General features: G+C 39.5%; 2 protein-coding genes across 4 annotated transcripts; both read right to left on the minus strand.

Moving 5' to 3' along the window:
• Positions 1 to 1,445: 1,445 nt before the first annotated feature.
• atf2 (activating transcription factor 2) lies at positions 1,446 to 20,561 on the minus strand. 3 transcript variants are annotated; one of them, XM_067603585.1, is made up of 12 exons: positions 20,428 to 20,557; positions 19,703 to 19,775; positions 18,139 to 18,235; positions 17,936 to 18,054; positions 17,725 to 17,850; positions 17,088 to 17,266; positions 15,738 to 15,852; positions 13,568 to 13,660; positions 9,655 to 9,897; positions 8,581 to 8,787; positions 5,878 to 5,983; positions 1,446 to 3,510 (listed from the first exon to the last, which is right to left on the minus strand). In XM_067603585.1, the coding sequence occupies exons 2-12, from the start codon at positions 19,748 to 19,750 to the stop codon at positions 3,272 to 3,274; spliced, it is 1,572 nt and encodes a 523-aa protein (XP_067459686.1). In that variant the 5' UTR covers positions 19,751 to 19,775; positions 20,428 to 20,557; the 3' UTR covers positions 1,446 to 3,271. The 3 variants fall into 3 exon arrangements, with proteins under 3 accessions (XP_067459686.1, XP_067459689.1, XP_067459687.1); XM_067603588.1 differs by lacking the exon at positions 13,568 to 13,660 and having other exon boundaries at positions 20,428 to 20,561; XM_067603586.1 differs by lacking the exon at positions 20,428 to 20,557 and having other exon boundaries at positions 19,703 to 20,421.
• A 1,792-nt stretch (positions 20,562 to 22,353) lies between these two features.
• Positions 22,354 to 24,916, minus strand: atp5mc3a (ATP synthase membrane subunit c locus 3a). Its single transcript, XM_067603589.1, has 5 exons — positions 24,818 to 24,916; positions 24,533 to 24,629; positions 23,668 to 23,742; positions 23,042 to 23,232; positions 22,354 to 22,923 (listed from the first exon to the last, which is right to left on the minus strand). Exons 2-5 carry the CDS (start codon positions 24,569 to 24,571, stop codon positions 22,809 to 22,811), a joined length of 420 nt encoding a protein of 139 aa, XP_067459690.1. The 5' UTR covers positions 24,572 to 24,629; positions 24,818 to 24,916; the 3' UTR covers positions 22,354 to 22,808.
• Positions 24,917 to 72,089: the final 47,173 nt, after the last annotated feature.

Consider the following 72,089-nt stretch of genomic DNA (forward strand, 5'->3'; position numbering starts at 1 on the left):
AAGTCAGTCACCTCCATTTTAGACTTAGGTTTGGATGTAACGCCACCTGCTGGATATTCAGAGCTGGTGCTGGTGGATTAATCGTTCAGCTGTGAGTCATATTTGCATTAAATGACTTTTGTACAAATACCAGGCTGATGTAATGATGCATCTTCTGTCAATCAGATATTTAAGCTGCGTTTATTTTGTTGTAAACTGAAGTCTTGGAGCAACTGATCCGCCTGGCTAAAAGAATTATTCTTGTTATAGTAAATGTCTCAGATAACTTGTGTTTTTATATAACTTACTTGACAATAATCCACATAAACACAATTTCTACACTGTTATAACATGATATACAGTAAAAGTCACTGAGTGATAAACACTACTGGAACTAAAATGACAGAATAGAGGATCTTTCAGTCTGTTGCTACACTCTCATTACTGCCAGAAGGAGATCTTGAAGCATTTGCAGGCTTCATATTCAAATCAGTTAATTTGAATGAATGTACATGGGACTGAAACTTGAGACTAATGCACCTGGACACCTGCAGAGCCAACAAGTTATGTCAACAAGTCAACGCAAGAGCCTTTCAGTCAGTGACTATAAAAGGCAGCAATTGTGACAATAACTGACAAACTAACATCTGACATAAACATCATGCAGACTGTGTGACGTTTTAGGGTCTTTTTTTTTTATCTAACTACACGTCATCACGTGGTGAATTCAGTTACCAATGCAAACAATGACAGCTAAGAGACTTATAGACTGATATTTCACCAGCAGCATCAGAGCTGCTCCATTTCAGCTGTGCTTTTTGTGGATACTAAAAGACAAATGGCAGCTCAGAGAGTCATTCTAGAAATGATATGAGAGAAACACATGGTGTTACAGAAAGACACATAAAGATGTTTGGCAGAAGAATAAAAATACATTACAGTTACAGTGCAAGATATGAATGCAGAGACCCAAATTTGATTTAATAAACAAAGTGGTCTTGGGTTTCATCCTTCTGAGCCTGCAGTGTGTTTGTCCTTAATTTGTTTATACAGGCTTCTTCCAAGTGTTCTAGTTTGCTTTCACAATCAACAAACATGCAGCAGAGGAGGGCTGCAACTATTTCATCAGAAAAATGGATCAACTCTTCCACAAGGTGGCAGAATACACCGCAAGAAATGTTTTTGTTCACCAGCAGCAGCAAAGTGTCTTTAGTTGACACACATCATGGCCTCAGCACTTCACTTCACATCAATATACAATGTTTTTAGGTGAAATCTTTCACATGGAAGCTACAATAAAGCACTGTCCTTTCTAACAGTTGGTAAAACGTGATGAAGACTGAGCTTGTTCACTCTTGAGCTCATATAGGTAAATGTAATATAATGTAATTTTTGCATTTTTCTTTTCACAGATTTGTTTTCATATTCTGGTGAAGTCAGACTGGAGAATCAAATGGAAGCAAAGATGGATTTTAAAGAGATATTAAAAGGTTTATTACAACAACTTATCAATTCAAATTTTATACAGAACTTTCACAAGTTACAAGTACACATTCAACACAGTATCACACCCCTTTTTTTTTTAGCAATTAAGCCAAGGTAAAACAAATAACCAAAGCTTTCATAAACTTAGAGCCACAACCCAAGTTGAAACAACTTGTTTAATGATATTTATCTGACTGAGACATTTTCGAATTAACAGTTAAATTCTCGCAGAGAATTATTATCTCATGCAGATAGCACATAACAGTAAATTTTTTAAAAAAATCATATTTTAAGAAAACAATGTTAGCATCTTGTAAAACTACACAGTAGTAAGCCAGTACGGACTAAGAGAGAAAAGGCAAAATTGACTTCATGGAGTGATTTGCTTCCTACGATTATTTCAATGATGAAATGCTCACAATTCTTACAAGTAGTAGTGTTTACTCTAATATACAACCTCTTTAGGTTACTTGTCGAACAGCGGAGCAGCATGTGATTCCAGTTCACATCTGAATGCTTTAATTTTACATGACATGTCACTGAAAGGCCTATCCTAATGATTGAAAGATTCAGGTTTTAACTGCTAACAGAGTTCATGTGATCAACAGGGCTCAGCTACAGGATCCAGACTATCCTATAAAAAAAACAAAGTACATAACACCTAGAAAGATCACATACAATGTATCATTGATGTTATTTACAATGTTTTCTAAAAATGTCATCTAGAATTGCAATTGATGAAAACAGCATTATGTCCCTAAGTGTTCTGCATAAAGCCATAAACAGTCACTTATAAAAGCAAAGACAGTACACAAAGCAAGATATTTCCTCTACTGAGCAATTATGTTCATGAGACCCCTTAATCTGAGAGAACAGCCATCAAATCAAGCTAATCGGCATTAAAACTGTACGGAAATAATTCATAGAAAAACATTAATGGCACTGAATTAAGTCAACATCACCATGATTGAGTAATGGAAAAGGTACTGCAATCACCGCTTCAGGAACAATCAGACTACAGATGGAATGTTAATGAAATAACACGCATTTCTAAACAGCCAACCTCCTTAAGACTATTTTACAGGCAGAGGTAAGCTCAAACATTCAAACTGCACGATGCAACTACAGCTGATCTCACTCACAGAAAAGTTGTCAAATTTAAAATCAGATTCAGCCATTTACATTTGTGTAATGTGACAGTATTCAAATCTACGTCTAAAAAGCTGCCAGTACTTAACGTGTGGACTGTCGAACTCTAAAAAGGTAAACCTGTCATCTCTCAAAAAATGTGCAAAATGGAAAATGCAAATTATTTAAAAAAAAAAAAAAAAAAAAAAAAAAAAAGTAACAGCTCTTTATGTGACATCATCATAAAGATAGTGCTTCTTAAAAATCATAAAAACGAACAAGCAAAACAAATTACAAATGAGCAACAACACACTTTGGTAAAGTCTCTAACAATTCACGGATCAACCTGCAGGCTGATCGCTGTCAAATAAAAAAATATATAAGATTAATAAATAAGTCACACATAAATACAAAAAACATTTTGTGTTTTACATCTTCACGTTACACTTAAAGTGCCTATTCTTTTGTCTTCATCAATTCCAGAGAAAACATTTGCATTTTTAAAAAGCATTGCCTATGGAGGACAAAAATGGACCAAACAAATAAAGCAATAAAGAATAAATTAAAAACAGTACGGTCCAAAGTGAAGCTGCGAGAGAATCCCTTTCCTCTGTCTGTGAGAGAGATTGAAGAGGCAACAGCGCTCCAGTGATGAAACTCGGGCACGGTTTGGGATGAATCAACTCCCTGAAGGCTGGGTGGCGCCCCTCCGCGGCAGGCCCTCCTCTGTGCTCTCGTTTGACGTGGTGGTGGTGGCGGCGGCGGCGGCGGGTGCGACGCTGGACGGGGCGGAGACGGCCGGGGTCGTGGAGGAGGAGCTGACCCCGTTGGAGGTGCTGACGGAGCTGTGCTGGATGGCCTCGTTCTGGGGGCTGCCGGGGACGGACATCTCCTCGCAGCTCTCCTCTTTGTCAGAAACTGTGTGAGGGGAAAAAAAGAGAAAATAGCCGCTATAATGTTTGGATTTGCTGCTTCCTGCTGTTGCTTTAATTAACAGCATTTACCTGCTATAATCCGGAAAGGCTCAGGAAAGGTTTGTCACGTAATCGAATGTAAAACAGCTATTTGCACATGGCGTGCGCAAACCATTTCATTAATCCCCATAATGCTACTTTTGCACCCCTTCCTTTAATTAAAGCTCCAATGTCAATTTAAACCCACATCATAAGGGTACATTACATTCTGGGGCATGTGGCAGTGTTTCCCATCCCTAACTGCATTCTCATTTGTTTTTTGTTACCTTGCCAACTACTGCAGCGACAGATGATTACAGCACCTGATTTTAATGATGCTCACACTGGAGAGTAGGGAAGACTTGGAGTCGAAATGCCACCAGCTGTTAGGCAGTTGCATTGAATTAATTGGATCCTGATGGAAAAAAAAAAGGCTCTACTCTCATGCTCTGTTTCATAAAGGAATAAGGAGCACAATGATAATTAATATTGCTAATGATATGAAGTCACTTGTTATGGCACTTTGTAATTAATGGCTGGGTTTTTGAGAATGTAAAATATGGATTCCATAGCAATAAGCTGCGACTGAAGTGTAATACAAATGTCTTCTTGACGAGACTTTGACCGTGTGATTTAATGTAAGTGAATGTCAAAGCGCTAAACTCTCTTGCTGTTTTACTATGCAGAAGGTCAACCTCTGAATAAATCAGCTTGGTGGTTTTGTTCCATGTTCAAGTAAGCATTATTACTCCTAACGACATTAGGGGCTGGCTGGCTAATACATCACAATACTCAAAAATTCTGCTTCCCCCCGAGCGGCCAGAGCTTCTTTCTGCTCTCTGCTCTCTTGGATTCTGAATTCGGGGGCTTGCTGTAAAGCAGATGGACAGCTCGGTGTGCCAAGTGAAAGCATGTCCTGGCTTGTTTGCGGGGCAGTCTGGATAATGTCCTCCCACCTGCCATGGGTACGCCCGGGCAGGACGATGAAGGGTATTACCAGGTCTGGAGGGCAGTGTAGCCTTGTGGGACGTGTAACAGTGAGAAGCTTGATGAGGCCGTTACAACAGAGAGGGTCGTGGATCAGTCAGAGTTAAATATTGTGCTTTACTAATTAGTGAAATAGATGATTTCATTCTCTGTTCACGCCCACATTATCCATACGTTTTTCTTTTTCCTTCTTGGCTCGTCTAAAAATCCACCCCACCTGTCATCATGAGCCGAACTGATGTACCTGCGTATTTGGATGAGGTTATATTTTTTTTCAAACAGGGTAAAAAAGTGCTCCAAATGTCATCTTTCACAAAAAAAAGGTCTCGAAACACCAGAACAGACATGAGAAAGATGACCCAATTCATCCGTGGATCCTGCTAAAAAAAACAACAATCCAGACGACACCAAATGAGATTCGGCTCTGACAGCCCACTCTAGCCTGGAAACCATCAGTCCCATAGTGCACATGACGTGTGTCAGTGGGCTGGTTAGCTATAAGGGATGCATAATGAACAGCCAAGCTTGGTGGACACCCCACAATGAGAACGCTCTGCAGTCTTGTCAAGCTTGCTGCTTTAATGGACTCATTTCAGAGGCAATCATTGTCAATACAAGTCAGCGGAGGCGTTTAGGAATACAGTAGAGAAGCGGCTTGGAGCGAGTTCGTTCTCATTGCATACCGGCTCATCTGTGAGGGAAGGTGAGTTATGACCATAAAATCAAAATGACAGAACCCCTGGTCTTCGGAAACAAAGAAATATGGGTGGTATAATTCTAAATGAGATCATGTGAAGAACAAGCGCCGGCACGGAGACGATACTGAACAGACAAGAGAAAATTTAAATGAAGTGGGTACAAATGGTTTCCTCTAACAGACTAAAATATTCATAAAGATGATTATTGTGTGTCTAGTAAAGACATTAGAAGTTATATTTTAATTAGCATATGTAGATGTTACAAATAACCCAAATATTTGGTTTCTGAGAAACTCAGATGACATTTAGCTTCATCTAACAAATGTTGATTTCGGTGTCAAATGAGGAGAAAACAATCGCTTGCTCGTAGATACCACCTGTGGCCTCTTGAAAGGATTCGGACATGACATCACACTGCCAGTGAGAATTTGTCTCAAACAAACACCTGCCCATAAATATCTGAACTTTTGCGAAGTTTTTCCAAAAACAAACCAAAAAAAAAAGAAAGAAAAAAAGAGATCTAATATGTCAATAGCTCTTTTCTGTTTGGCCGTAAGTAAGACATGTGCTTCTAGTGGTTGGCTGGAGCTCATTTCCGACGCGTTTCACTGGAAGCCTCGGGCTGAGAATAATGGAGCATTACTCACTGTGATAGCCAGATTTCTTCTGCATGGCGGTTACAGGGCAATCTTTATGAGCCAGAAGAAGCTGCTTTAGCTGAGCCACTTCGTTTCTCAGCAGGGTGACTTCACTCTTTGGGAGAAAGGAGACATACAGCAGCACTTAATAAAATGGTCACTCTGGAGCATTACAGTGTGTCAGATATGAGGACAAAGAAGATAGCATGTGCATATGGTTCAAACCTTACAGAAGTCAAATTCCAGTTCATTACAATAGGATTTAGATTATATTCAAATTTTATTAAATGAGTTTGTGTTTAACCTAGAGCCTGACCGATACTTTTTAAAGGGGATATCGATATCAATATTTGAGAGTTAAAAAAATCCAATAATGATATTTTTTAAAAATCAACATATAACATACATATGCGAACATTTTTGTTAAGAATCCCTTAGTTTTTTTCTAAGAATTGTGACCAAGATATTACCTAAGTGAGACACTTTACAGTTAAAATGAAACGCGTCAGTGCTCTCTGGTGGACAAACTGTGTAAAGGCGATATCTCAAACATATCTTAAACATTTAAGCTAATATCTGCAAGTGTGTCAGCTTCCTGATTTATTGGTCTAGCTCTAGTTTGAAGCCACGATTCCAAACCACATGTTGACACAAGTAAAAATCCACCTAAAACAATACAGTACATACACCAAAATGTGGTTGAATGTGGGTTTGTTCCCTCTCTAAATGTACAGGTGTATCTTTTATCCAACATGGGATTTCAATGCCAATTATTAATGGTTAATTCTCAAGACCTCCTCTGTACAGTAATCCCACATGACCACAACATGACTGCAGAAATACTCATATTTTCTTGTGGAAAAGTAACAACATAATGGATGAATTCAGAATAGTATGATGCACTTCTTCATTTATGTTTTTCCTGCGCAATAATTATAAGCCTTCACCAGCTACTGACCAGCACATTTGTCATAGGTGAGCTGTTCGAATTGTCACTGCAACTTTGTAGATGCTGCTGAGATTTACACTCTCGTGCCGTTACAGCTCCCAGGGGAGCTGAAGATTTCTGCATGTCGTAAAAGAGAGCCACATTACGCTGAAGGTGACTTTAACTGGATTTAGAGCGGCCAGGGGCCCGCGGAACACCCAATGGCAGATTTAAGCTCCTTCTCTTCTCCTTTAAAGGACTATGGGCGGCTTAATCTATTAGTCTAAAAGCAGCCAATTTATTTGATTCCATCTGTTTAGTCTTGCTGCTGTTGGCAGGGTTGAGCTATTGTGAGACAGATTTAAACACAGCTGGAAGGAGCGTATGTATCATATGTAGCCAGTGCCATTTTCGCTGCGCTTCCACCATGGCTGCTGCCATTTAATGCCAATATAAACACAGGCGTTGTTTAAAACTGTCCTTCCAATTTGTTCCAAAGACAAAAGTCAGAGATGCCAAACATCCTTTACAAAATGCAATTTCACTAGTTGGATGTGAAAAACTGGTAACTATTACAGCTTAAAAGAGATAATACAAAGTGTTTGGTTGACTTCTAACCCTAACGCACAGAGGGAGAAATACATGTCAGAGCTGTTAGTGACACAAAAAACATTTACTCACCGTTCAAGGAACAGTATCATTAAACTGCATCATACCTGGAATTTTATACAGGACTAAAACAGGACTTTTCAGAGTTAAACTTGTTTCTAACTTTGCGAATTAATCGAAACTGAGCAAATGGGCCTAGGGTGATGCTGGGAGCCCTGTGAGCTGCTTGGTCTGACACCTCATTAAAAAGCCAGTTAAGGATATGATGTTAAAATAATTGTGCATCATTAGAAGCAGTTTCACTGATCAGCTGGCCCATGTCAGCATGGGGTTTTTTTAATTTTTTTTTTTTTTTTTTACAAAAACTGCACTGCTGATTAATGCCTTCATATAAAGCGCCTTTTTATTCTCTGCCACATGTTGTTCCCTTCTTTGTAGTTAACAGCGATGCTCTTCTTGTTTATAACCCAATTCACTCACCTATCCTTCCCCTTTCATCTACCTACATTTAAATAAAATCTCAGCTAGCGCACCCATGACAAGTGGTGATAACTTGTTTTTGAACCAGATATTAACGACATGAACCCATTTCCTTCCACCGCTGTCTATCCCCTCCTCCAGCCTCCACGTCTTACTCTGCTTTCATAGAAAAATAAGACAGTGAGCAAAATAAACACCACATCTCATTTAATTGTCTGGAACACCGATGTGCCGCACCCCCGGCTCACACTTATCAACAGAGACAGCAGATACATGAACTGTTTCGAACTTGTCAGCATCAGATCCTAATTGCTTCCAGCTAAATGAAGGTTCAAAAAGACACCTTTCCCTAGGAGATTTTTGAGGCCATTCAGTAAACTGCTGAGACAGAAGCGAAGACACGCTTGTGTGCGGCTGACATCTGGAGGATACATCTTTATTGACAGGGACATATCGATGTAAGGGGCTCACACACCGCGGCTGTCACACGGCATCTCTTCTTAATGGGCTTTAATGACTTCATCACCACAGAAGGGAAAAGTCTGCGTACACACGCTTACACCCACAGCACACGATGATAAACAGACATAGTCATGCATACGTACACAGACTGACACATGTGAGCACAAACCCAGAGACAGATGAAGTTATGGTTTTCACATGCACTAGCTGAGGGGAAAAAAGTAAAAAAGTACCTGAAGCTGTCCATTCATGGAGTTGAGGTCCTCAGCCTTCTTCTCCAGGGACTGGACCCACACTTTCCTTTTCTGCCTGCAGCGAGAAGCAGCAGCCCTGTTACGCTCCAGGAACTTGCGCCGCTTCTCATCGGGGTCTTCACTTGTGGTTCTGCGCCGCCGACCCCCTGTGCTTGGAGGGTTTTGGGCAGGGGGCACAGGGGAAGCCTGTATGATAATAATAATACAGGAAAATAACTAGCAGAACGAAACCACCGCCGCATCTGTAATCTACTGCTGACATCACTGTGCAGCACTGCACACTGCACACAGAGAACTGAGCTGCTGTGGTTACAAGCTCACAATACTGCAGTTACAGTTACTAATCCTATTATTTTCTTATTTTAGATGCATTTATATGCTGAGCAGGAAAATACTTTCACCTACTGACCCATTTTAAAGTGTTTGCTTACACTTTACACTTAGTGTGAGGTCAACTTGATGTGTTAAAAACAACCCCCGCATTATGCTGCTGTGCTTACAAAATGCTTTAATACAGGCAGGAATTATTCTCAGAGCTAAAAGAGAGCTAACAAGCACATTGATGTATCTATTCTGATAGTGCTGATATGATACGATACCTTACTTTGAAACCTGAAAACATGTTTTTCTACAAAACCCTTTTTTCATTTAAGAAAAAATAAATTTTGTCTAAACACAAGGAGCCAAACTATACTTTGTGTAAAATTGACAACATTTAAATTCAAATAAGGAACTATCTGATCAAAGAATTAGTAAACAATATCATATCACCATTTGATGAAAGCTTTTCATTAGTATGGCTACTAAAAAAGTACCAACATTCAATAGTACTGTATTCATTTAATAGGACCCCTATCTGCACTTTCTGACACACTGAATGAACATGCCTAGTAAATGTGGTGTTTTGACCTTGATAACATGTTCTGATAAACAAAAAAAATTATTATTCTTCATGCACACATAGCCACAGATTACAGACTGACAAAGAAAAACATTTCTTCCAAAGAACACTGGTGAAATACTTGTCCGAACACTGCATGTCTGAATACTTACAGGTGTCTCTGTGGTGGAGGTGGCTGGCTGCTGGAGGGAATGGGGAGAAGGTTCCTCAGTTGTGGGCAGGTGAGGAACTGGAGCTGGAGTCAGGGCCACGGCTGCGGCCGGGGCTGGAGTTGGGGTGGGGGTCGGGGCTGGAGAAGCAGGAGCAGCAGTGTGAGTTACAGCACTGCTCTGGACTTCACCACCATCTCCATTGGTTACCTGAGGAAGCTGCTGGCTTAGCGTGGCTTTCAGTTTCTGGGGAGAAAATCACCACAAGGGAAAAAAGTCAGGAAAATGTTCATACAAACAAGTACTAATTAATACACAATGAAAAGTTGTTTATTCAGTAATGTAAATACTGTAAAAAGGAAGTCATAACCCTAATCATTCAGCAAATTTAAAGTGTGAATTTAACAGCTAACATTTTTGAAGGAGGGTATCAAAATTAATTTTCACTGGCTGTCATAGCACATGTTTTTCACTATATTCAAATGTGATTATGATCTTGCAAGCAGTGGTTGTCATTAATTGACACTAAAATCATAAAAAGGAACCAGAATTGTAGGGCTGTAGTCTCCTGGTCGATTAGTTGGTCGATATGCTCTCGTCCGACCAAATTCTCATTGTATTCAAAACACCCCCCTTGTTTTCACAACTTTGAACTCACCCAACCTAATGGAGACTGCTGGGTCTAACGGAACTCAACGTTTACCGAATCAGTGTTTCTCCTATAATTATAACAACAAGAACTCCCGCCAGGCCAAAAATATAATTTTTAATGTCAAAAATAACGCCATCCATTAATTCGGAAATCAATAGCGTTTAGGAGTCTCTGTGCAGCGCTGTTCAGGTACGTGAGTCTACCTCTGTGCATGGATGTATAAAGAGAACTGGATACAGGAAGAGCGCCAGGCTTTGAAGCCAATTTGACATAGTGGTCAAACCATGTAATTACAACGTCACGTGATGCACACTGGCCCAAAAAGACTTTTTCCCATAGACTTACATTGTGAAAGAGACATCTGTAAATCAGCGGATAAATTTTTCTGAGCGTCACAACCCCCACGAAATGACGTGTCTCACTATCAGAATTAAATCCGTTCGGTCTGATCACATTTCAAAAGCCTAGAAGAGCCGCATGATTGAATTGTTTTATCCCCGTCCAAGTTAGCCGGAGGGCTAAACCGGAAGTAGCCGACTCGGCCAGTGAAAGTCACAAGTGCGCATGCTCTATGGGCCGCACAATGCGGAAGATCCGGGTACTTTCATACCGGCAGGTTGATTTTTTTTTTGCTTCATGCCATGGATGTATAAAGAGAACTGGATACAGCGTCGAAGGCGGGGCTCTGCTCATTCTTATGAAAGTTGCTCAGTGGCGTGTGAAGCCAAAAAAAAATCGACTTCCCGTGTAACTCCATTAAGGAATACGGCATTGCATAGTATGTTGGCGTAGTGAGTGGGAAAAGAGTGAGCGGCAGGAAAGTGACGGAGGATGCAAGCGGAGCAGAGGTAAAGGTTAGTAGTAAGTTGTCAGTCTGGCAGTAAATGTACAGTACAGACTCCAGTGTAACAGTTAATAATGCCAAAAAGTCACGTCTGTTGTTTCCCCAAGTGCTGGGAAAGTGAAGGGGTTAGCTCCAAAGTTAGCAACAATGGGTTAGCCTAACCATACATACAAAATTGTTTATTTACATTGATCACTGAAAACTCTAACCTTTTTCTAAAAATGCAAATAAAAAATTGAAATCAGGTCATCCAAAACTAACTTAAATTAGACACAGGCCTACTCAGCCTACCTCTAGCACATGCAAAACATGTATTACAGGTTGTAAATGAGCAAGCAGTGTGTGGCATCATTTTAAAAACAAACCATCAAGTAACAGAAGTGCTTAGCATCTTTAAACAGCTGTGGGAACATTTAATGAAATGAGAAACCCAACAGATTTCAAGACACAACTCTACTGTCTACAAGAATACAAAAGAAGTGGAGGAAAGAGGTACCAAAAGATGGCTGACCACACCAGAACTACCATGAGTATTAAGCAGTTAGTGAGCAGACTGTAACATTTTGCTTCAATGAAATTACAGCACTGTGTACTAGAAGCAGTTTACTGATGTTTACTAAGGAGATATCCACCCTCTACATGTACTGTAATGTTCCTTTTGTCCCAAATTTGAGAAAAAACTCAAATAAAATAGGGCTCTAAAATAAAAAAATGAACTAAACTGGAAAAAATAGTAAAGGAAGTTAAACATTTTTTTTACAAATAGGATTAAAATAATCTTGCAAAGTAACAAGGCAAAAAAGGAACCGTCAACACACTCCTCAGATTTATTTTGCATAAGTTCAGGCTGAAATCTTATCCGATACCAAAGCCGAAGGACATCCACAGCACATAATGTAACCTAAACCATCCAAAAATTACTGTTTTGAACACTATGGATGAATATGATACACAAACCCATTCACAGAAACTACTTCTTTACAGATTGGTGTCCATGATTCACAGGCCAATTCCTCTAGCATCAAACACTGAGCAAACAAGGTTAAAGTGAATGAGCCTTTCGAAGCAATAACAAAGTGACAGGGAATACATTTACATGAGAAAACTGAGGACCGTGTTATTCTAACAACTACCTTTGCCAGACCAATCTATCTACCAAATTAGTTTATCGTGTAATACCCTTCCAGAAGCTCTTCTGGCAGAAACAAGATATTATTCTCTTGGAATGGCCCATAGAAAGAGGGAAAAGCCAGTCAGATTCATATTTCATCTCTGCCATGGAAACCTCATCAGTGTAATAACCCTCCATCTCATGGGTGTTATTCAACCATCTGCTACTATATTACTTATCTTTATTTTGCAACTAATTAACAGCATAATCTTCTAAATTCAGCAAGTTAATTATCATTATTGTGGTCTTTGCAGCATCATCAGTCCTTGTAAAGTGCCGTCTCTGTGCCCCCTGAGATCTAAGTGGGGGCTGGGAGGAGGCAGGTTGAGCGGGGGTCTGTTTTCTTGACGCGGGCTCATTAGGTGTTTGCTGATGAGCTGAGTGTGGTGGGAGGCACCGGGAGTAAGGGGGGGGGGGGGGGGGGGGGGTGCAGGTCAGGCAGGATTCTGCTGAACAAAAGGTTCCATGCAGGGTGAGGCCGACTTAATGTGCCTCGCTGAGTGTGTGCCAGGATGCCCCCAGCTGGTTTTCACTGGTAGCCCCCCTCTGGTTGGCCCCGGTGACGGTGTGCTGAGCATGGCGCTGTCTCCGTGTTTGTCATCTCCATACCCCATGATCCCCGACAACCAACCCCCTCTCCCTCCTCTTCCTACTCCTCCTCCTCCTCCTCCTCGCCAGTCAGGATCAATCCTTCCCTCCCAACACACTCACACCTCCTGTCCGCAGTTTATCTGTTAATTTCCTCAGGCATAGCATGCTGCGAACACTTACAGGTTTTGTGGTTCGTGCTTCATCACGTTGCCACTGATCTTCCTCACAACACTTCATATCCCTGCCCTTTAACCATCGCTTTTTATACTGTAGGAATCGGTTACAAGACTGCTGTGATTGTGTTTTCCCCAAAGAGAATGTTTCGGGTTGTTTTGACCACACAGATGCAAAATACTGCCTTAAGAGTAGCAGGATTATTCTAAATCTGCAAGAATTAAAAGCTTTTTAATCTTTTATATGGCAAAATCCAGATGTAAAGTCCATTAATGAAAGGGTGATTAGTAATTAAAATCTAACAACATACATACATACTATATGTAACCCTACACATCCAGTCTTTCTGTAGCACCCTCATCTGGTCAAAGAAAGCAAATACTGTCAAACTCTCTCATCACTTTGGTTATTATCTCTCTCAGATGGGGAATAACACACTCAACATGGCAATAAAAGTTTATGAAAAAGAAGAGATAATAAATACCAGCTTTGCCTCTGATTGGGCGGGCTGTGGCTGTGGCGAGGGAGGTCCTGGGATCCCGGGGACATTAGGCACTACGGTGACAGGTCTGACAAGCTGACGGCAGAGACACAGGGACGGATTAGCACAGAGAAAATTAGTCGTCACCAGTAAAAAGGCAGGCAATACTCCCCACAACACAAACCCGCGGCAGGCTCTCAGAGTTTCCTCATATCTCAGTCTCATTAGGTTGGATGGCCTGTTATTTTGTGGAAGTTACGCCACATGGAGATGCAGTGTGCACACTAATGAACCTCTGCCTGCCTGCGTGAGAGCATATGGGAAGCTGAAGAGAGGATGGAGAGACACGAGTCTGAAGGCCGAAGCCAGGCCTCCTCTCACAGCCGCTGACAATGAGACAGAGGGAGGGTGAGGGAGGGTGGGGGCTAGAGAGGGAGAAAAAGAAAGAAGGGGGGGAGGAGATGATTGAGTGAAAGGGAGGCCCACTGGTGGCTTATGTTCTCATCTACTTTTGCCCTCCTTAACTTGTCAACAGCTTTCCCAGTCCCCACAGACCGGGAAGATAGGTTTTTTCCCTGCTGTGCCACTATCAGGAGATGATCATTGGCCGCTCAGTGTTCCATACAGACAATCAGGACTACAGTGAACAACAAGACAAGCTTCCACATGGGGGAGTTCAAAAGATATCAAAAAAACCTTTGCATATGTATTTCCAATACGAGACACTGTCATGGGTTGCAGTTATAATTGGACTGCAAAACACATCAGCAGTATCATCTGTCTGCGCTGCCAGAAATCAAGAGTGTTCATTCTGACTGTCCAAGGACAGAATTCTTTTTTCTTTTTTAAGATTTCTTTATTGTCATGTCTCAGCACACATACAATGAAACATAATTTATCCCCTGCGTTTGACTCATCCTATACACCTAGAACAGTAGGCAGCCGTGGTTCAGCATACAGGGACCAACTCTTTCAAAACTTTTTTTGCCAGTGGTCAGGGGCACTGACAGGAGTATTAACCCTAACATATATGCCTTTGATAGTGGAAAGAACCTGGAGCAACTGGCGGAAACCCACGCAAACACGGGGAGAACATGCAAACTCCATACAGAAAGGACCTGGGACGGCTGAGGTTCGAACGCAGACAACAGTGCTAACTACTAAGCCTCCGTGATGCCCATGACAGCAGTGAAGTATCCTGGATCAGTGCCTGCTGTGCTTAAGCCAAGTCCTGTGTCTTTCCCACAGAGACGCACAGTTGTGCTCTAAAGTCTATTATTTCACTCAAGCTCTCCAGATTTGAACTGACTGCCAAATCTGCAGTGCCAACGTTGTAAATACTCCCTCTGTCCAAGTAGAGCAAAGAGAACATGTGGCACTAATGTATCACTATTGTCTGAATGTCATTTGAAAAGGACTTACTGATGTAAACCAATATCCGTGCACAATCTCAAATTTAAAACTTGGATAATGCAAGCAAAGAGTGAACTAAAGTCGCGTTCTTCCCATGGAAATGATGTGCTGTATGTTAAATCTGCATGATGCATCATCTGGATGCAAAGGGCCAATATTTCACACATAAATCACGTTGTTTTCTATACACTGGATTAAAATAGTCATCTAAAATTACTCGCCTTGAGAAAACAAATGCTTTTGTTCATTCTCGTCCTTGAAAATAGCAGCTGACAAAACAATTCCACCTCAAGGTCCATTTAGCAGTTGTTCTGGAGCTTTGTGACATGATTGAAAGTTCCAGAACAGCTACTAAATGGACCTTGAGATTATTTTGTCAAATGTTGTTTTCAAGGTTAAGAACGAACTCTGAAGCCAACATGAACAATAAATCCTTAAAATATTGAAATAAAAAGGAAATTTAAACATTCACATGAAGATCATGTGATATGATCAAAAGTTACAGAACAGCTACTAAATGGACCTTGAGGTGAGAAATAATTTGTTACTAATTTACTTGTTAATGACATCCCATATTTGTTAAGAGACTAAAATTGCATGTATCCATAATTCTCTGACTGTATCAATCAATTAGTCGCCAAAATATCAGAAACAGCAATAACAAAAAGGCTGATTTCAAATTTCAAACAATGTCTTAAAACTCAGCTTTAACACACTGAGACACACATTGGTAACAACATAAAACCAGCAAAACACTCACAGGGATTGTAGTTGGAATATGTACACTTGAGCTTGTAATAGACGCAGGTATAGCGACTGGCATGGTCTGACCGTTAGGCAGCTGTAAGAGCACAGGGAAGGTGCCAGACACTGGGCTGAAGGAGGAAAGAAAGAAAACAAAGTAAGTGAAATACAAATCAATTTCATGATAAATACACAAAACAGAATCTGTCACAAACTGATGACAAAGGTGGCGACTAATAAACAATATTCTGTCATATTCAAGCAACAACTGATGGGAGGATAACATTGAAACAAAACAGAATGCAACTCAAACAGGACTTAAAGTAAATAATACAGCAACAGGTTCAAGCAACATTATTAAAAGAACATGTTTTATTGTCACATTAGACCCCATAAGTGACATCAGTCTTGTCAAGATATGGACATTTGCTTCTTAAGCGATTCCTTTATTGGTTAAACACACCAAATCATCTCTGTCAGGCTTCCTCAAACATTTATTTTAATACTGGAGGTCTTTACGTACAGTGTGTGAACCTCTTTTTCAAGTTGTTTTGGGTTCATAATTTCTTCTAATTGTATTATTACTACTACAAATTCTTTTTTTATAATACTTTTGGCTATAATTATCATTTAGCCATCTTAACTGCTGAGGTATGGGGCCACAAGGACTCCACAAAACACAGATTTATAATTATAATATTATACTGCATGTCCATGTGTCCCTGCATAGATGATTGTTCAGACAGATCTTAAACAAATCCAATTTAACTCACCTTTGACCTTACTTGAAACTTACTGTAGCTGTGACAAGCACTGAGGTGATCCTGATGTTTTTTTGTCAATGAGCCTAAAATTATATCTACTAATCTACATGGCAGGTAAATCTGAGCATGTGATCATTTCACAATTATACAATTATTTAATTAGAGTTCAATAACTACAGTTTCCATGATGTTTGAATTTTGTGCCTCAATGGAAAATGTAGATGTTGAACGTTAAAATAATAATTGTTGTATCTTTGTTAAAATGACAAGAGCCTCAAAACAAAATACAATACAGTGTAAAGGCTCAATAAAGCCTTTATACACACTGAACATACATTGTGACAGGGATGATTATGTGTAAAATTTCCACTCTTTATTTCACCACTCAGAAACTTATTAGGAGCTGTTTGAGCAATACTGATGCCATTTTTGAAGACGGGACTTATGAGATCTACAGCCAAAAATAAAAAATCCTGCAAATAAATCAAAAACAAAACAAGCACATGCCTCACACAGACGAAACTCCACACAAATAATAATAAAAAGAAACTATGACTTGATAAAACTATGATTCTTAAAAATGGACATTTTGAGTTACTTACACTATAGGCCTATTAGTCGATGGGACTTGGGTAATAACAGAGCTAGAAGTTGGCGATGGGAGAGCTTGCTGTATTACAACATTAGCCTCTGAGGTTGCTAGAAGTACATTGGGAACTTGGAGGGATGCAGGATGGACTATAGTGGATGCTGGCAGTGAGGCTGGCTGCAAAGATAAGTCCTGAAAACATCATACAAGATCTTAGCTGCACCAAGTGTTTAATGAACACCAGACTAGTAAATTGTAAATTACTTTAAATGACAAAATGTACCCAGATTTCACTATCTTTTTTTCCTAAATAGTAGAAATTACCTACAGAAAGGAATAAAATCATATTAGTTCAAATCTTATATCTCGCACAAATTTCTCTGGATAATCATTCTGTGCAGTACTATTAGTATTTTTCACAGAATAGGACAAAAGTATCATCTTTGGAAGTTGAGACAAAGTCAAATTGAAACAACCAAAGTAATCCAATCGGTTATTAAATTAATATTAAAAGTAGAGGATCTGCATATTCAAGAGTAAATTACCAATCACAGAAGCAGAAGAAGACCATTTAATCACTTTTGATGACTACCCTGTGACCTCTTTGATAAGCACAAATACCAGAAACCAGCTTATTTCAAAGAGTTTACCTTGTCGTCATTTGTAGTAGATTCGGGGTGAGGCAGAGGGCTATCTCGATGCGCCTCCAAAGCTGTGGGTGCCTCCGTTTTGTTGCGTATGATAGGTGTTGCGAGAGGTGACAAATCCAGTGGTAACTACAGAAAAATAAGAATCAATCACCTTGTTAGAACAATTCAGAGATGATGATCTGCTGAAGGTGAGTTTAACAACAGGAACAACCTTCTTAATGTCATCTTCAGTTGCTTTTTTGAAGTCATGGTCGAACGGGCTTGCGAGTTCATTGAACAGTCCGACCTCTTCGCAGTTCTTCAAAAAGCGGGTGGGTGTAGGGGTTTGGTCTGCAATGGAGGAAAACCTCTAGTACACACACTGGTTGACAAGTATCAATTACATCAATATCTCTCAACTTCAAGAGCTCTTACCAGCAATAATGACACTGTCATTTCTCGCTGGGCCAAACTTCAGGGTCATCTCATGTTTGTGTTTGTGGACAGCCAAGTGGTCTTCATTTGTAAATCTCTATGTGAGGTCAAAAAAAGAAGACATGCAGGACAATGAGACAGGATCTAGAAGAATAAGATCTGGAGCACACATTGCACATGTCCTCCATTACCTGGAGGCAGTCAGTTTAAACATCTATTATGCTTTTGTCCATCTCATTTATATCAATAAGAGAAGAGTAAATATTAGAAACACGTCTTGAGATAACACAATATACCAGCCCTCAAAATGACCTTTAACATTAATAAACACCTCTTTAAAACAGCTGTTATAAACCTGAACATTATAATCTCATTGAAGATATGATGACCACCTTTAAATTCAACACTTTTTAGGGCCAGAAAAATGATGAACAACATAAATTAATAAATACAATTTGTCCCCACCAAAGTGCAATTCCTGGAAGAGTGGAGATAAAACTTTTAGACCACAATGTTGGGAAACTCTGGTCCATGCAACTGTTTTAAAATGAATTTATAGACAGGTGACAAATTAAAGGAAAAACTGGTACAGGTCTGAATGCTTGACCCCTACAGCGAGGGGATCTGGTGACTCTGTTATGCTGTGGGGGGCATTTTGCTGGCATGGTTTGGGTCCCCTTGAGGGAAGGGTCAATGCAAATCAATACAAAGTTGTTCTGAGTGATCACCTTTATCCTATGATGAAATATTTCTATCCTGATGGAAGTGGTCTCTTCCAGGATGACAATGCCCCCATCTATAGGGCACGAGGGGTCACTGAATGGTTTGATGAGTACGAAAATGATGTGAATCATATGCTATGATCTTCGCAGTCACCAGATCTCGACCCAGTCGAACACATATTATAAATATATATGACATATATACATATAGTTGAATTAGTTAAAATGGTAAAATATGAAAATTTACACATTTCAGATTTCTTTAATGTCTCTTCAAAATTGTTTATGGGTTGAGGGGGGACTGCTTGGACTTATGACTTCAGCATTTTGAAAATCCTGGTTTTAGGCCTGTCCAAGCCTGTACGAGTGAAGCAAGCAACTCCTCACTGTGTGTCACCTGCTTTATGGTAATTTGATAACTTGGGTATTTGTTTGGGAATCTGCACCACTAAAGTGCAACATCAACTGGGTATGACATTGTTATATAATCTCATGGCCCTATTTGTGTCCAAAATCTAGTTATAACATCCTTACAATTTTAGTTTATATTGTGCTCACATGGTGCATTTTCCCAAAATGAAGTTGTGTTTCATCACTTCATCAATTACAAACTATGACACACTGAAAACCTGGAGCCAGGTAGTATTCTGGTAAAGGGGTACTGGCTGGTAAAATACAATGAAGCTGCCACCTATAGTGTGCACTGAACTTGAGGGAGGACTTGGATGCAACAGGGGCCCCAAAACATGTTCATCCAGCCGTTGGCCTGTGTGTGCAGCTTTACATAATAATTTGAAGTAATGACACAAAAAGTGACATTTTTGAGAACAGAGTTGACTTACCTGTCCACAACCAGGAGCAGTGCATTGGAAAGGTTTATCATCACTCATATTAAGGAATTCCTGTAATGTCGCCCTGAAATGAAACAGGAAAAAAGCACAAGCGGGTTAACTGTTTACAAATAATGTCTTGGATCCTTTGAGATGTACAGTCAACATTGTGGCTAAAGCTAAAATACATTTAAGGAAATGGACAGAGGTGTTGTCGAGAAATGTGTGACTATCAATGACCGTTAAAATATTTCTGTGAAGGTGAAAGTCCTCAAAAATGACAACAAGAAACGTGGACAAAGCTGGTCGATGATGGGCGGTTGCTTTGGTTGTTTACACCTCAGTCTCCTAATAAAAGACGCTAAATTCTCTACTTATCTTTGTCCAAATACGCGACTGAGGCGGACATATCCTGAGCTGATAACTTCTACTGGCTCTCTATGTTGTCAAGATAACCTCTCATGAAGAAAAAAAGGCATCACACAAAACCTAATAACGTTATAATTGCAGGGGGAGCGATCATCTGTTCCAGTCGTTTCCATGAAATAGCCTTAGCCCTGCGCTAACATACAATCGTCGCCATGTTTGTACCTAAATATCACTGTCAACAGAGGACATGTCAACGTTTATTTCGAGTCCGTTAATAGTAAAGGAGGACAAGTCCCTCACAGTGCCACAAATTATGTATTTTGCAGAAGCTTTGTACCCGTTCGCACTCAGTTTAAGTGGACACTTACCCCTCAGCCACAACCCTTGATGTCCAAAATCCCACGTTCGTAGCGATGTATCGCGAGAGTAGCGTGGACTCTTCCGTAAACGTCTCATTCTGACGCGCTCTGATTTATCTTTTTTTTATTATTGAGTGATTCATTTCGAAACATCAAGGTATAAACAATAACAACAATAAACACCTCTGAACATCCAAGGCACAGATGAGAAAAGATAGAGAAGATAAAATAAGACTTGATAAGATTTGACTTAAAATAAGATTTGATAAGAAAGATAAATTATATGAAATAATAGTATAACATAAATAATATTGGAAATACATTTACAAACAAGTTAATGAAATACTACTACTACCACTAATAATAATAATAATAGTCTGCACTCATAGTTGCTCTAGAGGTCATTAAATATTTTCAGTTCTTCATAAGCTCGGAGGAGAGACTTTCCTTTTTTCCCCATTAAATGTTATTTTCTGTTGTGCTAAATTTTACATAATGTACATTCAATAAGTCAAGGCCCGAGCTGAAGAGGAACTTTGACTTTGAAATGCGTTAAAAGAGCTTAGAATTTGATTTACACTGACCAGGAGCCAGAATCTATTATGTATTTATTCATCATGATTGTCCATAATCCAGTAGTACTACATAATAGTGATATGTTTGTGTTTAATTATCTTTGTTCGGCTTTGTTGTCCTTGTTTTGGCTGCATCTTCATGTGTACAGTATCTTCCTGAAGAATGTTGTGTGTAAAAATATTGAGAGCCACTAGAAACCAGAGCCAAACGCCTTGTATGTGTAAACATACTTGTCCAATAAAGCTGATTCTGATTCTAGTTTTTGAACAGATGGACAGGAATGTATTTTAAATAAATAAAAAAATAGGCATTCTGTTGCAACTGTGTTTTAAATAACATTTACTCTTTGTGTTTTGTGGTAAATCTCAAAACCTGAATGGTATTTCGCATACACAAAGCAAATGTTTTCTAGTTCTTCCCCTAATATAAATGGCTTTTTGAATTTCACTTTTAGACTACTTAAAGGATAGGTTCACAATTTTTCCAAATGTGTCTTAAAACAATGGTCAGGTGTCCATACGAACATGGAAAGAGGTTTTCCTCACTATAATTATTCCTCCTGTTCATACTGGCTGTTAAAAGATCCCCTTCCAATGTGCTTTGAGTGTAAGTGATGGAGGCCAAAATCAACAGTGTGTCCACACAGTCATTTTGTGCAAAAGTGTATTACAAGTTTATCTGAAGCTTATGAGGCTTCAGCAGTCTGAGTTAGTCATTCAAAATGGATATCTGTCACATTTACAGTCTTTTTAGCATCAATTCCCTCTTTGTGTTTCCCTGTTGAGCTGCAGTGGAAATATAGCAACACAAAGAGGAATTTGTCACTAAAAACAGAATAGAGGGGTTTTCCTTTTATAATTCCACTAAACTACTAAACACAGCTCTTATAAATCTCACCAGTACATTAAGTGTTTGCTTTAAATTTTATGTGACATCCTCAACTGTGAGCGACAGGTTTTTGTTTGACAGTTACTAGTTCTGTAATTTCTTTTAAATCAGCAAGTTTAGGGCTGAAGCTAAGGATTCTCTTACATTTTTATGGAATAATCTGTAAATTATTTCATGAATCATTTTGTTTATAAAAAAAACAGCAAAAAGCCAATCACAAGTTCCAAGGTGATTTGTACAAAATGGCTGGTTTTGTCTGAAAAAAATAAAACCTAAAGATATTCGAATTTCTCAAAAGTGAGAAATACATAAAAAAAAAACAAAAAAAACCACATTCAATCTATTTACTAATCATTGAATAGCTTAATTGATTATACCAAGTTCATTCCGATCCAAATAGCCATTGTTTTGATTCATGCAGGGACTTCGATTCATGGCATTCAAAAAAGTCAAAACTCATTTCTTTTTAGCTCAATTAAATTGTCTAGATTTATTCAACGCCATTTACAAAAGCAAGAACTCACTTGCTGCCTAATTACAGTACTGTTTAACTGCAACTGAACCAGAAATTCCTGAAGGTGGACCCCAAAAAGCTTGCATGTGATGCTCTGAGAAAACAAGGCTGATTCATGGCAAGTCTAAGCAGCTGCTTCACAGAAAAGATGACATTCATGAAAGCCGACTGCTTCCTGTTGAGCTAGCTATGATATTCCAGACATAAAAGTTGCTGCCATTGTTAAATAGTCAAATACATGTATTTTAATCACGTAATTTCTTACATTTGTACAATACATGCTTTGCTATTGACAAGTGTCTGAAAGACTTGAAAATGTACATTTCCATGACACCAAGACGGAACAATTTTGGTAGCCACAATAAAATATGTAGTCACATCTGTAATGAAAGTGGTGTATGACAGCAGAGTTTTACATAGCAAACAGGATAAGGAAAGCAACCATCAAACAGAACAGTCCCATGGCTTCAGACAGGGCAAATCCCAGGATGGCATAAGAGAACAGCTGCTGCTTCAGAGATGGGTTCCTGCAAACAAAAACAAACTGTCAGCATGTCTATTCAAGAAGTACACACCAGAAATATATTAATCCAAGTTTTATATTTTCAATATATATGTAGGTATCGTGGCAAAACTAAAGCTAACCTAGCATAGCCAATGATGAGACTGCCGAACACTGTCCCAATACCAGCACCGGATCCGGCCACTCCGACTGTAGCGGCTCCAGCGCCGATAAACTTGGCAGCAGTGTCAATGTCCCTGCTGACAGCACTGGTCTGGAAGCCCCTCAGTGCGACCTGGGTGAGGGGGCTCTGTGGCATCAGAGCAACAGTGCTCTGGAACAAGAAAAAGAAACAAGGACCGTGAACATTTCCCTTAAAATCACTCAACGTGACGATGCAATTAGCTCGCACACAAATAATTCATTCATTCATTTTCTTTACCGCTCATCCTCTAGATCTCAGCTGACAAATAGTGCTGAAATTAATTGTTTTAGTAACAGCCATCCTTAATTAGACGACATAATGACTAGACTCTAATTTTCATGATTATAAGTATTATCGATAATTTTGTCAAGTATAAAAAAAAAATCATCAATTTCTCCATCATTTCAACCTTTAACAGCTACTGAGCTGAATTGGTTTGTCTTTCTTCTGTATTTAGACTGTCAGACTAAGTAATTTGAAAATGTCAAATTTGTTCTAAATAACCTGGAAACTAAACAGGACAATGACGTGCAGTCCCAGTAGAGAGCCAGCGCTGCTTCTTACCTCTGTTTTGACATCAGGCCTGGACAGCACAGAGGCAGACAAGGGTCTGTAAAGAGCCCGGGAACCAGCACGGACCTGCAGCAACAAAATAGACACATAAACGGTACAGATTTAGCTCCCTATGAGACACAAGCTCACTAAAAATATCAAACATATTGTTGGTAATTATTCCCAGCAAGAGGCGGCAGGCACAAGAGCAGGTGAAAGACACCTTTAATGTCACTTTGTCACAGTGTCATTCACTACAGTGTACACAGTGTATGACCTGTGGCGTGTACTATGAGTACTGTCAAAACACACTTGTGGTTAATTTAAAGATTTTATTTATTAATAAAGAGTGACAGCAAACTATAGAACACCTTAGCAACAAGATTACTAACAAGCAGACCTATAATACTTAAGAAATATGACCTTGGAGAATGACAGCTCAGACTGCATGTATTTAGGTACAACCAATGCCCTTAATTATAATTTCTAATTTAATTGTGCAGGTCTGTATGAGTGTAAGAACTGAACTGAGCGTTAACATCGGCTAGCAGCCACTTCAAATGACCTTAACTAATGGTTCTCATTGGAAATGTCCGCTATGAGCTTACAGCAATGACACACTGGCGGCTTTTTTGACACACCTTTAAATGCATCGTGTAAATTTTCAGTAGAGCTGCAACACTTGCGTATAAAAGCCTGTATGTTGATATGTGCTTTAGCATTAGCTAGCTTGGGTAGCCTGCAGGCCTAGGCTGCAGATACCCTTGCCTTGACTGTAGTCAAGTTCAACCAGAGGCCCACTCGGATTTAACGGTGATATTAAGGAAGCAGGACTAAAATTCACAGCACAGAAGCAGCAGTAAGAAAATTAACTCACCAGAGCCGGCGTGGAGACGAACTTTGCACAGGCGTACATTTTCTACTTTAGGTAGTTTTAACCGGTTCGGTCAATTCTGGTCAAAGCCCGGGTCTCTCTGCGGAGGGAAGACCGCACAGATTTAAGGTCAAACGGGTGTTAAAACGCTCCACAGAGAAAATAAAGCCACTCATATGTTCATTCACATCCACTCTGCATGCTGTCCTCACTTGTGCGATGCCAATGTGAAGTTTAACAGAGGATGAAAAAGGATTTGTAAAGAAAGACGCCTCATCGCATACTTACCGACTGCAGAGGTCGAACCACAGTGAACGAGTGCGCATGCGCGATGTGATGTATGTAGACAGGCCCGGATGATGACAACGGAAGGTCATTTCACAGAAACTTTATTTAAAAAGGACAAAAAGAAATCAGGATTATTGCTAAGTAGGTTTGCACATACAAGAAATTTTCCTTGGGGTTGTTGTGGTGCATAGAACTAAAAAATATACATACAATTAAGTAACCTAAAGACTATAAAAAAGAAAGAATTTACAAAAAAAAATATGTTCAATACATTCTAAGTGAGAAGAGCAGCTACAGGTTTAAATTTTAAATATTAAATAGAAGAGAATGAGATGAAATATGCAAAATATTGACCAGGAGTAAACAGTATATGTAGTGTGCAATTAATAATAATAATAACAATAATGATAATAATGATATAAGACAAGTTGTATTCATGTAATGCACCATGTTAGATCAAAAATCACAGATACTTCTGAAAATATGAGATTATGGGAGGTTATGTTTAGGGATGGGCATCATTAGGATTTTATCGATACCAATATCGATACTGCTTATTGATACTGATACATATCAATACATTTATTGATATTACTCTCCATAATTTGGTGCAAAAAAGAGATGACATGAGAAGATGTGAAAAGATTCAACAGTTATTTATTTACGAACAAAACAATTAAATTAGAAGTGCTTAAACCCGATGCTAACTGTGTCCTGAGTGAATGACTACAGTCTTGTTTTTATAACAATTAGAGCTGTAGTCAACAAAAGAAAATCCTGCTTCTGCCTCCGTCTCAGACTCACCCTGGTCAGCGGCTGTCTCCTCAGCCTATTGCTGGCTGTGCAGTGCTATCATCTTCTTTTTTCTGTTTTATGGCAAGTGGCAACCAGCATTAAGGTGCATTACCGCCACCTATGCCAGCTATGTTAGAATGAATTAATGTTACATAAATGTTGTCCAGGAGCTTATCAATATTTTAGTACAGACCAGTCAGGAACCGGTAACAATTTAGTACAGGTTCTCAATATCTCTAGTTACGTTAATATAAGGTGTAATGTCCATGGGAGGGATAGAGTCCATGTCAGTGGGGGTCCCGGGCCTTATTGATGAGGCAAGCTGCAGGTGGGAAATTATTATTGCGGCATGAGGTTTTGGTCTTGACAAACCTCAGTGTCTTGCCGGAGGGGAGTGTTTCAAAAAGTTAATGTCCAGGGCGGGAGGGGTTGGCTATGATCTTACCTGCTTGCCTCAGTGTCCTGGAGGCAGGGAGGTCCTGAAGGGACAGCAGATTGCAGCCGATCATCTTTTCAGCACAGCGGATGATACGCTGCAGTCTGCCCTTGTATTTGGTAGTTGCAGAAGTGTTCCGGATGGTGATGGAGGAGGTGAGGATCGACTCAATGATGGCGGTGTAGAAGTGCACCATCATTGACTTTGACAGGTTGAACTCCTTTAGCTGCTGCAGGAAGTACATCCTCTGCTCAGAAGGTCCATTGGGTGGCAGTGTCCCCGTGGTGCCACCCCATCCTAGTTTCCTGGCTGTGCAGTGCTGGAACAGCAGGTTGCAGGTACAGGGCAATTGCTAGTTATGTGTCCCCACAGTGGTAGCACAGCTAACTGGAGTGACGCATCCAGTGTCTGGAGTGTTGTCGCTTCCAGTCTGGCTGAGCTGGTGATCACCATGTCTGACAGACAGTCCCTCCTGTGTCATCTGGCTCCTCATCACTAATTTCAGCTTGGTGTAACTGGTGTCTTAGTGGGCGACGCGGCATCAGCACTGCCTCCACTCCCCCTGCCTCTTCCAAGGCCCTGTTGAAGGTCGTTGGGGCTATGGTGTGGAGATGCTCCTTCAGCCATTCTGGTGTGAGTCCCTGGATGTATGCATCAAGGGCTAGTTCTTCATGTACAGCTGGGTTGAGGGTGGGGTACCCACGTTGTTCGTAGCAGTGCCATCTACAGCGTAGGATCCCAGGGCTTTGCCCTCTCTGCAGCGGCGGTGAATCACCTGGTCACACATGCTGTCTGTCAAGGTCCGCTGCCCTAAGTGTTGCTCCAGTGCTCTGGCCAGGGTCACGCAGTTTCACTAATGGGCTGGCATCAGATCCAGTAAGACCTGGAGTGCCTTGCCTTCCAGGGCCAAGGCCATGTGGGCAGCCATCTTTGCAGTGCTCCAATCATTCTGCAGTGCTAACAACTGGACCTGGATGAGGCAGGGCCACAGTACACCATGCTGGTGGGTTGGGGGGTAACATCACCATAGTGGCAGGGGGTAGTGGCATTGCAGTGGCATGCTGGTGGTGTTGTCACCCTCTCATTGCCTCCAAGCTCCGAGTTGGACCTCCATGCTGACAGTAGGTTGGGTGGCATGGGTGGCAAAAAGCCGCGGAGTGCTGCAGCCATCTGGGGGTACTGTTCAGATCCCTGGAGTTGCTGCCTTCCTGTGGACTTGCATTTTAGATGCAGGGATGGTGCGGTGGTCACTGCAAGGTAAGTCTTCACAGATCTTTCTGATTAAGTCTTCCATCCACCCAAGCTTCTTCAATTTCTCTCTTTGTCACCATCTTGTTATGTAGATTCTTTCTTTCTGGAACAGTCCCACTTCTGACACCAATGCTGCAAACAGTATAGAATGACACACAGGACACACCTCTTTATAGCATCAATACTTATTGACATTCACAACAGGGGACACGCATTCAAAAATATTAGCAAAATACAGCTGTGGTCAAGAAATGTAACAGCCACCTCACTAATGGTTAAAACTATAAACCAGCACAAAAATGACAATTACCAACATAAACCACCATGTTCTGAACAAACACATTACAAACACTAACATAACGTAACATATGCATTTCGGAACGGTTATAAAACAGCAAACTTATCAAACTACTCAGTCGAGCACTAGGCATGATGGGAAATGAGGGCCATCATGACTATACTAATATTCTAATTTAAAAAGAAATGCAGAATGTACATTTCCTGAAGAAAATGCATGTGATTGTTGCTAGCTGATTAGACTGCCAGCAGCTGCCGCTGCTACATTTCTTTTAATATTGTAGCATCACCTACAGGTGAAGTTGTACAGAAGTCTCATGTGTAACAGTATGCAGCAAGTGAATAACTTGTATCTATTTTCATCGTGGTTTTAATTGTTTCAATGTTGATCAGAATGAAAACTCTGACACGTTTAAGAAGACACACAATGGCATCCATCTTGTCTCAGTCTCAATCAGGAGATTGGGAGCACCTGTATGCATCTGCATTTTTGTCATCTTCAACTCTACTGAGTGCTGCCCTTAACTGGGATTGAACTCACAACTGTGGGATCTAAAAGTGGCACTAAAGTAGCAACATCTTTGAACACTGGACTATGTGGATACACTATTACCTGAAGACAAAATATTACTCTTTTTAATGTGCATATCTCTCTTCATCATTCAAATAAGTTAACAATGTTTCTAAACAATTTGAAGAGTGGAGGAGACAAAGGGTTAAGGAGGGGTGGTTGTGTATTTCTGCATGCTAGTATGTTGTGCTGTTTTTATATGTATTGTTTGTGTTTGTGAGACAGTGGCAGTTTTGAATTGTAAATGAAACCTGAAGGTTTGAGGTGACTAACAGTTAAAAACAGAGAGAGGGAGGGGGATCTTAAGAGAGGGATAGTGATCAATCAGGAGATGAGGAGCACCTGTATGTGTCTGCGTTTGTGTCATCTTCAACTCTACTGAGTGCTGCTCTTAACAGGGATCAAACTCACAACCTTGGGATCTAAAAGGGACACTGATAAGGCATCATCTTAAACCACTGGACTATGTGGGTAAACTACTACCTGAAGGCAAAAGATGATGATACTGTTTCTTTCAGGAGGAACTGGCTCACTTCTATGATGGCTCCTATATGTCTAACATCTGACACAAACAGTAAGCAAGATCAGATTTTCATATTTAGACTTTTAATTGCATAAAAAATGAGGGTTGCAGCTCTGACATTCTTTTAAGATAAAAGGGTGCTGGAATTACCTTGCATGATGGTACATAATAATCATGTTAAGGAATTTTATAAGAGCACAGTTATGAGGAGCAGTAATCACACAATAATAAAGAATAAGAAGAACAAAGTGTGCTGCACCTGCAGTAATCACACAATAACTGGAAGAGCTAATGATAAAATAGATGGGTTTGTGACCAGAGTCACCCACTAGGGGCCCCGGGGAAAAATATGATGTTAGTGCCTATTGATCCCCGTTGGTAATTGTCTGCACTTTAATACAAACCTATTTTGACATTGATAAATGGAATGGAAATTAATTCACTGATATTGATGAACTAGAAACAGAAAGCAGGTGGGTGATCAAGAGAAAGGGAGCATTCATATGGAGAGAAAAGGTAAAACTGAAAGGAAACGTTTATCTGGTAATCATTAAATGTATTTCTGTGTAATTACAGACTAACAGTGACAGTGACAGCTAACAGTGAGACACAGCTGTAACCCTGCGTCCAACACAGGTTGAACACACATTGAGTACATCCGCATCATACACGCATTTGCTTTCTGAAAGGGGTTTTACAGTAATTAACAAAAGAACAGGTGCTCTGGGGGGCATATTTCACAACAAACCATGATGCACAATGAATCAGGGGCTTTTGGGGCCCTTAAGGTTCTGGGGCTCCGAGGGCAGTTGCTAACTTTGCCCAGTCTCTGTTCAAACCTGCAGAAATTCTAGTGGGGATCCCAAAGTTTGCAAACATTTGAAATATGTCAAGTCTTGGGTTTGAATACTTCACTCAGTGTTAACATCACAGCTTCAATGAAGAGCTGGAACAACCCAATGCAGAATATATGATATTGTAGCAATATCAAGATTTTTCCAATCTTAAAACCACAAAAATGCATTTAAGAGATAATTTGATTTCCTAAAAGCTGCATTCTAAACAAAAACTGAGATATGGCTTGGTCATGCTAAATATCTAAAATCTATTTAGCATGACCACAACATGGGAGTAATCTATTGTTTCGTGTCTCTTAAGCATTAGGGCACCTTTAGAGAAGCTTAAGATTTCAAATTATAATCAATTATTAGACATCTTTTTTTGTAAGAATTTTGAAAAGAAAGAAAGAATTGGTGAAATTTGATGGTAAAGTTGTCATCTCACCATTTATATTATAATATAGTGCTACTCAGCAACATCAGATCTTGGCCAACAGTAACTATGGAAAGAGGGGTCCCTTCCCATTTTATCTTCAAGGCTGGAAATTCTTGGCTGTTTCATTCCTGTGGATCATGGTAAACCAAGAAATAATGACATTTTAGATGAGAATTTTCCAAGTCTGTCTTAAAACAACAGTCAGGAGCCCAAATGAACAATGAAATAGGTTTTTCTTTTTGTAGTCATTCCTCCTGTTCATACTTGCCATTAGAAGATCCCTTCATAATGCACTTGTAAGTGATGGGGGCCAAAATCCACAGTCCTCCTTCTGTGCAAAAAAATTTTAAAGGTTTATCTGAAGCTAATATGAAGCTTCAAGTCCCTCTTTTTGTTACTATACTTCCACCGCAGCTCAACAGGGAAACACAAAGAGGGAATTTGATGCTTAAAAGACTGTAAATGTGACAGACTTCCACTTGATTTGACTAACTCAGACCGCTGAAGCCTCATATAAGCCTCAGATACATTTTTTAAATGCATTTTTGCAGAAAATGACTGTGTGGACACACTGTGGATTTTGGCCCCCATCACTTACATTAAAAGCACATTTGAAAGGGATCTTTCTGTACCATTCATGTGGATCAGGAAATAATGGAAATTTAGATGAGATTTAACAAAAACAAGTTTATGAAAGACCAAATGCTTCCCTTTCCTTTATTTCCTATATTTGTGTACAGGGATACCATTTTCAGAAAATAGAAAACTTTTTTCTATACATCAGAAACATATGCCAAGTTCAACGCAGACAAATGATGATAACATTGCTTCAAAACATGAAATGCTATTAAGGACGGTATAGAAAGTGCACAGCATCTAAAAACCTTTATTTTTTATCCACTAGTTTAGATTTTATGGCTGCAGATAGAAGCAGAATTTCTATTTCAGCATTAGTTTTCTCCCTCATACTGTAACAAAGCTTCCTGCTGCTGTCCACTACTATCACCTGTTGTGGTGTGAATTTAACACTCTGCCCAGAGGGACTGATGGCTCAGGGCCCTGTCTGTGCATCTCACAGGCTGATGGTGGAGCTGTAGGCTACCGACACCGGGCGGATTTGTAATCGTGATGAATGACTCCACAGCAGCTGGTCTGTGATGGAAAGGTAATGAGCACGGGGAGTCTGTCTTTGCTGCATGCTGGCTTTAAGGGAGGAATTTCCCAGTGGCTCCTCAGGTATGATCTTTTCAGTTTTACAGCGAACACGAAGCCAGAGATGACCTGACCTCGTGAGCATTGAGTAGAATCAGCTGGTAGATCAGAAATGTCCCACAAATGCTGAAGGAGAGCTGTTCAGTTTTATTCTATTCTATCATGTTCCGTTCTATTCAATTATTTGCTGGTCTGTTCTATTTAATCGTGTTCTGTTTTGTTCTATTCTATTCTGTTCTAATTCTATTCAAATTTGTTTGGACATGTTCTATCCTCTTCTGTTCTATTCTATTCTCTTATGTTTTATTGTATTCTGTTCTATTCTATCACATTATGTTCTATTCTTCTATTTTCTGTTCTGTTCTATTCTATTGTCATATTCTATCCTGTTCTGTTCTATTCTATTTATTCTATTCTGTTGTGTTATTCTATTCAATTCTATTCTATTCACATGCTCACATTTACTATCATGTGTTAACAATAACCTATGAAATGATTAAACCAAACATTTGCATCATAAAAAACTTAACATAATCTGGTTAAACCGTGTCCTGTGTCATGTAATTATTGTCTGATTGGGTCACAGATGTGTTATTGCAAAATTACAGAATGAGTCTTACAGTACCAGCCAAAAGTTTGGACACACCTTCCCATTCACTTGAATGAGAAAGTGTGTCCAAACTTTTGATTGGTTCTGTAAATAGCTGGAACATCACTTGCAAACCCGTAGCAACCAATGAGGTAATTCCTGTAAAGCTCCAGTAGAGGGTGCAATAGGGTCTGATGTGATTGTTGCCTTTTGTTGAAGGGGTCACGGTAACTCCACAAAAGAGATGAGAAGCAGATATTGCATTACAACATTGTTTTAAAATTCACTGACATGGAACAAAATATATTCAAATATATTCAACAAAATACGTTCTTCTTTATAAACACATAAATAATTATCCTATAGATGAAATACTTTTATCCCATTACTGCACCTCATTTGGTCTAAACCTCTTAATCCTCTTGTTAATTACGTACATGCAGAAGCATAAGCAAAGCAAAACTATCCTGTGACAGATAATTATCTTGAAATGCATGTGCTGATATTATGCTTCTGTTAATTCAAATCTACATTGTAGAAATGTAGTTTAGGCCAAGTGTAATGCAGCCACTTATAGGTCAGAGCTAACCATATGATAAAACATGAAGATTTACAATGAATTAATTGCAAGACAGCACATATCAAAGTGGCCGTTAACTACCTGGGGTCAATGTCATACTGTGCAATTAACCGGGCAGCGGCTGTGTGGTCCTACATGGCTGTGGAAGGTGGAGAGAGCAGCCGATCTCACGCACCCCCCATCCCTCCCCACCCTTTACCCACCTTTTACTTCCTCCCATTCAGAGGCACGCACGCACTCGCTGTCTGAGTTCTTGCATAGAACACTCTGAGACATTCCATTTGCATGCCCGCCCCATCAAGCTGGATGCACTCAGACTGGTAATAAAAGGCATTGACCCCCTTAACCTTTATGAATTACAATTTGTGCCTGCAGCACGTCCTGTCAGAGGCCTCAGAAAAGCAGGCACCTCAGCCGGGGTGTGTGCGTGTTGTTTTGCAGTTGTTAAGGAGAGGGGAAAAGGTTTTTACAGCTCCTCGTCGGAGCTCCTGACAAGCAGGGAGGAGGCGGTCTGACAGCAGAAGCAGGGTAGGGAGGGACTGCAGCGCTGCTGATGGCTCCATGCTAATCTCCATCCCTGGATGCTGCACGAAACTACTGAGGCTCTTTTCTTTGTCAAGACCAAGGATACACAGCCTGTAGGGCTGCAGTTCATCTGTGTTCTACCTCTGATTTCTTCCCCTCTCTCATCATTTAGAGGAGTCCCTTCTTTTTAAAGCATTAACTGAAGCCAATAATAGATTAAACTAGATAACCTCTAATGGAAACATCTGGCTGGGTTTACACTGAAAGTTGTCTGTATAACAGAAACCTGTCTGAATCTGTTAGCAGGGACACAAAGAAATCAAGAAAATAACTCTAACTACAAAGTTAAAACACTAGTTGATTGCTTTTGGTAGTATAAATGACTAGGACTGAACAACAGGACATTATTGTCACCCACATTCATTTTTCACTCAAACATTTTGTAGTTGCAGCGTCAATTTCAGCTAAGTATACAAGTATTCTCTCTTTACATGCATGCCAGTAAAGACTGGCGATCTAGTGATCTTTCCACTTACTTATCAGTTAGTTCAGATTTATTTATTCAGGAAGTCTCAAATTAAATATATGCATCACCACAAGACAGTTCAGTGACACAAAGCAGTCACAGACACACCAATTAAACATTCACATATATTATTAAAATTATCAGCAAGTAGAATTTAAAATCCATCAAAGGAATGAGTATCACTAACTCCAGCTTGCTTTGCAGTTCATTCCAGTGGTTTGATGCATAGTGCTGGAAACCAGTCTTTCCTACTTAAAAGACATATAGAAATTAGTCTGAATTTAAACAATATTTTCTATAGCTCCAGTGGGTCCAGCTACATTTTCAGCTTCATGAATGAACAAATCACATAACCTTCCCATTACGAAAACCGGACTGTTGAAGCAGTGATAGTTGTGGTTTTGGTGGGAGTCAAAAGGTTTGAGCCCACACATGAATAAATATAATGGTTTACTTTAAGCTCCTTGTTGTTGTTATAAAGTTCCTAAATATATACAGTGGACTAAATACTTAGAAACTTGTGGGTATAATTTGCATCCTTTTCTAATATGGTAAAACCAAAGAAAATGGTCTTATGATGATGGTAGTGAGTTATGAAAGGAATGTTTTCTTTCTTTGCTAAAGTAAAATAAGTCATAATATTAACTAAAATTGAAACTGAATCCAGGTCATTTGTTTTACAGAGCCGTACACAAAGTAAAGCTCTGCAAAGATTCAGCTTTTACAATTCTTAAGAAAAATATGATTCTATAGTGCTCATGGGTCACACAGAGAACCTGAGAACCTTTTTCATTTAGAGCGTCGACAGCCTTCATGCAGCTGGTCCAATAATCCACACTAGGAGTAGACAGGCACTTCTCTCTTCCTTCATACTGCTGGAACTCATCCCACAGAAATGCACCGCGTGTTCTTCATCTCTGAAAGATTTAAAGGACATTAGCATTCACAAAATTGATTTTTCAACAAATCCATAATAACACTGATCTTTGTACTGCTGCTGAGCAGAGCAGCTGGAAGTGGAATAAGAAATGCTGAGAGTTGCAGTATCATTAGTCTTTATCCTGACTTTTTATCTAAATCTGTAACACCTCTATATCCACTGGATGCCCTATATACTTTCGAGTACTCAAGTGAACAGATTTTATTAAATAATTCCTTATCACAAGCACTATAATGTCAATGTTGTCTGTTTTTAAAAAAAAACCAAAACTGACATTGTGTTCTCACAAACACTGGCGTTAACTGAGCTTTATTCCTCTTTCCTTCCTCTGTTTAACATCAGGAAATTCAGGCAGTGACTGTGTGAACAGGAGCGTGGCTGACAGGGGCAGCCGTGCGATGATTGGTTTACGGATCTGTGCTTTCTCTAGTGACTTCAAGGTCACTAAGATTTACAATCAAATGGCTTATGACACTTTAGTAAAAGCCAGCGAAAAGCTGATGACAGAATAAGAAAACAAGCCGGGCCACTTTGGAGGAATCTGCTTGACCTCATACTGTGCTCCATTACTAGGATGTACTGTTGTCAATTTTTTTTTACAATACCTTACAAAGATATGCACGTTAGTTTTACCAGACAGAAGGTTGTTAAGGACGGCATATGGAGAATGGATTTGATAGACAGACAGTATATGGTGCACACAGTATAGTAGATTAGAAGAACAGTGCGTTTCAAGCTCCAGTCAAACTGCAGTTACAGTCTACTACACAAAAGAGCAATTAAATATGATTTAAAGGCCAATCTGTAATGGCAGTGTGCTGCCCCCTATTGAAATATTATTGCCCTATTACTTACTGTTTTAGATGGTGTTTAGTGTGGTGTTCTGTCTAGTTTAGCTTATTTCAGTCATAGGTATGAAATGTACTGCCTGAACTTTTTATTTAAAGAGTATTTAACAGCTAAATGAGTGTATACTTGAATTTGGAGGCTGTCAAAGCTTTGTTCTCTTGTACAAGTCAAATCTGTATTTTAAAATAATGATGATAACATTTCTGAGATTATTTTCCATCTACACTGTATGTCACTCTTCAACTAATGTAAATATCCCCAAAAAATCAGTGTACAAGCAAAAAATACATGCAAGCTTTGTTTTCAATCATTAACAAAATTACACAACCAACACTGGATGTGAAATTTGTTACACATAAGCTGATATTCAAGCACCCATACGGAACGCTGTTGATTTTTTATGGGACGCATATGGCTGCATTTTATTGTGCTCAATTAAATCGCTTTAAACTAGAATTAACTTTTTTTTGGAGAGGCAATCCATTATACAGCATCCCTTTACTTAGAGCTGTTCACTGCACGGCTGCTGCAATCCGCCTCCTGAGCACAGCTCACAGATCGGGGTGTCAAATATGAGGCTGTCACAACAATATTTAGTGAAAGAGCCCTTCCTGCTTTTAATGGCCTGACCTACATCCCAGTTCAGAGAGCTAATACAGGCAGTCTGGTGGAGGTCCTGGAGCTGCACAATGTCACTCACAGATGCCCAACTCAGCAAGATCCGGAATGCTCAATTAGTTGCTTTTATAGGCTCCATTAATATGCATTAACTCTCTTTCCAATACACGAGCACAGACAAACAGTTGCTGCTGGTGACTTATCAGACAGGTAACAGAGATTTTTTAAAAGAGAACATAATGAATTTTGACATCATAAAAATCTATTGAAGAAATAAACAAAGAGCAGAGCCAAAAAAAGAATGAAGTTTGAGCGAAAATGCAGTTACTTAAGTATCGTGACTGGTACTCTGCCACGTTTTAGAGGGAAATTTTGTACTTTTGACTCCTTTACATGTATCTGACAGGTTTAGTTAATAGTTTACTTTGCTGATTAAGGTTTTGCACACAAAACATGTAAAGATCATGTAACATTTTTACAGATTAAAGGACCTAACTGTGTATAAAAAATTAGCTCCACTTCAACCAACTACAACAGTAAACACACTAATGCATCAGCAGTAAAAATCCAATAATCTCATATTTAATACTTTAACACTCACAGGGGCCATTTTTCTCCATTAAGTACTTTACTTTTGATAGCTTAAGTACATTTTGTTAGTAATACTGACCATTTTCAGTGGACTTTTTACAGTGTGGTATTGTATTGTTGCATTTACTTAAGTAACAGTATTGAATATTTCCTCCACCACTGTAAAAGTATAGCTTATAAAATATAAAATATAAATGTATGAGTATGTAGACCTATAGAGCTAGTGAAAAAACAATACAAAAGCATCACACACAACAGTCACAAAGATCATAACATTTACATATAATAACTCAGCCAGTCTCAGCTCTGCTCTCTAACCAAGACAACAGATATCTCACCACAGAAACCTACACAATCTGGTACCACTCCTCCCACACAATAAACCAATCTGGCACACAGCAAGCTGAATCAATCATGGCACTTTATTATCCTGTCACTAGTCTGCTTCCTGCAAGTGTGTTTACCCTGTCCATGGCCCTGCGATTGTGGCTGTTCAGTGTACATTAAGACGGACATAATTGAGATTGTGGGCGGCCGAAAGTGCAGGGCTCAACCTGTTGTCGTTAATCTGTCATATTGTCAGGAGTCACGGCAGCGGTGACCTATAGGAGGCTCCACCTTGAAGGCATGGCTGATGGAGCTTTGTTGTTCGTGGCATAGGCCCTCACCTATTTTAAGTTTATTGGTTTGCCACCAACAGAGAACCCAAAGAAAGTGTGATCTGTTGCCCAACCTCTGACTTCAATTTCTCTGCTCTGGTTCTAATCCATGTTAGGTACTTTATGATTAGGAGTGACTCCCCTAAAACTCATCACCTCTATATTATTTGCTGGTATGCATGATGTGAGTGATTAAAGATCAGATTTCTTATGTGAAAGCGTTATCATGAAAAATAAGTTGGAAAAACTCAAAGGAGCTAACCGTCATGCCCAGCTTAATGAAAGCTTAATACTTCTCTTTGTAATATGCTAAATTATACAGGCAATCAATTTGAATTAATTGGTAACCCTTCAGATTGCAGCAGTCTCTCTTTAAATTAGATTACTGATGGTTGTGCTGAAAATTCGCCATCACTTTGTATAAATTAAAGCTCTGGAAAAGCATTTACAAAATAACAAGATATAAATGAATGCAATCGTACTGTTGGAAAAGGTGCTTTTTACAATCACACAACATATTAGAAATAATAGCTAAATCTTGCCTCAGCGGTCTGTTATTAATTACCTGGCAAATAGGACCTGTCTGTTTTCAAACTGAGTTATAGTGGTGGCGAGAGATCACCAAAGAAAATTAAATAGCAATCAAAGTACATTTCTATCATCATAATTCTGATTGTCAGGATCACCTTTCCCAGGATGGCTCACAGCAGAATAACAAATCCTAGTTTTTATTAAGTGGCTCAATTTGCTGCCGTTCATGTTTCATATTTATGTTCTATTACAATTGTGTCATACATGCATGCTACATTCTAGTTATTTCTGGTCTGCAAACGTGATTTATTACACGTGGAAATACGAGAATGCTGCCATGAAACTGAATTTAATTGATAGTTGGGGAACACATAGCTTCTAAAGAGTAATCTGTGGCATCCTCTGTGCAGAGCAGCATGCTATGTTTACGCCACACTAACACAGAAACAGCAGCAATAACACAGAGCCCCTGGAAGGTTTTTATCACATCATACACGCCTTTTTATCCAGCCTTGATGTTGCACTGCAAAAATTTCACAAAGCGATGACTTAAATCTAAAAGAGGATGTAAGTATCTGGCTCTGTGTCTTCAGAATGTGGCTTCTTTTATAGCAGAGGGGGGGTTATATCAGCCTGGAGACCCATAAGTTATGAAATGTCAGGATCCTATGCATTCTAATTGAGTGTGGAACAGTTAATGGCTGTGGAAATTCAGCCGCTTGACGTCTTATTCCCCCGTGTGCTGTTCCACAGCCAAGCCCATGAGCCTCAATTAAATGACAAAATGGGCCCATTCTTGAAAATAACAACAATAAAAACACAAGCCTGCATGGCAGTAATATCAGGTCTCACCTTGAATCAACAATGGTCACAGCTTGCAAATGGCTAAACAGAGAAATGATAAGGGGGAGAGGGAGGGGGGGCTATGTGAAATGCTTCTTAGTTGAGGTTGAATACTGAATATAGTAATATAATGTACATATATTATGTAAACAATGTCTTAAAATATGTTTTAGAATTTGTGAGAAATTGTTTAATTACTCTAACGTCAAACTGACAACAGCAGGTAAAACTTGGTTGGGTCCACTGTACCCACAGGACTTTCACGAGTTTTTTCTCAGACTCAGGCCTAGTTTTTCTACCAAACTAGATCATGTCCCAAAATATAGTATATCCAAAACTTAAAGTCACCTAGGTGTTACTGAGTAAAACTTTTAAAATCCAGAATCAATAACACCTAAACCTTTTTCCCATTTTCAGCAGATGTCTGCAATCTATAAATACACATGGAGCATGTCCTATTAAATCCTGTGATATGGTGAGGGGCTAAATATTGACCCAATCCTGATTGGAGTAGATTTTTTTCACATCCTTGCTTATTGTTTTTATGACTCTTTGACTTTAACCCCTTTACTGCTTCACTGATTTCATGCAACAAACAATAGCTTTTCAATAATTCAATTTATAGCACGCCATAAATGGAATTCAAAGGACAATGCTGTTGAAAATGAACACGGACGATGCTTTTGGCTCCAGCAACACCCTGGTTGCCAGAGGAAAGAGAGAATATTTATTTTACGGTTGCCTCACATTCCCATTAAAACGAGGAAGCTACATTTCCAAGCGTGTGGTGTAAATGTAATATACAGAGTTGAAAGAGACAGATGGTGGAGTGAAACTCTCAGGTGGCAACACTGTGCAATGGTACCACTGCAGCCAGTGCCAATGAAGAAATCCTACCAACACCATCCAAGGCCAGATTACATCTATTAATACATGTTCATGTGCATCTATCAGGCGCCTGTTCACATACATGTTCATGAAGGCAGTCTGATTCTGATGCACACGTGGCTACATCTCGTTCATCATTTGTTGTTTACGCCAAAACACTGAGAGGTGATGTGTGGAATAGATCTAAGACACAAGCACAGGGATGAATTACCATCCTATTTATTTATCCAGGCCTTTCTGTCAATCACTGCAATAATCAGTATAACTCATTCAGATTTTGAGAAAATGAAGGACGCTTTCCCTCCAATTTTCAATTTGGAAGTGGCAACTATGGCCATGATGAATGTCTGAATAGTCCATCTTCTTCCTCTCATTTCTCCTAACCTTTCCTGACAGCTTAGATATTGCCTACCTGGTAATTTGCTCTACAATAATTGTTACTGTGAGATTTCCCCCAGCTTTTAACAAGGATTCTTAACACCCTCTGTAGGTGACAAAATGCAATTACAAACACAAGCGACCTATCGTGACTGGTCATCAGCAGCTGCCACCTCAATTCCCCGGCCCAAACGGGTTCCATTAATGAAAGAAAAACAAAAGACATGCAGACAGATTCAGCAAACATTCGTGGCAAATAAAACTTTAATTAGAATATATGAAGTTGTTTTATTGATTAACAACATCTGTGATTAAAGTGTACGGCTGACACTTTTTTCCAGGCTTGCCGTTTTGTTCCCTCTCAGAGATCGTTTATTGTTGCGCGGCCCTGTTTATTGATAAGTGTGTTTGATGAATGCAGATGCGGCTGTTTGGAGAGCAGGTTTGCTGATGGAGCGATCATATTGTGCGAAACACCAGGCTCAAGCAAGAACAGCTGTTGCGGCTCCATCCACTGGGACACCATGTTTCACCACCACCCAGAGTGCACATGCAGGCGTGCTGCTGTAAAGCTGCAACCAAACACATTCACACCTCCCTAACAACTCTATGAATTTTATGACACATCACGAGAGCTCTCTCATCTCTGTCCAGCCCTAAAACCTTAATTATTGGACTAATTGCTATGGCTATGTTCATCTCTCTAGTAATCCTTTGGTGATTACATTTTGTGTTCAATACCAGGCTTATCCTTTAATTAAAAGGATTATTAACCTTTAAAATGGAGCCATGAGGGATTAAACCCTCCAATTTTGGCGTCAAAAGCTATTTCTTTACAAAACAAGCTTAGAACAAGGTAAAACATGCATCATTTCAATCATAATCAGGAGACTCTTGGCTGGTCAGATGGCTCATACAGTAGCTGCGCTACATGTTAGCCTTTTCAAGGAGCCGACTTACAACAGCAATAAGCCATCATCCATATCTCCTCCCAATTAAAGTCTACAGAATGCTGACACATCAGCCTGGTGGGCTAACAATCAGTGCAAATAGATGGATAATGATACAGTTCGGACCAGAGAGAAACTAAACATGCTGAGAACAAGGTGAAAGGGCCAAAGAGTCAATGGTAAGAAACTAATTATAACACAGACAGTGAAATATTTGCCATGGCAAGCCTTCAAGGCCTTTCAACTCAGGAGCAGGTGAGTCCAAAGTTCAAAGTCAGCCTAAGTGAAGCGTGATTGAAAATCATTGGGAATCTTAGCCAAACAGGAGTGCGTTTCGGATGATGAAGGGGTAGGAGGTATGATGACACCTCATTGATCTATTATGAGGCCTCATCATGGACACCTGTGTGAGAACCAGTAAGGAGGAACACAGGCTCCGATTAGTACATGAATACATGAATATAAAAGATGGATACCATCAGTGTCGCGGGTGCTGCCGTTGTCATCCAATGCCACTTCCTTTTGTCTGATCAATATCTGCCCTCATCAATAATGTAACTAAACTATTTGGCACCAACGAGGCAAACATAAAGCACGAGCGTGACACTGTGATGCTGAACCCCCTCAGCAGAGTCAAGCATTTAGAACCAAGAGCTGTTTGCCCATGCCAAAGCCACGCTGCATTATCCAGAGCAAGTCTTCATTTGAATGTCCTAATTAGTTAATTAGTTGGTGGTTAAGGATGATATGAGCATCTCATCAATCTCTCTATCTCTAAAAATAAACACCCTGGGATGGCGGCGGTGAGTCATTAGAATACTGATGACTGTGGGAAGTGTCTGTGAGGATGAGGGGTCTGGTTGTGACACTCCATATTTCCACAAACCACCCGGCTCCATAAAGAAGACCAAGAGCTACTGCTGTGAGTATTGTATGGATGGCAAACCAAGCATGACATAATGAGTTTACAGAAACTCTGAGGAGCTCAATTAATGTTTTTTCATGCGTAGCTTTTGGGATCCATTTACTTGTTTATCATTGATGAAGGGAAAATGAGAATTAGACATGAGAATGAAAGTTGTTTTCATAATGCACAGCTCTCATATTAATAAAACAAGTTTGTTTAAAGATGGTGTTTGGTTATGAGTTTTACATTCTTAGCTATTGTTGAAATGGCTGTTTCAGCCTCCTTAGCTGTCATGTGAACTTTTAACAATTACTTTGGGCAAAGTAGCAACAGCAGCGAGGGCAGAGAGTTTGTTCTTCATTTCTGCAGTGGAGTATATGAAGGAAAGCGCAGAAGAGAGGGGAGAAGAAGAGGAAAGAATAGGTTAAAAATAGTTAGCATATGGCAGCATATGATTGAGTTTCCAGGGCTCTGAAAATTCACTCTAATTATTCAACGGTATCTCTCTGTCATCCTTCCCTATATGCATTCCTTTGCATGGAAGTACAAGTGACTCCAACTAATATACATAATTCTGCTACTTAATTGGCACGGATCGGGTGAAAGTGGGCTAGGAAAACTCCTTAGAGACTAATAGGGGCACATATCATTGGCTCCATCAGAACAGTAGTCCCATAGGTGATAGAAGTCAGCAAATATTTCATGAGCTGTACTATCAGAGTACCTCACCTCTGGAGTCCTGTGCACTATCCTACGAAGAACACTTCCGAAACAGTTCTGCTGTCAGGTGTATTTATAGCAGGCGGGCCGATGACTGATGCTAATGCTGTGGAAATTATGCAGTGCACTATTGCTGTCATAACAATATGTTAGACTTAAACAGGAAGGTTAACTAAACTAGTCATTTAAGTTATAAGTGGGCCACTGGTGTATGTCTGCACCCTCAGATATGGATTGAACCTGGTGCTGCGGTATCTCCAATTGGTTTTCATAGACATGGTCCTGGATTTAGCCTAGTGTTGATTTAAATAAGGGGGAGGGATCTAGTTCAGGGCTAAATGGGTGATTAAATTAAATCACCATTGAGAAGGAGTCATAGGTTACCCCTGTACAGAAGGTTGATAAAATAATTAAAAATGCCCCAAGCAAAGTAAATAGTCACAGAAATCATGATAAAATGTGTTAAAACAGCTTCAGCCAGGAGGAAAAATACACATTAAAGCTCACTGACAGGGATGTATATGCAATTATAAGAATGCTTAAACCTACAACCTTAAAAAAACAAATTAAATCAAGATCACTGTGACACCTGGCTGCATTGGGTTTACTGGGATATTCAAAAGATGTTCGCACTGGCAAACGCTTAAAAACATGGTGGTAGATATGTGATGGTGAGAGCAGCCTTTTTGTGGGAGTCATTAGCACTGATAATTAGCTCTGTATGGTCGGGGAATAGGAAGATATTTTTGTAGGACGAGGTGCACCCTGGGGTGTCAGCACTGTTCACTAAAGATGCTTCCGTATGTAATTACAGGAAGAAAATGCCACCATACATACTAAGAAAAATTTAAGAATGCTTTCAGAATGGCCAGGATGAGCTGTTCAGTAGCTCGCTACATAGTGCAGGTTGTATGACCACACTGTAAGACCAACTGTTCATAAAGAGCTTCATATTCATATTTGATTAAGTGGTTCCATTATTTGTCTGCCTTACTGTGGTAACGCAGTATTTAAGATTGCGTTGGTGTTGTTGGTATAAGTGGGATCATTTTGCAGAATTGAATGAAGGTTGAGTGTAATTTGAGAATATGCTCATCTTTGTGCTGCCTTACTGTTTCACATCACTTATTTAGTTCTAAATTATTTAACAATTATCTTTGTTTTTGAAGTAATGTGTTTGAAATAAACACTCTAAACACTGCAGCATTAGTAGCTCTTTCAGAAGAGGGCAGTTTTTAGCTGTTTATCTGTGGGCTTGAATGAATTGAGGGGCAAAATTGAATGTATTGATTATTGAGATACCTCGAATGAAGTGCTTTTACTATCCACACATGTTGTGTTCACTGCAAGTGTGCACCTTAACTGTTATGACGAGAACATACTACAGATATCTGAATTGCTTCCAGTTTTGCTCTATGCTAATGCTTTAACACATATGTCTATGTTAAATGCTTCTATGTGCTGAACATTGCTGCCTTTTGCTGAATAAATGGTTCAGTATTTTAAAAGTTGTTTGTGTTTTTAATCTTATGGGGAAGACATTTGAATATTTTAAAAACTAAAAAAGCAAAGTCAGTAATGCTAATGAAACTATTTTAGGTGAGTTCATTCTGAATGTTTTTAACTGTGTACAATTTCCTGTATGGGTAGCTAACCATATTCACTGTGAAAATAAACATGTAGCTCAAAAGATTATGTTATTTTGTGCGTTATTTGTTGTCCAATTTACGCAAAAGCTCTAAAAGTTGTGAAAAAAATTCATAAAACGAATTGATTATATTGCAAAGAAATAAAATAATCTCACTTTACTGGCAGATTTTTTCACTTATAAGGAAATTAAGATTGGTTATGACAATAATAGATCATAGAAAAATGACTTTTTAAGACTTTAACTGACAGACTTGTCTCATACGGTAAAAAATGTGATTATTTACAGTACTTTAGCTTTGCATCTGCACTTTGAGGTACAGTTTTGCTAGTCACTATCACTTAAGTGTTTGCTGCAGTGCTATCATGGAGCACAAGCATGCACGGATTGTTCTATCAACAACAACTTGGTGTATTCCTTAAGGACACGGCCCTTAAACCTTTATAAAAATGACTTTAGACTGCCAAAAAATCTAAATGATTGGTCACCTCCTCTTCTCTGCTTGAACAATCTCATCAGTGAGGTCAGCGACGTTTTGAAACCAAAACCTTCAGAACACTAAATAGTAAAACAGCACCACAATAAAGCGTTCGTACTATATCAAAACAAATTGTGGCCACTAAAGGAATCAATTTTTGACATTTCACCTCTATCTATAGAGAGTTCAGTGACCCTGGCTTTTAAATTTACAGCTACGCACAGCCTCAATCAAAGTGTTTGTCAGCAACACATTTTGTTGAAAGTTTTAGTGTAACACATTGCAGATCATGACATATATGGATTTAATGGGCCCTTGAGCCACCCTTATATATCTCATGTCACTCACACAGGATAAACATCTTAGCTCTGAGTGTAATAACATGGGAGGAGATTTGTGGATCAGACCCCCCATTTCTAATCTTAGATCTATTAAAGTGCTTCTGAATGAATCATCAAAGCTATTGATGTCACTGTGGGCTTGTTAGCTGGATCCTGGAGTCAATAACAATTTCTGATGGGGTTTGTAGGAATGGTCACAAACACTAACTTTTTATGAACTGTTGTAATATTGTCTATTGAAAAATATACATTCAGTGAACACATGCTTTTTATATTTACATTTTGCTTCTAAAAGATTGTGAAATGTTAGACTCAAGATGCTGACAATTTTAAATGGAGACTGATAGTCAAATTATATTTTAAGCTTTAATTCAGTGTTTTTTTTTTGTAGAGGCGAGCTTTGAGATGGCACGTCAGCAGTGAGGAAACAGATAAGACCTCGACAAAGCTACAAAAGACAGCAAATATAATCCCAAGCTCGCTGTTTTTCTCTTTCCAGGAACAAACACAACCCTCTGGCCAGGTTTCATCTGAGAATCTGAAAGAAGAGAACTACTCAAGCTGAGGATTCCCTCTAAGCAGCAGAGATGACTTTCTCCATCGCAGTGAGAGGCTGTTCGGTTAGCCCGGGGAGAGGGATCATGAGTACAATATTGACTTTAAATTACAGCAATAGCTGCTGCTCATGCTGTCTCAGGACCATGCTGCGGATCAAACACAAAGATCAGGCCAGGATTAGGAGAAAGCCACTGACAAGCACTGAGCCGCCTCTCTGCTGCTGCAGCACGCACACTAAAACAGCACCTCCCAAATCTCATACTAAGCTCCCCACCGCCTCCCGACATGTAACACACAGACCTTACAGTCATCTCATTTGGATTTCAAAGCCAAAATTGATTACAAACAAAATTATCTTAACACGAGGGTTAAGGCAGCTGGTCGTGTGTGCAGACTTTGTCGGGACAGATCTATTCTGAGGAGTATGGCAGCATTTCCTCCCTGATGGTGAAGACGTTTGCTCACAGGATACAGCCGTGTTCTTGCAACGCCTTGTAACTGGGCTTTTATTTTCCTTTTCCTGGCAGTTAAACACAAATAACAGCATGGATGATGTGCTGGGATTCATTGTCTGTGCTCAGGGAGGAGTGCAGGATATGACTGGTGTGATAAATGATCATGCCTTGTGCCTGGCGTGACAAAGGAACTGCGGCACAATCTGCATGTGCTCCATCCTTTCGCCATCATTAGGTGTAATTGGGACTCATGGTGAGGCGTGTTCTTTTTCCGCTGTGGAAGTATCAGCGAATGAAGCTGCTACTCCTAATAGGACAAGCTACAGAAGGGAGACATGTCCAGGCCACTGCTACAGCGCTCATATGGTGTCCTAATATCACACCGCTGGCCTAAATGGAAGCTCAACAGATATGTGCATGTGTCAAACCTCAGCTACGCTAAACATTAATGTCAGACCAGCTCTATTGTCATGTCAAACCACCCTTTCTGATGCTGACCTTCAAGTGAGAGTTCACAGGGGTTCGTTATTGGCATCTGTCTGAGGAATGCCGGAGCATGTTCCATCACTGTAACGCAGCACAGAGGCAAAAGAGCAAAACAAAAGATAAAAACATAACACCCAGTCAAGCGCTGATTACGGCGCTGCTCATTAGGTGTAATGGGGATGCATGTGGAATTCACAGCGTTGTGTAACGAGGTTAAAAACAGACTCATGAATCCTAGTATTCATGCAACCTTTTTTTTTTCCTGCAGCACTATTATTCATCTTTAAGACAAGAATATCCAAACACAGCTGAGTATATACAGTAAGTTGGAACTAAACTGGTGGAGTAATAATGAATAGGGAGGGGTAAACGAGCCTGCACGTTGCCTCTGTTTGTCAACCAAATACTCAAAAAATATCCTCCAGTATATGTACTCTTTAAACTCAGCAGAGTAAGTTCTAGCAGCAGTAGAAACACAAAGTCTTTGTTCATGACCTCAGTCTGTGTATCCTTTCCCCTCCTTTGAATCAAAGCCCCCGCACCATCTTTAGCATTTAGAATTAATTGCACAGTTATCCTCAAATTAATTCCTAACTGTTTTACAACACACAGAGAGAAAAGGGCAAACCAATTATTATTCTGTTTTCACCTTACAGAGGGGGATATTATGCAAATGATCTTCTCTACATGAGAAGGAAAAGGGGCTTTATTTTCCTCAGCAGATGCTGCCTAGACAGTCTAGCATTCTGTGGGGGGACAGGAAGTGGGGATGCTGTGAAGATCTGATCGCTCCACCTGGCTTCCTACTGACTCCATATCCAAGCAATAATAGAAAACACACTGATTAATTATTTATTTAAAAAAAATCACTTTTTTTTCTCTATTTTGTCCTCGACATCTAAGGTTAAAAGGAATGTTCCAAGTGCTGTCTGGAACTATTTTACAACTTCTGCACTTACGAGCTAGAGGTGTTTCTTGATGGAAGACAAAGTCCCTTGGCTATGCAGACCTGCAAAATGTTTTATTTGCTACTTTCCCAGGCAGAGAATGCATACTAAGACCGAGCAAGTGAGCCTGTGAGCCAGACATCAAGATGTGGCTGACAGGATGGCAACGGGCAATGCCGAGTTTCAGAGAGGACAGGGGGCATCTCACCTCCCTCGGCTGCTCCGCACTTCTGACCACAGCGAGTGTTTATTAATCTGGGACCTTGAGACTTCGGAGAAGTTACTAAATGAAAACTAAACCACAGATGCGCAGCCTTCCCAACTTCTTAACAGTCAAGAGCCATGATGCTTTGCAACGAGCTGATTCAAACCTTCCTCTTTCCAAGGTGGAACAAACAAACGCTTTAATGAGCTGTAATGATGAGTTAAGGTCAAAGCGCTTATCATCTTTACAAATCAGGAGTAGATGTGCTCATGGAAATAAGCTCCCATGAGTATCCATCATCACCTCAAAAAACTGCATGCAGCTCCAGGTGCTCGAGCAAATTGGGCTTTCGATGCGGGATGGATCAAACAGCGGCTCAATATTTATTATTCTCTCTGACTGTGATCTGCTGCAGTCCTGTGAGTGGGTGAGGGTAATTGTGTACCTCATTGTGAGCGTGTTTGGGCCAAACTTAATCATGATGTCAGGCTGTTAATAAAAGGTTATTAAAGGAACAAAGATCCAGGTTTTACATATGTTAGGCAGGGGAGGTCTCGGGAACTCCTGTCTCTGAGGTAAACATGGGCCTTCATGACAAATGATGCTCATGCTGAGATCAGATAGTTAACAAGAGATCCCCTTATTAACCAGGTCTGCATAGATAATTGGCACTTGAGCCTCACATTTTGAATCTGGCCTGAGCAGTGTCATTTATCAAGAGCCCAAGCACGCTGTCAGGGCTCCATAATAAGCTTCAGTAACTGATGAATCAAGATTAAGCAGATAGATGGAGGATGAAGGAGGAGAAAATGGGCCACAGCCACATTGCAGGGGGCTTAGCTTGACATTCATAACATTAAAGTGGCATTATTCCTTACAGGGAGGGATCTACCGTGCGTTAGAAGCTGTAGTTGTAAAATAGCTCCAACATTATGATGAAGAGTCTTACTGCAGATTGCAACACTTTGCTCTAATCTGCATACCGTGTGCAAGCTGTTCGATCTGGAGAAGGAGAATTTGTGATTTGTTGGCTTGGTAGAACATTTTGTTAGTCCTCTTCTGACATTTTTTTTCTTTCTGTGCTTTTAAAATATGTTATAATGTTACCAAAAATAAATCAACACAAAGCTGTTGATATATAATAATCAAGTGTTTTAGTCCTTTTTCAAGCAAAAATGTCTCTGGATTCATATTTGTGTGAGGATTTGCTGCTTTTCTTCTTCATATATGATAGTAAGCTGAATATTTTGGGACTGTGTACTGTTGGTTGGACTGAACGAGCACTTTGAATACTTCACTTTGGGTTCTGGGAAGTTATAATGGACATTTTTCACTATCATCTGATATTTTTTTTTAGACAAAACGATTACCTGGTTAGTCAATTAATCAAGATAAAATAATAATCCTTAATGATAATCTTTAGTTGCAGCCCTAAATCAAGATTGCTTTCATTTGTCAAACATAAACATGATTCATAAGAGACAGTAATAGATCTCATGTTTGGCTTGGTCTCAGTAATAACTATTGTTCATAATTTGAGCAAATTGTTGCTGTTATACAATATAATTGGCATTAACTAAACAAGCTTATTATGTCTATTACTGCTATACAAGTATATCAATCAAAAGAATAACAGCAGATACCACTTCACATAATTAGGTGAATTATTTTCAAAGTCAATGAGAAACGGTTTCCACTGGTTGGTCACTGGTCGGGTTTTCGTAGCCTATTAATGTGATTATAATGTGTGTGCGTGTGTGTGTGTGTGTGTGTTCACCATCTTTCCTTCCATCTCACTGGTATAGAAGTGTAGATAATTACAGATGATGGGCCGGTGATCAGCTGCAGGTATGGGAGCCACCTCAGGCCTCGCCCAGCCTTGCACCTCCAGCACTCCCCTGCTCTGTCAGGCATGTTTGGCAGCGACTCCTTTCCCTAAGTCTCCAGCTGTCCAGTGGGGTGCGCCAAGTCACAGCAGGAGTGCCTGCCTCTCCATCTATGGCCCATCTCTTTCTAGGAGTGAGAGATTTGTGTGTGTGTGTGTGTTTGTGTGTGAGTGAGTGTGTGTGTGTGTGTGTGTGTGTGTTGGGGGGGGGTGGGGGTGGGGGTGGAGGGGGTCGTCTGTTCTCGCATTACTCACTAGCAGACGGAGCACGCTGCCAGCACCCAGCATGTCCGCCCACACGCCCCTGCCCTGCCGGTTAGACCTCACGGTTGGAGGAGATGATGGAGAGAATCTGGGATCCAGGAGGGGGGTGGATCCAGAGGAATCTGAGAGACAGAGAAAAGACAGAGAGAAGCCTAGAAGCTTACCTCCATCCCACAGGCCGATCCTCGGACAGCCCGACCTGATATGGTAGTCTGAAGTCTCCTTGTTGGGGTTCTTTGGGGGGAAGCAGGAGGGATGTTTCTGTGAAATGACAGCTAAATGATTTGTTTGCTTTTGTTTTATCACTTCCCCTTATTACCGACTGTCGTACTACGAATTCTACAGGCATATTTCTTTGCACAGTAGCTTTATGTTGATTTGGATGTTGACAGTAGTATTTCATTTACATTTAGCAGTCTGACTGACTTTTCAAGAGTAATTAATGCAACATATTTACAAAGCCTACTAAGAATTTGGACTAATAAAAATTGATTAATTATTGGATTAATAAAAAATTATGAGAAAACTGGATTGCTGGAGGAATCACTGTGTGCTAAATCTGTGTCTGCAGCATTAGCAGAATAAAGGACTTGCAAGATACAAAGAAAACAAGACTGAATTTATCTCCATATGTTTATGCAGAAAAAAAATGAGATAAATGCAGATAAGAATGCCGGTTGGGGCTGAATTGTAGCAGAATATTCCTAAAAAAGTGCTCAGAAACAATAAAAATAAGCAATCAGATAATCAACATTTGGACAAATCTTCAACAACAAACCCTTGTCCAAATATAAATAAGCAAGGCTCATTACAACCAGCCAGCATTACCTTCATGTGCCCACAGGGGGCTCTAGTGTACCACAGATTTTACTGCCCGAGTCTGTTAGCTGCTGCTCAGAGACCAAGGCGCTGATTGTGTTGAGAGTAGACCTTTTGAACTGCCGTGCTGTACGATTGATATAAACATTAACCAAGCTTATGCACAAATCAGAACATAAGCGTGCTGTAATAGTGCAAATGAAACGCAAAACAGGGCAAAAACAGTTAAAACAAAGGAGGACTGTGATCACAATGTAATGCAGGACTGCATCAAAGTGGTACTAAAAACTGTGAAAACCTGAAAGCCTGAGTGAATACACACCTTATCTGGATCCTGATATTTCTGACTATATGTGTGTGTGTGTGTATGTGTATGTGTGAGTGAAATTCCAAGGTGGTGAACAGTACTTGATGAGCTAGCTCTGGAGACCTCTGAATTTTAATGATGTTGGAGATGATATTGTGTGTCCTTCAGCTTGTTATACTGACACAAGCACTCCATAAATCATCATACCTAGCTATCGTAAAATCAATACCAAACTGCTACCTCAGCGCTAACCCGTAATAAGTTTTTCAGCCATCTAACAGCTTAAACTTTGCTGTAATGCCGTTCGACCTATAGGTTAAGATCAGAGCATGCTTAATTTGTTTTGTAATAGAGACTTTCTAATCCTTAATGAAGCGCCTATTAGGGAGGCTTTTGTTGGCACATTGGTGATCAGTTGGTGGAACAGCCACTGCAATTAAGTTTGAATCTTTGTCCTGGAGCAAAAAAGGAAAAAAAAGAAAATAAAAAAGGGGGTGAAAAAAAGGAAAGCTTGAACGGTCAATAAATGTTAATCCAGTCAGAACTCGTCTGTGCCTTTGAACAGGACTCACGCTGGGTTTTTTTCACATGCACTTGTTTCATCCTTCCCTAAGAGAGGCCATCCCTTAAGGATACTGCCACTGATCCTGAGACCAGACTTCCACTCACTAATAAGAGCCCATGTGTAAGCAATATTGTCTACATTAAACACATTATTACCAGGCTTTGTGTAAAACACAAGCCATAAATACATTCACGGAAATTGCTCATTAAAAAAACTGGAAGACTGCAGTTCTTCCATAAAAATTGAGAAATAACTGGTAATAATTGTGATGAAGTTAAAATAAATCAAAAGTATCAGTGCATTTATTTTCACTTCATGACTTGTCTGATGTAAGAATTCAGTGCAAACTTAATTTTTGTCTTCTTTTTGCATCAGAAGTATCCTTTTCGCTTTATCCAACGATCAAACAAGATGCAAATAACAAAACATAAAATGACAAGCCTCATGTAACCTTGTAGGGTTGTTTTTTTTTTTTTTTTTTTAGAATGATAGCTATAACTGGGGCAGCAATTCTGAGACACACAACATATGTAAAAGCCTTTGCACAAGAGAGAAGCCATTGCCACAATTTCTGAAGCGTAAACAGCTTATGAAAGTCAAATGGATATGTGGCATAATCTGACACGGAGGCTCGCAGCTTCAAAAACATCCCTAACAAACCGCGATGACAGACAACAGCGACAATAGTTGCATGTTTTTTTAATGCTCCACAGGTGATCGAGCTATAATATCAACCATTCGCAAGTCAAACTAATGAAATTAACTGAGTATTTAACATGTTTATCACAGTTTCTCTTAAATAAAAAAGTACTAATGAACAGGATCAGACCAAATACTGTATATTTTATGAGTGCCGGCTTTCAGTTTTACATTCATGTGAACGTAATATTTACCAAAAAAGTAAAAAGCTGACATAACCCCAACATTTCAGATGCCAAAGATAAGGAATAAACTAATGTTTTTTGGCAAGGGGAACACCCACATACCCATGGTTTTGGGGGGACACTGATGTTGGCTGTGATTTAAACGCAGTAAGAGGTGGTGACCAATTGTCAGAGGTTTTGCTGGCTGACCCTGAAACATCTGTCTTTAGGGTCTGTTGCTTATTACACAGAAGAGCAGACAAGGCAGCTAAGAGGATGATATTACCTTGGCAATAGTGCAGTCTGAAAAATGTTCTACATGACAATTAATGTGATTTTTTTTCAAGTAATATTGCGGCAAATATTAAAACGAAGTAATTTATACAAAAAGTCTTAAAACAGTTGGGAGTTACATTCTGCTGTCTCCTGCTAGTCAAATATCGTTTTTTAAATATGAATCATTACTGATAAATCTTTATGCCTGAAGGTGATCTTCCCTGTCCTTCGACTTTTTCTGATACTGATGTAAAGATATAGATCACTAAGCCAGCACCGCCACATGTAATTTCTCGACTAACGGGGAAAATTTGCTTTAAAGCAGAATTTTAAGTAACTTTTCATTTTTGTGTCTTACATGTGGATTTGTGGACATGTATTTCTCAGATTTTGAAGTGAGAGACATAGAGAAAAATAACTGATTTCATCAATTTAAGGCAACATTGTCCAGTTTTTCTCCAAGCAGCTGTAGTCAGTAGTGTTTACATACAGAATTTTTTGAGATTTGAGATAATGCAGTTTCCTCATTAATCTGCTTTTCCTATAAGTTTATTTACACATAATGTTCCTTGTCACTCAAAATCAAACATATAATGTCAAATTTCTAAAATATGTTCTTTTTTTCCCCCCATAAAATAATAATAAAATATTTCATTATTTCTCAAAAATGTGGATTCTTGCCACCGTCCACTATTGTTTCTAGTAAACACAAAACTGCTTGTAGCCACAGGTGCTCTGTGACAAAGTTTGAATTTTGATTTTTTTTTTTTTTATGTGAAAAAACAAAGGAAACCAAACCAAGATGTTTATATTCACCAATAGAACAAATAATTGGATGATTTTTTTTTTCTCAAAAGATCATAGTTGGTGTTTTTTTCAATCAGATTCTGACAAAATCATTGTATTTTGGTGAAATTTTATTCTTTTTATTAATGTTTTTAACTTGGTGATGACATTTTGATCTAAGATAAACAGCACAACATCAAAGGAATAACTATTGTACATGATCTCTATCTTAAGGTAAATTTTAAGGCTTGTTGTTTAGGCTTGTTTTTAGCTGACTGTGCAGACATAAAAATGAAGAGCATATGTTGCACCAATAAATCCTCAACATTGGTTTCTTAAAAGGAATCAATACAGCATGCGGATGATACATGTCTTTGGTGCAATTCAGATTTGGCAACATCAGTGTTATGTGTACTCGTGGTTATGGCAACAGATATTGAACTTACAAAAGATGTTGACATGGTGACTTTGCAGAGAAGTCTTTTATTTATTTTTTTATTGGAGCAGCCTGGTATCTTGCATGTCTGTCACAGGCCTCCCATGTGGCTCTGATGGGGCTGTTAGGGACTGGCGAGGCCAAACTGGGGCAGGGAGTGAGGGGGAGGGGAGGATTTACTGTGAAGGCCAGAGCTGGGAACCGTCAGTGTGGGCGGGTCGGGTCGTCTTCAGCGTGACCTGCCACCTCTGACGGAGCTCTGAAAAGTGCAATCTGACCCTAATGCTGAGCAGTCGTCCCTCACTGTCACAAGCCTTCGTCATCTGAATGAAGCTTGCATACTGTAGCAATACTCCTCTATTTATACTATCTATTTTGTGCGATATGTCAATTATAATCTTGAAAATGCAGATTTTGCATGAAATTAAAGAAAATTAAACAATAATGCAAATAAAGAAAATTACGGATCAATTTTAAAATACAAAATCCTACTTATAAAAACTCAGCAAAAATAAAACCACTCCCTTATCTGCATGAAAAACATAGCAATTAAACCCACACCGCAGCAGCCACCATGTTACAGCACATAGATGTAGTTTTTCACAATTGTATGATCTGACAAAAAGTCCAGTCTCGCCCTTTGTTGAGCATCTACAGAGGAAGAAACACGGATAATAAAGGTCTCTTTATGATGAGGCTCCTGCACACAGAGCCACAAAAAAACTTAAGAAAAAAGATCTATCAAGAGGTGGGAATTACATTGCCCTGTGCCGGGGAGGGAAAAATGAAGCAGGCATTTCTGAGCTAGCTGGCAACATAACCTTCAGAAACATCCTATTTTTCATTAGAGTTGTGTCAGACAGCTATGCCTTTAATAACATTCATCCCCGTACCAAGGAGAGGATAACTCAAGCTTTAGGCACATAATGAATGGGAGAATGGGCCCTGGCGCTGTTAAGAACAGGAGGGCTTGCCAAACAGGCAGAGCTGCACTGCTGCACTCATGGCAAGCCTTTCACTGCACGGCGTCCTCCTGTATTAACGCCATGCAAATGAACAGCCAGACGCTTCCTGAGGTGGCTCTCTAATGTGGCACTGTTAATTACCGTCATTAGAGCGGGGGACAACGAGAGAGGACTAACAAGCCACCGTCCTCATGATCTTCTGCATTTGAAAGTCATCTTCGGCGATAAAAACATGTCAGAACCCCAGTAAGAAAATTGCAAATTGCCAAATTTGCTGACAGAGTGGAAAAATTTCTGCTGACTCTGAGCAGCCCGCCGGTGATGGATGCATTCTTGACACAGTCTTGGTGTTTAGACTTAAGAAATAATGAGTATCAATGTCCCAGCCGTGGAATATGCAAAGATGAAAGAGCGCTGTGTGGGTTTAATTAAGGGAAGCAGAGGCAGGAGCTGCTTTCAAACAGAGTGACCCAACATGATCAGGTTCTTATTGCTGTCATTTCTGTGCTGAAATATGGCCAATGAGGTACAGGCGGTGCTTTAATAAGACCGACGTAATGTCATATCAAGTGAGCCCGAGGCTTGCTCGTGCATTATAAATGTAGTCCGGAGATATTTCTGTGCGGCACGTCTCGGTTTCAGAAACACAGGTTGTAGAACAAAACGTGTAGAACATCGTATTCAAATAAGGCGAGAGTGAGTGAATGTACTGAATCAGTGCAGTTTTGTTTTAAGAACAGTTGAATTGGTTTTCACTGCATCATTACAACCACGGGGGGTGTGGGCACTCATTGTTTCCACAGTCAAGTAAAGTATTTTGTTTTACAAATGCCCTCCGGCAGTTCACACTCTACATCGGAAGGGGGGGGGGGGGAGCAAAAAAAAAAAAAAGTTTCTCATACTTCAGAGAGCAAACGAAAATATCCCCTATTATGTCTGTGATGCATCAAATCCCTGTTGTGGCCTTGAATCTAGTTTCTCCCCAAAAAACTGGAGGGTACACGGTCAATATATTCAACACACGAGGCCACGTCGAGGCTAATATACAGTAGAGGACTTTGCTCCCCTTTTCTTTGTTTTTTCTCTTTCTCTCTCTCCTTCACTTTCTCACCCTCATTCCCTTCTCTGTTTTTCAAATGTCTGTGCTGTTGAGGACAAATCAAAGGCTCTATTTTACTAATGTAACACTGAGCAGACTGTGAGGTGGCTGTGGGGATAATGAGGGACTGCAGAGATGTGAAACAGACAGGCTGAAATGGATAATTAGGACAGAAAGTTTCTGCGATGCCAATGACACTCTACAGGAAATAGGATCATTAAGTTCTATATAAAATCTCTCTATGTACAGCGTATCTATACGAAATAGCTCGTCCTCTTCATCCTTTTAATTACAACTTTTCATTTCATTACAACTGAGCTCTGTTTAAGGTGCAGCCCTTACCTCTGTTTTAAAGAAATGTCAGAATGTGGCCACTTTAACTATCTCTATACCTGCGAATATATTTAGCATAATTATTTCTTTGACCTGCTGCAGAAACACATGAATACGTCTTTTCCTGAGGCACGGCTGCCCACTTTTAGTTACTCTGCAAATGCAATAGTCTTATGTAGTGTTTGATTGTTAGGACAATGTGTGAATGGAAAGGACACACTGACAGTGCTCAGGAGTATTTCACACTGTACCAGAGGGTCTGGTGCAGGCAAACCGGATAATGAGCTGCAATAGCTGTTAAAAGGCATTTGAGGGAGATATCATGCTATGTTGCTCTATTATGATTAGATTTCTCCTTGACAATATGAAAAGATCAAATCAATATCTACTGAGATTTTGATGATCCACAAGCCATCCCCATCCGGTTCCCCCCTCCCCAAGCTCTATTGAGAGAGCATGATCTGACATCACTGCAGAAACATCAGGCTTTTCTCTGCTACTGTGAAAATATGTAACTTCGATTAGTGAAATGCTGTACAAAATGACCTGTGTTTTGGACTCTATCCCAAATGTTGCTGTTTGGGTACTGATGACTGGAGCTATTGTGTTTCACTTTAGAGCAATTCAATTAGGAGTCATTAGTCCTCTGAGTGATTACCAGTGGCCTATCGATAGAGAGGAAGGACACACTAATTAAAGGGCATTTAAATGTTTCTCAGTGCAGGATGGGGAGAAACACAGCATTTAAAATGCAGTTTGGAGGAAAATATCCTTGCACAGCAAATGACCGACATAACATGCTCACATTGCTCTCTGCAAATTCCCTTTATAGACGCATATACGGGAATGGATCCCAGAGGAATACTAAAATGTGGTCATACAACAGTCACCAAGAAGCTAGCAGCCCTGCTGAAATGCAGGTAAATATTCAGATGTGATGTTTTTCCATTTTAGAGAAACATAAAAGAAGACAGATAAATGGCAAAACTGATGTAAAATCATGGCAGGTATTTATAGAGCATATGTGAAATTGAATATAAGCATTCCACTAAAAGCAGGGGGTGGATTATCTTTCATTTTTAATTGACTGTCTTTGTTGTGCAGCTTTGAATTCATTGTATCAGAGATGGATTGGTAATTTCACTGTCTATCATGAAGTTATTTCCATTCTTAGATGAGTGGTAGTGATTATGCTGAAGGAAGGTGACTTAGTCTAAATCCGCTTCTCTTTTCTATAATAGGTTGCTGCTTTTTTGAGCGTAATCACATACATATATATATATATGTATATATACTGGAGGAATCATCAGAGGTGATATAAAAAATATTCTGTATATCAACAATATGAATATGGAAAGGCTTATTGTGTAAATACAGACTGAATGTAATTATACATTATTCACTGTATATAGAATAATACTGCACTTCCACAGGTCACAAAATCATATTTCATTACCATTTCATGTATTTGCCGACGCTCATCATCCATAGCACAAGGACACTACACCTCAGTGAAGAGATGGCTGCTTTGTGTTAACATAGCGAGAGAGATATTGATTAAAGTATGATAAGAAGAAGCTCCAGTCCCAGGGCTGATCCTCTACAGCTATGATTAAATACGCTGCACAGAGGTAGGACCTATATCACAAAGCGAAACAAACTCTATGCATCTACTGTATGTGCAACAATTATCTTTACCACTAATACAGAATCAAAGAGTACGAGAGCTCTAAAATCCTCATTATTGCTCTTTTGATGTCAAAGTACATACAAGCCATGACTGCACCCTGCTTTTGAGAATCCCTGTTTGTCCCAAATAATTCAAACTTAATCACAACTGTCATTGCTTCTTATTATTCGATCAACATATGTCAAAGGCATAAGATGACTTTAAATACTGCAAAACAAACCCTGTAAGTGAACGAATGATAGCAAATATAGTCTCAAATACAGTATAATACTTTTTTGAGAAGTGAACAGTGGCTTCTTTCCAGAGTGTGATTATTGTAGAAGCCATGTGCTTAAGTACAGTATATTAAGAATCCCCTTCAGACATGTTTTAAGAGATATAAAAATATTCAGCTATGAATAAATCTAATTTGAGTGGTTTTTCCACAGAAATGTTAAACTAACCTCATTAAAAGTTCTTAAAATTACATCTTCTCCCTGTTTAAAAAAATCTGAATCTATGAATATGTAAATATTGTCCATTCTAGTCCATCCTCAGTGTCTGTGCACTGGAGGGTTCAAGTTTCCACATCACAGTTGCATATTAGACCAGGACTGGCTTCCAAACAAGTTCTGATGTTACAAAATCATCTTGTACATCCACATGTGAAACTTAAGGTGAACACAGAGAAACTTTCCCCATCAGCAGATGAATGTGAAAACAGCCTTCTAGTGTCAAATAATTCTGCACAGTGAAAGTCAAACAACAATAAGCAAAATATTTGGACTGGAGGGGACTTTAAGTTCATTAAATTATGATGTAAACAAAGTTAGAAGGGAAAGGGAAACACTATTTCAACGGGGGGGCGCAGTAAAAAATGATAATAATAATAACAACAATAATAATAATAATAATAATAATATCCACCCAGAATCTAATTCAGTGTTTTGATCTATGACATTTTAAAATAAAATAAAGTTTTTCTATGAATAAAATCTAAATAAGTAATGTTAGTGGAACAGGAACAAGGTTTATGTTAGCAAAATCTCCAAAGTGGTTTTGTTGTCCAAGAATAAACTCCAACATAATATATGATACTGTCTTAGCTAGATTTTTAAAAACTTCACAGGTGACAAAGCCCGATTGTGAGAAGCGGTGAATTATTTCTATTTTTATCCCCTAAAAGTGATTAAAGAATTTTTCCCATATTATTAAAAAAATAATATTGTGGTATAGTGGTTTAAAGAATCAGACATAATTATGTACAGAGGTAAACAATGTAAAGCTAACAGCGGTACAGTTTAGCCTAAAAAAACTGTATATATATATCACATTGCACTGATAATTCACTTATGTTTTTTTGTTTGTTTGTTTATTTTTTGTATCACCAAAATTTGGTAGCACCTTCAGAGATGCTTTAAGGAACATTTCCACATTTAGAGATAAATATTTAAAAAAATGTCAGTGATGATTCACATATGCTAGCTGAAATGTTGGTGGGATCATGTCGGACTTACAGGTGGATGGACTTCTATTGTTCAATGAAACTTGATAAGGAGGAGTGTAGTGTATAATGCATGCCACCACAAGCCCCACTGTGTTATGCTGCTTTGTACTTGTATCTTCTCAGCTCACTGTTCTTTCCATAATCACAATAAAGTATTTGCCCCTGAACACAAGTGCCATTTTTCTGAGCTAAAAACCTGCTGGGATCCGAATACAGTTAGAATGTCAATAGGTGAGTCAAACAGAGCAGGGACAAGTTTCTTGATTTTTGCATCAAGGTAGGAAGCCTTGTTTTTATGTAAAACTCATTAGTTATGATACTTTTCTTTATAAACTGGATGATCCAATTTTGCATGCCGACTGCATTCCTCGGTTTTAGCTACGCAGCCGAAATAACAGTGAGAAATGTCCCCTTGGTCTGACTTTTATTCCTCACCTTATTCCCAATGTCATTCATTTGCGACTGAAGGTAACAAGCCTTTTCCACTCGGTGCTCTGTAACGGCAGACCTTTAATAGCCATTTCCCGGTGTGGCGAGGGGAGAGAGGGGGAACATGTTTATTTGTGTGTCTGCACGTGCCTCTCCAGCGATTCTCTCTGCTCCACTCACCCAGCTGCTGGCTGGAGGAGTGATTCATGGGCCTGACAGATGCCTGGTGCAGCTGGATCTGTCCTTGATCATCCCAAAAGCCTGGACAGCACTGTCATTCACCATTGCCCAAATTATCTCTGTATTGACTGCAGAACCCTCTGTGACAGCGCCGTAATGGCTAATTACCCAGGATGCTTTGGGTACTTTTAAACCCCAGAGTGTTCTCTCTTGCTGTCTTGCCATGCGGCTGCTGCTGCTACCGCGTGTCGGTGTGAGGGCCACTGTTTTCTCTAACCCCACCTGAGCACCACAGCCTAAGGATCCCGGAGCAAAACGTCCATGAAACAGAAAAAGAAGGTATATTCCCCTCTTTTCCAGAAATTATACAGAGATGCCAAAGTAACAAAACCCTTTTCTTGTGGTCTCAGTGGTGTTTGGTGGGGAGTCGCTTGTGACATTTCGTAGGAATGAAGTGTGCACATAAATTACTATTTACGCTCTGTCTGTTCCTCTGTCTTTCTCTGGATGTCTGGGGAATTATTCTTTGAAACTCACACAGGCATAGACACAGTTAATTATCAAAATCAGTCTAATCATATTAGAAAAAATTGCTAATTGAAAAACTGTTATAAAATGTTTTTTTTTTTCATTAAAACATTAAAAAAAGATCAACACAAATAGCTGTTGAAAGTTTTCAATTACTGTCAAAAAGTCCGCCATAAACATACTCGTCTACAATTCTAATGATGAAATGTTGCTTTAAACTTTGAGATGCATTTCAGGAGGAGGGTGACAGAGGGAAGTGAAAGGAAATGAGAAGAGAGACAGAAAGAGAGAAGAAGAAGGTGAGGGAATAGAGGGTACAAAATCCCATCCTGACTGTTAGAGAAGATGATGAGGTCCCCTGAGAACGGACAGAGCAGAGAGGGAGCAGCTTTTCCTCACAAAGACTCCAGTAATTTGCCACATCCTGTCCGCACACCCGGTGTGGAAGCCACTCTGTCCTTAATTACCAGGATAACAAACCCATCCCCTCCCTGCTCCTTCGGTCCTGTTCCCCTCATGTTACTTTCCCCTCATCCAACGTCGCCACCACCACCACCCAGGCTTCCTGCGCTCCTCCTTCCCATCAGTGTCGGGCTAGAAATGGATGGCCTCTAGTGCTGTCTGCAGACAGTGGAAGGATGGACACCAAATAAAGTGATAAAAGCTGAGAGAATGGCCCTGCCTTGGTTAGCGGCTCTGATCTTGATGGACAGGGGCACTATAATGACACAGAGGCCTCACCTGGATAAACTAGACGTTCTGACAGCCCTGTTAGCCATATACACAAGGGAGACCCTTTCGACAAGCCCACCACCAATGATGGTCTCCAGCTAATGACACAATTACTGGTAAAATATGTTTATATTTCCCTGATAACAATTACATATTTTATCATTGTTATATTTTCATAGGATAAGATTAGGCTGTCTAATCTATAAATTACTTTCTAGAAATTCAGTTTAGTAAACATATAAATACAGATCATCAGAATTAGCAAACCCTATAGCGTGTAATGTCATTACTGTTATGACACAAGCACAGTATAGGGGCCATGGCCTTTTTGTCTGGCCGTCGTCTGTCATCTCCAAGATGGCGCCAAGTCTGCCTCAGATTTATTTGCATTGGCTTTTGCATACGTTGCTACACACAACTTGACTCCACAGAATCAAAACAAAAGGGGGAAGAGCCAGTAGTGACACCACAGTCCTGCCTTACTACAGTTCATACAGATACACTCAGCTCGGAGGGAATGACGAGGCTGAATTAGTGCAGTGTTTGTATGCCTTATTCACTGAGCAGCCAGTGGGAGGTGTCTGATATTCCTGGGGGTGAAGGGGTTAGAGGGGTGTGTGTGAGTGTGTGTGTGTGTTACCAGTCACCTGCTGCTAAATCCTATTAGCAAGGCCTGGGGGTTAAACCAACCATCACCATTAAAGGCCTGTCAGGGGAAAGCCCACAAAGGGCTGATCGCTACAACTCACAAATAATAAGGTGCTTTGATAGAGGATAATCAATTAGTGATAATAGGAAGAGGCTTGACATTCTGGAGATGTATCTGAAGGGGGGAGGAGTGAGATAATAACCACAACAAAATGTTTGACAGAAATAAGAATTTAGACGTTCATTAAGATCTTAAACCTTATTTTTATAGGACCAACATCTAAACTGTACATTTTTTGTTTAAAAACAATACCATGATCCATAAAACAAATTATATTTGCTGTGATCTGTGCATTTAATTCTACAGCCATTAATGATTGTAGAATCAATTTGTCATTGATGAAGTGAAACAATAAGGACTGGGTTTTAGAGGTAAAATGAGGTCACATGTTAGACAACTGAAACCTAAGTGGCCACATTTAGTATCTAATATCAACTCTGTAGTGTTGCATATTTTCATATTAAATAAGGAAAGTTATTTACAGAATGGTTGTGAGTGTAACTGATCACAACTGTATCCAGACTGCATGTCATTGAACAGACAGTAGAAGTGACTGGATTGACTTTTCAACTAAACCAAGGACAAAAATCGCGTAGTTCTTCAACCTGATCGCCTCTAGGAGAGAACAACTGCAGCTAAGTCACAAAGCAGATATTGTTAAGTCAAGGATTAGAGTGTCAGCCTAAACATTTCCATATGTTTTCTAAAGCGAGGAAAATGAGGTGAGAAAAAATTGGCAAAGCAAGTGTTAAATGAGATGAGAAGTGACAGTTTACATCTCCAGCCACAATTAACACATTGATGGCGTTTTTCGCCGGGCCCCTCACAGTGATAATGCCTGTTGTCAAATCTGTTTAGCACGCCAAATCTCCTGGAGCCTTCAGCTAGGCAGCAAGCTTTTGACAGATTGAAGGTTCAGAGATAGGCTATCATGACAGATGGAAGCTGGCATCGATGTTCAGCTCTCGCCAATCACAGGGGACCTGCCCCCCTTATTCTGCGGGGCGCAGCTCCGCAACCTTCCCCCCTCTGATGGGAGCAGGGGATGGCATTGTTAAGCAGTGCATCTGTGAGACTCACTCTCCTCTGATGGAAGCATAAGGCAAAGAGCTCTCAAGCAAAAGACGGCCACTGCTGTAAGCGCATTTCAGATATGATGGGAGGCTAGCTCAAGGGAATTGTGGAAGAGAAAAAGTTTGAAACATTTTGAAGAGCAGAGGAAGACCCAGGAGAGAAAAGAGCGATTGCAGCAAGCCTCAGCTATTCAGTAATGCCATCATTAAATTTGATTACCACCTAAATGCTAGCAAATGCTCTGTACAGTCACAGCACAGTGGAGTCTGACAGAAACATTTACTTGATCACTCTTTATATCTGATTAGCAGAATGACATTTTTCCTCTGACCAACAGAATCTCACCTGTTAAATACTCAATACTGAGAGGAAAAATCAATTTAGATAGCCTTGGCTTGTGCATAAAGTCCTCCTTAGAACTCATACTACAGTATGATTACCCTTAATGAGATTCATCTGAAACAGTGGCACAGGAGAAACTCATTAAACTGAGCTTGTTCTAATCAGACAGGATTATATGGATTTTGTAGACATCAGAAATTGTTATGAAAAAGAAAAATACACCAGGGCCTCTGAAACAGAAGAAGGGATCCGATAATTAAGTATCTGCCATGTGCTGATGATATCACAAGTGTTAATGATCACTATAATGACAGTTCACGCAGCACCCAGTTGATTTACAATACACCTACTGTGAGGCACCACTGCGACAAACACTGCAGCAAACATACTCAAGCGAAAACAGTTTAGTATAGATTAAAAAGCAATAAGTTAGACCCAATAGGCACTTTTAGGGAAAGGAATTAAATGCTTACTTGCACTATAAAATTTCTGCAGGTAGATAACTTTGAGATGCAGCGTTGTTGGTTTACTTGCTGGCAGGCAGCCCTCTAAGTTGTTTGGTCTCTCCCTCCCTGTTTAGGCGAACACATTGTTGATTCAGACCCATCATGTTGAGGTTTGAGGTCACCCTGTCTCAGGCTTGGCTAGTTAGCAGCAGCCCACCTGATGGCCCAGAGGAAATCACAGCAGCCGCACTCACAGGAGAGGGCCTGACAGCCAGGCCCCGCACCAGAGAGAGGGGTCCAGCCAGGGGGGTGGAGAGAGGAGGGTCAGTATGGGGGGAGGGAGGAGAGAAAGGGAGAAGGATTTAGAGAGAGAGGAGTGGGGGGGGGGAGGGTTGTTCAAATGCAGGGAGTGGAGATGGCTAAAGAGGACGCTATGGAGAGTTGTGTAATGGTCACGGCTGCATTAAGTGAGAAAGAGTCAAGTAAAGAAAAGCAAGACAGGCTTCAGTGATGAAAGGAGGAGGTAAGATAAGAAACAGAGTTGAGGAAGTGAGTGATGCTAACTTACTGGGTGGTATGCCAGAGAGCAAAAAGAGAGATGAGGAATGATCAAAACAGTTCCTGTGTTATGTCATGGAAAAACAGGGAGAATGGGAAGGTTCAGACAGTATCAGAGAGTGATGAGGACCTTCATTCAGACACATGGAGGCTTGAAATTTGGGGGTTTCTATACGGATCTATACAGGGGGCTGGTCTAGTGGTCCAGTTGTCTAGTTTTTCCAACACCTTACAGCAGTTTCTGTTCAAGCAGAAGCAAAACTGCACTGTGTAAATGAAGTGAGGCATCAGTGTAAGTTATCCTGGAGCAGTGATGCTGCTCTTGCCGGGAAAACGTTGGCTGTAAAGTGCTGTGATGAACAGCAGACATTTCCAGTTCACAAGTCTCCCAGTCTCTCCTGAGAGTCTGCTTCATCCCTATTATAGCCAATAATAGCCCATTGTAGTCAAATGCTCTTTCTCTTCACTGTGACTGAATGAGGACACATTATTTACCGAGAGGAGACAATGCTAATACAGCGCCGCAGAAAACTGCTGACAGGAAGAGGGCAAAAATCATAGGTTTCCCCTCCTAGAGGACGTTACACTTCTTTATATTTATAGTTCTGTTTAATAACATCCCAAAATCTGCCAATACACCTCGAGACAACCTCCACAGTCGCTCTCACGGCAGGTTCAACTACAGAGTGGTGGACAGAAGAGACAGAAATCAATGTTATATTTCCACTTTCCCCACTAAGCGTGTATTGACGCTGATAAGGTCACTTACGTGTTAAATGAAATGAAAGACACTTCTTCAAAATGGGAAGTAGCATAATAGGATTGTTGACAAAAAAACTACATACTGTTTATAATCAGATATTCAGAAATTAAGAAATGTTCATTTGCAGTTGAATGTCAAATTTCACATTTCACAATATGTACTATATGGGAACACTGTTAATTTATGATTACATTTTGTACAGATCATGAGCAAACGCACAAATTAAAATGTAAAAAAGTAACTAATTAAATGAGTGCTTTAATACTCGTTAATCTCGATAGATAAAGGTCCTCTCCTCTGGAGCATTTCAACAGGGCATTAACTGCAAAATGCAGATCAAAACCCCACTTTGCCCACGTGCCACTGAACACAGTTTCTTTAGGTTTCCGTGTTGTGTTTATGTCCAAAGGCATCCAGAGACAAATGCCTCACCACAAAGTCATACACCATTAATGCAGTCAGTGGTGCTGCAGCCTCAGAATCTTATTATCTTAGTTGGTTCAGCCTCATTAGCTGTTCTATGCATATTAATGGATGGGAAATGGAAAACTATACCCCATTTAAGAACAAAACATGCTCAAAGTACTCGCTGCTTCGAGGTTATAGGACATAACTCACTCTGCAAATTGCTATCATCGGGCTCCTGGCAGAACCCTGCTGTTTTCTTTACCCAAAAGCCCCTGGTTCCCTCGCAGACACAGAGTTTCATTAACCCGGACTGCATTCAGATGCCATTATGGCTCTAATTATGGCACATGCTCTTGTGAGGAACTGCCTGGGTTCTCAAAGACTTTTATGTCCAGCTGTCCTGTCGCCACGGCCGGGGTCGTCCCCGCTGCTGCCGGAGTTCCAGATAGAGGAGATGTGCTAATCTCAGATGCATTGAAGCTGGCTTTGTAGACTTATGCAGGCTTATCTATCATGGTCACGACTGCATTAGATATAAGACCTTAAGTTTGCAGGCACTGAAGTAGAAAGGAGAGCAAATTAAATTCTTCTCATCTACGTCCTCAGCTGTGTCCAGATTGCATCAGTCAAAAAAAAAAAAAAAAAAACTTGTACTCTGGAGGATATTACTAGCAGCTAGCAGTGCAGAGGTAAGTCTTTATGTTTCACTTGTTCTCCACAATAGAAAGACAATGCTGTTATATACAGTACCAGCAGTTACTGATTAGAAAAGCAAGATAATGACGGTATGTTTGCCATTCTAGGCTCATAGCACATCTGCCAACAGACCAATGGAGACCTTAGCTTGGGAAACAAATAAAACCTCTGTCCAGTGTCTCATTATCCATGAAAGTATCTCCTTGGCTTCTTCTGTCTAATCAAAGAGAAGGGAAACATAGGAACAAGCTGAAAAATTCCAAGATGAGGGAGACTGAAACAGTTCCCTCAGCGTTGAGCGCTGCTCACTCACAGCAGATAGTGAAGGTAAGAAGATCTTTTGGCAGGTGCTGCGGGCTGTCAGAGCTGTAGATGAGCTCTGCTGCTGGATAACATCTTGCCAAATGCTCGAAGCTTGTCAGTTAACAGTCTGCCAGAAAAAGGTGGACAGCTACTAACCTCTCTGAGAAAAGACAAAGACCAACAGTAAGTTCCAAGCCATAAAAAGAAAAGTTTAGAGTTCCCTGAGTGCAATTACCAGTATTGTCACCCTGATGAAGGTAAGTCATTTTGAAATGCAATTTGTTTTGATGCATTTTATGCAAATGCTGCATGGAGGGTGCACTTCAGATGTTGCCTGTCAGATACTTGAAAAAAACGCAAGAGTGTAAAAGTGGACTAACAATTAATACACTTTGGATTTATCAATCTTAATTCTGTTCTTATTTCTTTACTGTTAAGACTACATCTTTTATACATTAACCTCTGTCAGACTACATGTACTGTTCATGTGTGTTGGACTTTGGTTTCATGCTGCCAAGAGCAAGTAGAAGGTGGACTCTGATCTGAGATAAGCTGCATGACTGAACTCTGAGTGTGTGGCCTGAGGTGCCATGCTGGGATAGTCTGGTAGCTTGGGCAGACAATATCAGACTATCTTTGACAAGCAATCTTTGTAAAGAAGTGTCTGTCTTGCTATAAAGCATAAATAGTGGATGGATCTGTAACTAAGAGCTCTCTCTCCAAATGTAATGTACATTGCATTTTGTAATTATGCTTCACTCTTGTCAAAATGCTCTGAGTGTGTTTGTGTGTTTTTTTTCCTGAGAATCCAGAGAGCTTACAGGCAAATTTCCACAACAAGACAACATTAGACAAACATATTCTGGGCAGTTTGGAAAAGACAGTTTATCTTAAGTTTCCAAATGATGCTTTTAACAGTCAGAAGATTCATTTAACTGATGAAAATTATCAATAATCATTCATCATTTGATCAAGTAACACATAACATCTATTGTACCTCTAAGGGTCTGCTAAGATATTCATTCATTAACATATTCTTTGGTTTAACTTGTGCTTTCTGTTTGTTAATGACTTAAATCATTCACAGTCATTCTCTAAACACTGAATGTTATGAATTACAATTGAAAACTGACTAGTCAAATGTAGAATTGCTCCAACATCTATACTGATCAACATCAGTGCGAATGTTGGAGACTGTTAGATCAGTGATTTTATTTGTTTGATGAAAAGATAAGATTTGTTTACCACTACAGTATACGCTGTTTTCAACTATAGTAGTGCACTATACTCATGTAATGTATTTGTGTAGTGACTCCTGCCCCTTCTTTTCTATTTCTGCTCTCTGTCTGTCTCACCCCGTCTTAATACAATTTCTGCACTGCCACAACAGTTCCACAACATTGAGAGTTTCTATGAGCTTGTCAGTTATTCGTCGACCTGCTTGGCAGTCTGATAATTACAAGAAAAGTGCTGGTTAATGAAGCTGCATGAAGCCATATTTTTTATATTAAAAGCACACTCCAGAAGCCAAATGTAAACGAAATGTAGCCCCACCACCAAAACTCAAACCACAAGGCTGCTTTCCCTGCTGAAAAGACTGACAGGTCTTTAATTAAATGGATGGACACTCTACAACAGCAAATTTTAAGTCTTTAAAGAGTAACTTGGGATGCTGATGCTGACTAGATTTCATATATTACTGAAAATACACATGCAATCAGACCAATATGATTTGACTGATGTAAGATTCTTTAATTGTTAGAAACTTTGCTGTTTTCTGATATCAGCAGGACAACATAAATTGTTTGTGCTTTCCAAAACCGTTACAAATCACTGTTAAACTTTGGAGAACTTTGTCGTCATGGTTACAATAATAAACACGTGATTAAAATTATGGGATGATTGTGGCCATGATTTTAAAAATCATTGTTGACTCATGGTTGTAAATAGGAAATGAACAGTGATTTCCCGTCTTAAAGACTGAGTTTTGTTGACCCATCAATCCACCCACCACCTCCCTGCTACATTGAGTTCGTCGCTTTATAATAGTAATAATAATAATAATAATAATAATAATAATAATAATAATAATAATGACATGATTTCCTCCTTTTCTACAGCCGCTAGAGGGCTTCTGTCACTTGAACATAAAAATATGTATGTCGTTTGAGGGAATTTACATTAACGATTGATCCTGTCATTTTTCGTGGCAAGACTGTCTCGTTTTTATTCAATGTATTTTGATTTTTTTGGCTTCAAAATCTGATAGCTGCTATTCACGTGATATAGCATCCAAGAAACGGATCATTTTAACACAAAACAAGTTGTATGAAGGTGAAAGAAAACATATAAGACAGAAAATTTTGTGATCTGTTGTGATACACGAGCCACTCGAGTTATAATATCACTTAAGCATAAAAGGGTGTCCCAAACTTTTCTAGTAGTGGAGGATGTTAAAAGATTTTGAAGAAACTTCTCAAATATGTGTATCGGGAGAAAAAAAACCTGCATGACACTTGTAGACAGGTAGAAGAAAAGAAAGAAAGAACAGAAAGACATGAAGGCTATGGAGTTCCTGATTCAATTATAGTATAGGAGGAGGTATGTTTGAAAACTATCCTAGTGACTGTAGCAGTGATTATAGGTTCTTTTTCTGTGTTTTCAAGTTTGGAGGTGCAATGACTGAGAAATTGTACCTTTTAAAGAAGTTAAAGAGGGTTTTAGTTAAATATGAAAGAAATGTTTCACTCTCAGCAGAAACCATCATTATTTTCATCAAGCTGTTAAATGGGCCTCTGTTTAACACATTTGTCATTCACGTGGTACAAAACTAGTTAATGAAAAGTTTATATAAACGTGCTCACATGTTTACAGCCTTGTTAGTATTGTGTCTCTATAATACAGTACAATCTAGTACAAGGTAAAAACTGCGCATGGACTCTGACAAAAAGTTCTGCGTTGCACCTGCAGTATACAAATTCTCCTGGGACAAGCTAAACAACCCTTAAAAGGCATTAAACAGCACTTTTTATTTAGAGTGTACAGGTGGGTTTAGTTTTTCTTTCTCATTGTCTCTAACACTCATCTGATCTTGTCACATGAGATTCAAAAGGTGACCTCATCTGTAAAGGAGTGTGATCACTAATTCCTCTCAGGTGAGACCAACTCTCTCTCCCCCACTCTTACTTTTAGCATTGAACCAATTAGTCAATTAATCAATCATATCTATTGTAATTAATTCATTGCTCAAGTAATTTATTTAAGTTAAAATACAAAATGTTACTGTAGGTGGTTTTAAGTTCTAAACTTGCTGGCTTTTCGTTGTGTCATACTGTTACCTGATTAATCTTTGGGGTTTTTAATGTTTTCTTCAGACAATATAAGGAATCCTAATATGTAATTTTGAGCTCTGTGAACTAGTTATGGGAATGTGTCATTATTTTTGTCATTTTAAAGACAAAGTAATAAATAATGGATAGATTGATATGGAAATTATATTTATTGACATCCAAACCTAAAGCCCGCACCACCACACAAATTGTATCTGACTAATTCACCATGTTTCCAGTGACTACAGCAATGAATCCGACTTATTGAACTATTCTAATATGGCCACGAGTGAGTAGACCTCAAAGGCATTTCATATAGAATATGGCGGGTATTATTGATCATTCAGTATGAGCAGGATGAGCCATCTGTAAATCACTCCAGCTGTTCATCTTTGATGACATGCAACACTTTGAACAGTTTAACATATCAGGTATAGTAAGCGGATGCATTTCCTTTTCTAACAGAACCAAACCATTTGAATTAATGGAACCTCATGATTGAAAACACAGCTGAAGTGTACACACTTGCAATGTGCAACACTAATTCTAATAAGCCCTTTTCCTATCTAAATAATTTTGCTTTAATTATAACAGCCATAACAATGAGTCACAGTGAGATAAATAAATAACTTCACTGTCCTCCCTGGAATTGTGCTGATGCGGAGGCCTGCCTAGGCATTATAAACCTAATTAGCAGAAGATTACTATGCAGTGTGCAAGGCTGTGGTCCAGAAAGACATCATTAGGTCTTCTGATGGGGATATGCCTTCAGCACATTGATTCTTTTTCGCTCCAAGAACAATGCAGATTGCAGACTTTATAATTGGGCTTTCAGGTCACTTGTGACTTCACTACCACTGTGTGTGGCTGGCGATCTCCATTTAAACAAAAGAAGCCAATAACAACAAAAAAAAGACATTCCTGCTGAGCTCAAGAAATGAAGAGGATGTTTGTAGATTATGAGACACATCAATAAGACTTGAATAAATAAAAATCATTTGAGCAATATGAACTGTAGGACTACATATTCTTCAGAAAAAGATGATGGTTTTAGAATTTATATCATCTGATCAGATATTCTCAAAAAAAGAAAGAACAGAAGCACTGTTTGACCTAATTTAGAAAAACAGATCTTAGGATAATGGATCTTATGACTTTTAGATGTAAATAATGATCTCAATGAAACCTGTCCACAAAAACCTTCTAATGCATTTCACATTTGATAACAATACTAATATGTACTAACATAAATACTATTATTTGTCTTAAACTACCATTTCATTCTGACTATCAACTTTCACCATGATCAAAAAAAGTGCTATTTAGTACTGCTAATAACTACTGCACCCAGCTATTTTATTTAAATTATTTAGCTTTTTTAAATATTATAGTATATGTGTATATGGTCAATGATATTATCAGAAATCATGTTTTTATGTCATATAGGTCTTCTACCTATATTTCTACACACTTGTGAAGTTTAAACAAAAACACAAACAAACAAGAAAGTTTTACGAAATATTTGTAAAGACAAGGTCAGTAACAAATGAAATGCATCATTAAATAATAATTAATTTTAAAAAATAAGCATTTAAATTAATTGACAGCTAGAATATTAATGCTTCTCAGATGTAAACTGATCCAGCAAAAACACAACTAGCATATGACGACAGCGGAGAAAAAAAAAAAACTGTATGTCACCCGCAACGCTCCTCACTGCTTATGTGTCCAGTGAACATTGATGACATATGACATCATGCCTTATGGTATGAATGCACTATTTTAACACCAAGATTACATATAATAACTATTAACCATCCACTACTAACCCCAAATATTAAATTAATTTACCATCCATCAATGAATCAATTTTCAGCGCAGATTTCCTTCTCCCCAGCTACGTCCTCCAGTTCTTCCTCAGGAATCCCAAGATGTCCCCATGCCAGGTCTCCAGTGTGTTCAGGGTCTGCCCAGATGTCCAACCTCCTCACCCTTTCCCAAAGAGTGAGCCCAGAGACACTGTGAAGGAAAATAACTTTGGTCACATGTATCCAGGATCTCATTCTTTCTGTCACTACAAAGAGCATGTGACCATAGCTGTTTGAACGTATATTGAATGGCAAAACAAGAGCTATACCGTAAGGCTTAGCTCGTTTTTCACCAAAATAGACAGGTACAATGTCTGCATCACTCAATTTAACACTCCATGTACAGGACCAGATAGAACTCGAACACCTTTGCAATGTGCAGCAACTCCCAACTCAAACTGAGGAAATCCACTGTTGAATAACATGGCTTCAGACTTGTGACTCTCATTCCAACTGCAGTTGAACGCCAGAGGTCACAGTTGTAATGAAGCCAACAAAACAACATTGGAGAAAAGATGAGATGTAGTCCTGAAGTCACCACACCCAATAGTCTCTATTGCT

This window comes from Thunnus thynnus, chromosome 11 (genome assembly GCF_963924715.1).
Source record: "Thunnus thynnus chromosome 11, fThuThy2.1, whole genome shotgun sequence".
In the NCBI taxonomy this organism is placed as follows: domain Eukaryota; kingdom Metazoa; phylum Chordata; class Actinopteri; order Scombriformes; family Scombridae; genus Thunnus; species Thunnus thynnus.

Bases quoted from the DNA above. Each gene is read 5' to 3' on its own strand.
- atf2 (XM_067603585.1), bottom strand. From the start codon at position 19,750: ATGAGTGATGATAAACCTTTCCAATGCACTGCTCCTGGTTGTGGACAG. The intron at 18,236-19,702 runs GTAAGTCAACTC...GACCTCACATAG, and splicing joins CTGCTCCTGGTTGTGGACAG to AGATTTACAAATGAAGACCA. The intron at 9,898-13,567 runs GTATTTATTATC...TTTTCTCCCCAG, and splicing joins CCCAATCAGAGGCAAAGCTG to AAACTGAAAGCCACGCTAAG.
- atp5mc3a (XM_067603589.1), bottom strand. From the start codon at position 24,571: ATGTACGCCTGTGCAAAGTTCGTCTCCACGCCGGCTCTG. The intron at 23,233-23,667 runs GTAAGAAGCAGC...TTCTTGTTCCAG, and splicing joins GGCCTGATGTCAAAACAGAG to AGCACTGTTGCTCTGATGCC. The intron at 22,924-23,041 runs GTTAGCTTTAGT...TTTTGTTTGCAG, and splicing joins CTCATCATTGGCTATGCTAG to GAACCCATCTCTGAAGCAGC.